At 43.0% G+C, this 71,552-nt stretch overlaps 1 protein-coding gene and 1 pseudogene across 1 annotated transcript; one reads left to right on the top strand and one right to left on the bottom strand.

Annotated features, from left to right (window-relative positions):
- Positions 1 to 11,753: 11,753 nt before the first annotated feature.
- Positions 11,754 to 64,096, top strand: LOC125283291 (uncharacterized). The gene is made up of 9 exons (XM_048223780.2): positions 11,754 to 11,887; positions 32,758 to 32,824; positions 50,532 to 50,612; positions 53,282 to 53,364; positions 53,515 to 53,641; positions 57,101 to 57,300; positions 59,908 to 60,183; positions 61,282 to 61,476; positions 63,906 to 64,096. Exons 2-9 carry the CDS (start codon positions 32,766 to 32,768, stop codon positions 64,055 to 64,057), a joined length of 1,173 nt encoding a protein of 390 aa, XP_048079737.2. The 5' UTR covers positions 11,754 to 11,887; positions 32,758 to 32,765; the 3' UTR covers positions 64,058 to 64,096.
- LOC113252558 (small nucleolar RNA U3) lies at positions 39,722 to 39,911 on the bottom strand (annotated as a pseudogene).
- Positions 64,097 to 71,552: the final 7,456 nt, after the last annotated feature.

Raw genomic sequence — 71,552 nt, 5'->3', positions numbered from 1 at the left:
TCCTACCTCCAAAACACCTTTCAAATCTGTCTTCTCTGTGCATTGCCACACCGCCATCATTCCTCAGAGAGACAATCGCAGTGGCTCGGATCTGCTTCCTACCCTCCCCCTTTCCCCGTGGAACTCCCCTACCTCTGGCCATTCTCCTTAGTGATGTAGTAGGAAAGATGTGAGGATTCGAAGCCGATGGCCAAGAGAGAATTCTTGAGACATCTTTGGTGCAAAAAGGTGGTTTTATTAAAGTACGGGGACAGGACCCGAGGGCAAAAAGAGCTGCACTGGGGTCTTTGTGGAGTGGCCCATTATATACTTTCAAGTCGGGAGGGGGTTAGGGATAGCCTAAGTCTCTAAGGAACTTTGGAAGCAAGGTTTGCAGGACCTTGAGGGGGCTAGCTATTGTTAGGAAAAGATCATTTTTTACCGTCTAATAAAACCTGAGTCACGAGACCCTTCAGCTGTATATTGGTGGGTCCTATGCTTGGGTGATGATTGTGAACATATATCTTGGGGGGAGTAGAGATAAAGGAAGTTTCCAAAGGAATTTTTAGATGTTAAAGTAGACTTACAGGGTCTTGGGGGTAGGGCTAAGATTTCCTTTGCCCTTAGCAGACTATCGATATTGAGGCAGTTGAGTCTAGAGGAATATCACTCTGCCCATTTCAAGGACTTGTCAATGGGCTGTGAGCAGTAAGGAAATTTAATAATTTTTCATCTGGCTTTGTTTCCCACATGACTTAGTGCAATGCAAGAGACCACTTTCCTCTTTTCAAATGACGTAATGTTTGATATGTACAAAAACATAGAAGGACTGCATGTGGAGGTTAAAAAGCATGACCACGGAACAATCTCTGTGAGCCCGCCTCACTACCTAGGAAATGGAACAGTAGTAAATCCTTTGATGTCCTGAGTGTCCTCAACACTATTGGGAACTTGGTCTTTTTTTAAAAAAATTGTTCTTTTAAAACTATTCCTTTGCTTTATTTTATCTATCTATCTATCTATCTATCCATCTATCCATCTATCTATCTATCTAATCTCTACACCCAACGTTGGGCTTGAACTCACAATTCTGAGATCAAGAGTTGCATGGTCTTCTGACTGACCCAGCCAGGCACTCCACCCATGCTTCCTTTTATAGTTTTGCAGTATATATGTTTATTACTAAGCAATTTATTGTTTGTTTTTGTTTGTAAATTTTACAAAAATAGTGTCATGTTGTGAATACTCCTCTGAGCATTGGTTGGCTTATTTACCAGTACTAATTCTAAGATCCATTTGTGTTGATGAATGTAGCTACTGGACAGTCATTTCTGTTGCTGCTTAGTAATCCAATGTAGGATCCATTATTTATTTATTCCTATTACTACCGATAGACACTTTGGTTGCTACTCTGTCCTTTCTCTCTTATTCCTGTTATGAACAATGGTTGTACATGTCTCCTGATGCATTCCTATAGGGGTTTCTTCTGAGTAGTGACCATCGTTTCCCCCCTTCTATTCTTCTCCATGTTTGTCGTGACCCAGTACACATAGACACATATATTTCTCCTGCTTTTGGTGATGCATCTTGGCATTTTCTATACTATCCTATTTCATTTTTTTTTTTTAAGATTTTATTTATTTATTCGACAGAGATAGAGACAGCCAGTGAGAGAGGGAACACAAGGGGGAGTGGGAGAGGAAGAAGCAGGCTCATAGCAGAGGAGCCTGATGTGGGGCTTGATCCCAGAACGCCGGGATCACGCCCTGAGCCGAAGGCAGACGCTTAACCGCTGTGCCACCCAGGCGCCCCCTATTTCATTTTTTTAAAGATTTTATTTATTTATTTGAGAGAGAGAGAGAACAAGCAGGGGGAACGGCATATGGAGAGGGAGAAGCAGACTCCCCACTGAGCAGGGAGCCCAATGCTGGGCTCTATCCCAGGACCCTGGGATCATGACTTGTGCCTAAGGCAGATGCTTAACCCACTGAGCCACCCAGGCGGCCCAGAACCTGTGACTCTTGATCTCCAGGTTGTGAGTTGGATCATGAATTTGAGCCCCATGTTGGGCATAGAGCTTACTTTAAATCAATCAGTCAGTCAATCAAGCAAGCAAGCTAGCAAACAAGCCAGCAAGCAGGCAGATGAAGAGCATTTCCTTCTGAATGCTTAAGATTTAAAAAAAAAAAATTTAAAAAGCTGTTGATCCACAAAATGATTTACTGACCAACCAATCCAAAGTGTGGCAAATCTAGTCTAGGAGACTCTGGCTGGCTCAGCCAGGAGAGCATACAACCCTTGATCTCAGAGTTTCGAGTTCAAGTACCACGTCCGGAGTACCGCTCACTTTAAAAAAAAAAAAAAAAAGAAAAAAACCTATAGTCTATTTTGGATATGTAACTAGGAGAGAGATTGCTGGGTTATGGGGTGTGAGCATAGTCAACTTTATCAGATAGAACAAATTGCTCTCCAAAGTAGTTATAGTAATTGACCCCTCCCCAGCCCCATATTAGAATTGGTGTGTGTTCCACATCTTTACTTTGTATGTAAGACTTCCTAATTATGGCCAATCCAGTGGGTGTAAAATGATACCTTATTATAATTCATCTTTAGTGATATGCCTGTCCATATGTTTTGCCCTTTTACTTTTGGATTTTTTTGTCTTTTTCTTAGTGACTTCTTAGAGTTGTTTATATGTTATTGATACTAATAGTGTGTTAGTAATATTTATTGTAAGTATCATCTCTCAGTTTATATCTTTTTTTAAAAGAGATTTTTAAAAAATTTGTTAGCACGTGCGCTCAAGTGGGGGGAGGGGCAGAGGGAGATGGAGAGAGAGAATCTTTTTTTTTAATAAAGATTTTATTTATTTATTTGACAGAGATAGAGACAGCCAGTGAGAGAGGGAACACAAGCAGGGGGAGTGGGAGAGGAAGAAGCAGGCTCATAGCGGAGGAGCCTGATGTGGGTCTTGATCCCTTACTGCCGGGATCACGTCCTGAGCCGAAGGCAGACGCTTAATGACTGCTCCACCCAGGCGCCCCAGAGAGAGAAAATCTTAAGCAGGCTCCATGCTCAGTGCAAAGCCCGCTGTAGGGCTGGATCTCACGACCCTGAGATCAAGACCGGAGCCTAAATCAAAAGTCAGAGGCTTAACCAGCTGAGTCACCCAGGCTCCCTGAATTAGTGTTTTTGTATTCTTTGGGTAAATACCCAGTAGAGTGATTGCTGGATTGTAGGTAGTTCTATATTTACCTTTTTTTTTTTTTTTTTTTTTTGAGGAACCTCCATATGTTTTCCACAGTGGCCGCACCAAGGAATTACTAATTTTTAAAAAAAATTCTTCTCTTTTCTGAGCTCATAAAGATAGTCTCCAAAATTTTCTGCTAACCAAAATTTTGAAAATTTTAATCTTTAGCCTCCAGGAACTTATGAAATTTTTCTTTATTTCTGTACGGACTACCAGTTGTCCCAGCACCTTGTGGTAAATAACCTGTCCTTTCCCCGTTGATCTGCTCAGGTAAGGCTGTCATTTATCAGCCTCTAAATGTGTGGGTCCATTTCTGTGCTCTCCTCACTTCCCTTCATCAGGGGAAGACTGTTCCTGTCCAATACCTATTATACTATTGTAATTATGGAGTGTTTTGAGTAGTATTTCTTTTTTAAAGATTTCACTCATTTGAGAGAGAGAGAGCGAATGCGCCAGGGGAGGGGCAGAGGAAGAGGGAGAAGCCGATTTCCCACTGAGAGTAGAGCCCAACGCAGGGCTCAGTCCTAGGACCCTGAGATCATGACCAGAGCCAAAGTCAGGTGCTTAAGCGACTGAGTCACCCAGATGCCCTTGCTTTGAGTCTTCTTCATCCTTTGATCTTCCGTATCCACGTTAGACTCAGTTGGACAGGTTTTATGACACACTCTGTTGAGACTTTGGAATTGCACTGACTCTAGAAATCTTTTTTTTTTTAAGATTTTATTTATTCATTTGACAGAGAGAGAGAGCACAGCAGGGGGAGCAGCAGGCAGAGGGAGAGGGAGAAGCAGTCTTACGCTTAGCAGGGAGCCCAATTCAGGGCTTGATCCCAGGACCCTGAGACCATGACCCGAGCTAGGGCAGATGCTCAATGACTGAGCTACCCAGGCGCCCCCAGAAATCGTTCTGAAGACAGTTGCTACCGTAATGAGATTGACTATCCCATCAGTAGCACCATCTACCTCTCCAGTTTTTGATTGAAATATAATTGACATAGGGGCACCTGGGTGGCTCAGTCGGTTAAGCGTCTGCCTTCAGCTCAGGTCATGATCCCAGCATCCGGGGATCAAGCCCCGCATCGGGCTCCTTGCTCAGCAGGGACCCTGCTTCTCCCTCTCCCTCAGCCTGCTGCTCCCCCTGCTTGTGCTCTCTCCCTCCCTCTCTTGCTATTTCTGTCAAATAAATAAATAAAATCTTTAAAAAAAAAAGAAATATAATTGACATATAACACTATTAATTTTAGGAGTACAGCATCATGAATTTGATACATGTACATACTGTGAATGATTGCTACAATAACTTCAGTTAACATCTATTACCACGTAGAGTTAACAAGTTCCGTTTTTCTTGTGATAAGAATTTTAAGGTTCATTCTCTCAGCAACTTTCAAATACACAAAACAGTATTATTAACTATAGTCACTATGCCATACATTCCATCCCCCGACTTATTTATCTTACAAGTACAAAAGCTTGTACTTTTTTGCTCTTCCTCTACTCCCTGTCTCTGGCAACCACCAAATCTGTTCTTTGGATGAATTTATCACCAGGGGCAGAATTTCCTTCTTTTTTTGTGGCTGGATAATATTCCATTGTGTGTGTGTGTACAGTTGACCCTTTGAACAACATAGGTTTGAACTGCGTGCGTCTACTTACATGCAGATTTTTTTCAGTAAATATATTGGAAATTTTTTTGTAGATTTGTGACAGTTTGAAAAAACTCACAGACAAATCTCATAATCAAGAAATACCAAAAAAATTAAGAAAAAGTTAGGTATTATTGTAAGAATACAGACTGTTGTATACATGACACACGATATGTGTTAATTGACTGTTTATGTTATCGGTATAGTTTCTGGTCAACAGTAGGCTACCAGTAGTTAAGTTTTTGGGGTGTCAAAAGTTATACATGGATTTTGTTTAAGTTTATTTATTTAAGTAATCTCTACACCAACATGGGGCTCAAACTTTTTTAAGCTTATTTATTTATTTATTTACGGAAGTAATCTACACACAATCTATATAAAAGGCTTGAACTCATGACCCTGAGATCAAGATTCATATGCTCCTGGGATTGAGCCAGCCAGGCATTCCTGTATGTGAATGTTGGACTGTGTGGGGGATCAGTGTTCCTAACTCCCATGTTGTTCAGAAGTCAACTGCATACATTTTCTTTATCCGATCATCCATCAGTGGACACTTACATTGTTGTCTGACTATTGTAAATGTTTTGCCTAGCGTAAATAATGCTGCAAGGAGCATGAGGTGCCGATATCTTCAAGACAGTGATTTCATTTCCTTCGGATAAATACCCAGAAGTGGAACTGCCAGATCACATGGTCATTCTATTTATTTTTTAAAGATTTTAAAATTTATTTGAGTGAGGGAGAATGAAGGGGGATGGGGCACAGGGAGAGAGATAATCCCAAGCAGATTCCCTGCTGAGCACAGAGCCCCGTGTGGGGCTTGGTCCCATGACCCCAAGGTCATGAATAGAGCTGAAATCAAGAGTTGGATGCTCAACAGACTGAGCCACTAGGTGCCCCTGCTAGTTCTATTTCCAGTGTTTTTTTTAATTTTTAAAGTAAGCTCTACACACTATGTAAGGCATGAACTCATGATCCCAAGAGTTGCATGGTCTACCAACTGAGCCAGCCAGGTCCCCCCACCCCCTTTTCTTAAGATTTTATTTATTTGAGAGAGAGACAGACATAGATAGAGCACGAGCAAGGAGGAGAGGGAGAAGCAGGCTCGGTGCCGAGCTGTGAGCCTGATGTAGGGCTTGATCCCAGGACCCCAGGATAGTGACCGGAACCAAAAGCAAATGCTTAACCAACTGAGCCACCCAGGTGCCCCTAGGTCCCCTATTTTTAATTTAAAAAATGTGTATATATTTTATTTATTTATTTTAGAGAGAAAGAATAGGAGTGGGGAGAAGGTAAGTGGCAGAGAGGGAGCGAGAGGGAAAGGGACAGAATCCCAAGCAGACTCCCTGCAAAGCTCAGAGTCCAACTTTCTCTCAGGGCTTGATCCCAATACCCTGAGATCATGACCTGAGTGGAAGCCCATAGTTGGAAGCCCGACTGAGACATCCAGATACCCCTCTGGGTTTTTTATTTTTATTTTTAATTTTTTAAAAAATTTATTCATTTGAGAGAGGGAGAGAGAGAGAGAAGGAGAGAGACAGAGCACCAGCAGGGGGAAGAGGCAGAAGGAGAGGGAGAAGCAGACTCCCCACTGAGCTGGGAGCCTGACACTGGGCTCGATTCCAGGACCTGGAGACCATGTCCCAAGCTGAAGGCAGACACTTAACCATCTGAGCCACCCAGGTGCCCCTTATTTTTAATATTTGAGGAACCTCCATGTCATCTTCCATAGGGGCTTCACCAATTTACATTCCCACCAGTAGTGCATATAGTTCCATTTTCCCCACATCTTTACTTGCTGTTTCCTGCCTTTTGATACTAGCCATTCTCACAGATGTGAGATGATATTTCATTGTGGTTTTGATTTGTATTACCCGGATGAGTGATGTGAAGCATCTTCTCATATACCTGTTGGCCATCTGTATGTCTCTTTGGAAAAATGTGTATTCAGATCCTCTATTTTTATTCTTATTTTCAATTTTTTAAAAGATTTTATTCATTTCTTTGAGAGAGAGAACACAAGCTGGGAGGAGAGGCAGAGGGAGAGAGAGAAGCAGACACTCCCCCCACCCCCATTGAGCAGGGAGCCTGATGACTTGGGGGCTGATTACAGGACCCTGGGATCACGACCTGAGCTGAAGGCAGATGCCCAACCAACTGAGCCACCCAGGCACCCCCCTTTACCTATTTTAAAAAAAATATTTATTTAAGCAATTTTTACACCCAGCATGGGGCCCTAACTCATGATCCTGAGATCGAGTTGCAGTCACATGCCCTGCATGCTCTTCCGACTGAGCCGGCCAGGTGCCCTGCTCTGCTTGCTTTTTTTTTTTTTTTTTTTAATGAAGTTGTTTCCATGCCCATCATGGAGCCCAACGTGGGGTTTGAACTCACGACCCTGAAATCATGACCTGAGCTGAGATCAAGAGTTGGATGTTTAACTGACTGAGCCACCCAGGCACCCCTCTATCTACTTTTTAACCAGTTTTTTTTCCCATTGAGTATTGTGAGTTCTTTATATATTTTGAATATTAACTCCTTATCAGATATATGATTTGCAAATATTTTCTCCCACTCCATAGGTTGCCTTTCCATTTTGTTGATGTTTTTCTTTGCCATACAGAAGCTTTTTAGTTTGATGTAGCCCCACTTGTTTCTTTTGGCTTTTGTTGCCTTTGCTTTTGGGACCAACTCCCAAAAAATCATTGCCAAGACTGAGGTCAAGGACCGTACTCCTTATGTTTTCTTCTAGGAGTTTTATGGTTTCAATCTTAACATTCAAACCTTTAATCCATTTTGAGTTGATTTTTGCATGGTGTAAAATAGTGGTCTAGTTTCATTCTTTCGCGTGTGGCTGTCCAGTTTCCCCAACACCATTTCACGAAGAGGCTCTTCTTTCCCCATTGTACATTCTTGGTTCCTTTGTCATAAATTAATTGACCATATATGCATGGGTTTATTTCTGGGCTCTATTCTGCTAGCTCTTCATTTATTTAGATCTTCCTTAGAAGATCCTTCAATAATGATTTGTCTTTTCTCTGTAAGGTAGATTTAAGAGAGGGTTTTAAAAAATGTAAATTAGATCTTCTGCCTTCCCTGGTTGTAACTTGATTATGGCTTTCTGTTGCCCTTGAAATAAAGCCCAAGTTTTTTACCTAAATACATACAACCTGGCCCCGTCTCTTTCTTCAGTTTTATCTTATAAAACTGGCACCCTCACCCAGAACTGGCCAGTGTCACGGGCTTCTGTTCTGTTCCTCTTGCTTACCTCAAGGAAGTTGCAGTAGTCAATGTTTCCCCTCTGCTTGGAAGGCTGCTCATTGCCCCTACTCTCCACCTGCTGCCTGGCTAGGATCCAGCTCTAATCTCTACTTCATACAGACCTTTTTTGAACATTGTACTCAAAATCATTCAGTTATACCCTTTCATGGCCAGAGAGCGTGCCCTGTTGTTTTTCTTTCCAACTCTCGTCTTTAGCAGTTGCTTGGTTCATTTGTCTGTCTGTCTGTCTGATGTCTGGTTTCTTGAGCAGCCTGCAAGCTCCCTGAGAGGCCTGGGCTCCTCGGCTCACCGCGGCACCTGGTACACTGTTTACGACATAATACACACTCAGTAAATGTTTGTCAAAGGACCAAAGGACAGAAGAAAGGAAAGGAGAGAGGGTCTTCTATCCTCTAGCTTGGAAAGCCGAAACAAGGCCAAATAAGGGGCGCCGGGGGTAAAAGTGGGCTGGGTTTCAAGAAGGTGGTAGAGAGGGTGCCTGACCCGCTCAGGGCGTGGCACATGTGACTCTCGATTGTGGGGTCCTGAGTTCGAGCCCCACGTTGGGTGTAGAGTTTACTTAAAAAAAAAGGTAGTGGAGTATAGGCCTTGATGGTTATAGGTTTTATTTATTTATTCATTTTTAAAGATTTTATTTATTCATTTGAGAGAGAGACAGAGAGAGCACACAAGCAGGGGGAGAGGCAGAGGGAGAGGGGGAAGCAGGCTCCCTGCTGAGCCAGCCAGGAGCCTGATATGGGGCTCGATCCCAGGACCTGGAGATCATGACCCGAGCTGAAGGCGGATGCACACCATGTGAGCCACCCAGGTGCCCCTGGTTATAGGTTTTATTTTTTTTTATTATTTTTTTTTTTAAAGAAAAGGCTTTTTCTTCTTCTTCTTCTTCTTTTTTTTTTTAAGATTTTATTCATTTATTCGACAGAGATAGAGACAGCCAGCGAGAGAGGGAACACAAGCAGGGGGAGTGGGAGAGGAAGAAGCAGGCTCATAGAGGAAGAGCCTGATGTGGGGCTCGATCCCATAACGCCGGGATCACGCCCTGAGCCGAAGGCAGACGCTTAACCGCTGTGCCACCCAGGCGCCCCTATAGGTTTTATTTTTTATTTAAAGATTTTATTTATTTATTTGACAGAGAGAGAGCGCGCACAAGTAGGGGGAGCAGCAGGCAGAGGGAGAGGGAGAAGCAGGCTCCCTGCTGAGCAAGGAGCCCAATGTGGGGCTCGATCCCAGGACCCTGAGATCATGACCTGAGCTGAAGGCAGAGCTTAACCGACTGAGCGACCCAGGCGCCCCTTGGTATAGGTTTTAAAAATCACGTCATTTATGCAATACAGAATACATTATAGTTGTTAAAGCTTCAAATGATACAGAAATATAAGGAATATACATTTAAGTTTCTTTTCACCACCCCCTCTTCAAACCCACGCCCCATCTCCAGGGTAACCACTGTTTATTGCTAGTTTGGTAAATATCTTTATAGATCTTTTCTATCTACTTGTACATTTTTGCATATATACCAAATACATTTATACACATACAGATTTATTTTTCTTTTTTACAATCAGGGATAGAATCATCCTTCACTAGTTGTTGGGTGAAATGCTTTCTTCATTTAAAAATATGATATGGAAATCTTTCCATTTCAGTTCAGATAGATGTTTAACCAGCTCCCAATTGGTGGACATTTCGTCTGTTGAAATAGCTCGCTATTATAAACAGGGCTCAAGTGAATGTGCATTGTATTAGTCAGGGTTCCCTAGTCAGGGTTCCCCAGAGAAACAGAACCAATGAAATATGCATACAGACAGAGATTTCTTTTAGGGAATTGGCTCACGTGATTGTGGAGGCTGGCAAGTCCAAATTCTGCAGGGCAGGCGGTCAGGCAGGAGATCCAGGGAAGATGTGGCAGTAAGTCTGAAGGCCACCTGCTAGCGTTACTCCCTCCTGCTCAGGGAAAGCCAGGCTTTTTGTTTTATTCTGACCTTCCGCTGTAGGTATGGTGGAGGCCCCTCACATTGTGGAGGGCGTTTTGCTTTACTCAAAGCCCGCCAATTTTATTTATTTATTTTTAAAAGATTTTATTTATTTCAGACAGAGAGAGAGCATGAGCGGGTGGGCAGGGAGGGGCAGAGGGAGAGGGAGAAGCAGACTCCCCACTGAGCAGGGAGCCTGACATGGGGCCCGATCCCAGGACCCTGGGATCACCACCCGAGCCGTAGGCAGATGCTTAACCGACTGAGCCACCCAGGTGCCCCAAAAAGCCCACCAATTTTTTTTTTTTTAAAGATTTTATTTATTTATTTGACACAGAGCAGGAGTAGGGGGAGCAGCAAGCAGAGGGAGAGGGAGAGGGAGAAGCAGGCTCCTTGCTGAACGGGGAGCCCATCGTGGGGCTCGATCCCAGGACTCTGGGATCATGACCTGAGCCAAAGGCAGACACTTAACTGACTGAGCCACCCAGGTGCCCCAAAAGCTCACCAATTTAAATGTTAATCTCATGTTTGATCAAGTATTTGGGTACCTTGGTCCAGTCAAGTTGACACGGAATATTAACTGTCACATTCATGAACATATATCATATATGTGTGTATATTTATACATATAAATATACATATATATCTTTATATATATCTCATAAATTTTTAAGAGGGGGGAGGGGCAGAGGGAGAGGGAAAGAGACAACCTTAAGCGGCCTCCATGCCCAGCGCATGAGCCCCGCGTGGGGCTCAGTTTCATGACCCCGAGATCATGACCTGAGCTGAAATCAAGAGTTGGGTGCATAACCAACTAAGCCACCCAGGCGCCCTGCCCCTTTTTCTTTTTTTTTTCTTTTAAAGATTTTATTTATTTACTTGAGAGAAAGAGAGAGACGGCCAGCGAGAGAGGGAACACAAGCAGGGGGAGTGGGAGAGGAAGAAGCAGGCTGCCAGCGGAGGAGCCTGATGTGAGGCTCGATCCCAGGACTCCAGGATCACGCCCTGAGCCGAAGGCAGACGCCCAATGACTGAGCCACCCAGGTGCCCCCCTTTTTCTTTTTTGTCAAAGATTTTAAGTAATCCTGACACCCCACGTGGGGCTGGAACTCAGAACCCCCAGATCAAGAGTCACACGTTCTAGAGCCTGAGCCAGCCAGGTGCCCTCATACAAACTTCTACATGAATTAGATTCCTAGCAACGTAATTGCTGTTTCAAGGAATACGAACCAATCTAATGCTGATAGGTAGGTACTTCCTGCCACGTTAAGCTCCTAAGAAGTTACGGACTAAGCGATTGAAAGGAATCCCTTCGAAGTGCCCCCCATTCCCCCCTGCCCCTCCATACTCACAGGCAAAACTCCCAGGTGTCTGCACTGGGCCCTAACTCTTTGTTTTTCTAGGTGGCGGTGCCCTACATTCTCGGGGAAGTAGGCCCCAACTACAAAACATATTCTCTAGCCTGACCGCAACCCACATCCTGGACAGAGCCCCTTGAAAACCTGCCACCTCCCGGTCTCCCCTGCCAGGAATTGAGCTCCCTCCCCACACCCCCCACTGAGGGTGCAGCTGCAACCCTCTCACACCTTAAAAACCCAGCCTGACGGGAATTGGGGCTGACATTTCTCTCCACATCTGGCCGTCTCCTCCCTTGGAGAGTGAATAAACTGTCCTGCTTGTCGCTCTCTCTGCAGTTCTTTGCCACCCGCGTCACCAGCCAACCTAACAGATGCAGGCCCTCTCCAGTAGTATTGGAGGGTGAGTTCGGGCATGTGTGAGTCTGGTCCAGGGAAAATCACCTGGAGTATGTGTTCCTCCAAATCTCTGCCTTTTCTGCTTTGTCTGCTCTTCAGCTGAGCCAGCCAGGTGCCCTGATTACTATCTCTTATCACTTTTTACTGTGAGAGTCTAAAAAAGAAAGTTCGTAGTAAAGAGGATGGACATGGGTCTGATTAGTCTGCTCTTATTATGCTCCAGACAATTTTATTCCTGGTGAGAACTCTCTTCCTGGCTTGCAGACAGTTGCTTTATCTCTATGTCCTCACATGGCCTTTCTCTGGTGTGTGTGTGTGTGTGTGTGTGTGTGTGTGCGTGTGTGTGTGCACGCGTGCACGTGTGCAGCACTAAGCAGAAGATGGGTGGGTGGGGGCTAGGAGAGAGAGGGCGAGCTCTCTGATATCTCTTCTTATAAGAACACTAATCCTATAGGATCAGGGCCTCACCCTATGACCTCATTTAACGTAGTTACCTTCTTTCATGCCCCATCTCCAAATACAGCTACAATGGGGATTAGGCTTCATATATGAATTGGCCAGGACAAAGGGAGCACATTCAGCCCCCAGCACACATTGGAATATCATTCAGCCTTAAAATCGAAGAAAATTCTGACACAAGCTACAATATGGATGAGTCTTAAAGATATTATTCTAAGTGAAATCAGCCAGTGATGAAAAGATAAATACTGTATGATTGCACTTAAATGAAATGCTTGGAGTATCAAATCCATACAGACAGAAAGTGGAATGGTGGTTGTCAGATGCTGCAGGGACAGGGGGAAATGGGGTCTTAGTGTTTAATGGGTACAGAGTTTCAGCTTTAGGAGAAGAAAAGTGTTCCGGGTGGTGGTGATGGTTGCACAACGGTGTGAATGGGCTTCACGGGCCAGAACTGTATACTTAAAATCTGTCGTACATTTTACATTATGTGTACTTTACTGTAATTAAAAATAATAATTAAAAAACCCATACTAAAAGCGTATAGATTCCCTTGTATTCAAAGTGCTGGAGGAATAGAAGGTTAAACTTATAAAAAGAAAAAAAAAAAAAGCCTTTCAGATGAATTTGAAATAGTTCTACGAACATTTAGTTCAAGACTTTGAGATGTGTATCAATTTTTTTTAAAAGATTTTCTATTTTATTTATTATTATTTTTTAGAGATTTATTTATTTATTTTAGGGGGTGGTAGAAGGAGAGTCCTAAGCAGACTCTGCGCTGAGCACGGAGCCCAACGCGGGGCTCAATCTTAGGACCCCGAGATCACTACCAGAGCCAAAACCAAGAGTTGGACTCCTGTGCCACTCAGGTGCCCCTTTCAGATTTTATTTTATTTTTTAAAAGATTTTATTTATTTATTTGACAGAGAGAGAGCACAAGCAGGGGGAGCAGCAGGCAGAGGGAGAGGGAGAAGTAGACTCCCCATAGGAAGCCCGATGCGGGGCTCGATCCCAGGACCCCAGGATCATGATCTGAGCTGAAGGCAGATACTTAACCCACTGAGCCACCCAGGCATCCCAAGATTTTATTTTTAAATGATCTCTGTATCCAATGTGGGACTCGAACTTGAAACCCAGAGATCAAGAGTCACAAGCTCAAACTGACTGAGCCAGCCAGGCACCCCTAGATCTGTATCATTTGGTTCATATGTTGGTTAGGTGCTTGGCTGCAAATATTGGATGGAAAAGTTACAGTAAAAAAGCCCTGTTGTCTTAAAAAATGAAATGGTCAGTGATTTTAGTAGCCAGAATGGGTTTATTTGGGGAATAAGTAAGGGAACTGTGATTCAGGACAAACAAAGCAAAAACCATAAGCTAGCCCAATAAATAAAGGAGAGAGATGTTATTTTATGGAGAAGAAGGGGGAAGTTGGGAAGAGTATTTTGAGTGAAATTCATTGGAGAAACCCAAAAGTTCAGGGGAATGACGGTTCCTCATTGGTTGAATTGCTGGGGGAGTCCATTTCCTGTGGGAGAGGCAGTGCACATCTTTTTCCTTTGGTGGTTGATGATTCTTTCCTATAATTGACACTGAGTGTATGACTCCGCCTTCTGACCTCCTGAATTTATTTTGGGGGAGGGGGGGTCCCTTTTTTTTTTTTTAAGATTTTTTATTTATTTATTTGATGGAGAGAGAGACAGCCAGTGAGAGAGGCAACACAAGCAGGGGGAGTGGGAGAGGAAGAAGCAGGCTCCCAGCGGAGGAGCCTGACGTGGGGCCTGATTCCAGCACGCCGGGACCACGCCCTGAGCTGAAGGTAGACGCCTAATGACTGCGCCATCTAGGCGCCCCGGGAGGGGAGTCCCTTTATTAATTTTCACATTTCCTCCTTTTGATCCAGATCTTTCTCTGAAAGCATCACCGATCAAGAGTCATGTGTTCTTAATTCACTGGCCTTTTGTCTTTGGTGCCAGGAAGGGCCTTTTTGGGTGTTATGTCCCATGCTGGAGGGCAGTCGTGCAGGTTAGAAACTTACTGTCACCCAGGACGCCTGTGTGGCTCGGTTGGTTGAGCGGCTGCCTTGGGCTCAGGGTATGATCCCAGCGTCCTGGGATCAAGACCCGCTTTGGGCTCCTTGCTCAGTGGGGAGCCTGTTGCTCCCCCTGCTTGTGTGCTCACTCGCTCGCTCTCTTTCAAATAAATAAATAAAATCCTTAAAAAAAAAAAAAAAGAAACCTGTTACCTTTGTGCAACAAGGAGAGATAGGAGGGAGAAGTCAGGCACTTACCATGTATTGTCCGTATTTATCAAGACCGTAAGCATTGGAGATAATCTTCTCGGGCACATCATTTTTACAAAAGTTTGACAGACAATAAGCACAGAATTAAACGTAACATGACAATTCCAAATCCTGTGATGGTTCTAAGCCAGGACCCAGTGGCTGAAGGTAACCAACTGAAAATCTTTCAGACACTTTCCCTGACTTAGAGGAGAAAAGTTCTCCCTCTGAGTCTGGGCAAACCCTAAGTCGTCTGTGCCTCCTGGAAGTCCCTGTTGAAAGCAGCCACGGAGGCGGAACAGTGGGCACTGTAGGAGCACATCAAGAGGAGAGCGTGTAGCAAGCTACAGTGCAGGCATAAACAAGCAAGAGCTGACGAACTTTTTGCAAAACATCAGCGCTTCAAAGACATTTTAACAGTATTGTTAGCTCAAAACAACTGGAATCAAAGGTCTTATCAATAATCCAGCCAGGAAAGTTGTAAATTTAGAAATCGTGAATTTGGATAAGAACCTGGAATCAGGAAGCGCCTGGGTTGTTCAGGCAGTTAAGCGTCTTGCCTTTGGCTCAGGTCATGATCTCGAGGTCCTGGAATCAAGCCCTGTGTCTGGCTCCATGCTTAGTGGGGAGTCTGCTTCTCTCCTTCTCCCTCTGCCCCTCACCCTCCCCTCCTGCTCTCTCTGTTTCCATCAAATGAATAAATAAAATCTTAAAAAAAAAAAAAAAAGAACCCAGAATCAGCTGATAGTCCAGTTGAAAAAGCAGACTTTTTTGAATCCTGAACCTCGTAACCAGCCTGGTCTGGACGTTTTGGGAAAACTTACTGTCAGATGTCATCTCACCAGATGTCTTTTTTTTTGGGGGGGGCGAGATTTTATTTTTTTCAAGTAATCTCTACACTCCACATGGGGCTCAAACCCAAAAACCGGAGATTAAGAGTTGCACAGTCCACTGACTGAGCCAGCTGGGGCCCATCATCAGATGTCTTTAATTCTGGGAAATCTTGACTTTTAGGTCACCAGATGGTGTGCAGGTCCAGTCAGGATCTGGTGCTTGCTTTAAATGTGTCATGCAAATCCCAGAGTCTAGTTCCTGGAATTTGGTGACATAGGATTGGTTAGCAGTACCTGATGGGGCCTTTCCAGTGAGGTTGAAGAGAGTCTTTTGGAGATGTCTTTTTAATAGATAAAAATCTTCAGGTTGCAAGGTCTGATGCTTTAAGATCTCCATCTTCTGAGCACGCACTGTAAAAAGATTGCTCTACCAAAGCTTTTTTTTTTAAAGTGGGCTCCATGACCCTGAGATCAAAAGTTGCATGCTCTAGGGGTGCCTGGGTGGCTCAGTTGGTTAAGCATCCGACTCTTGATCTCTGCTCCGGTCTTGATCTCAGGGGCATGAGTTCAAGCCCTGCATTGGGCTCCATGCCAGGCGTGAAGCCTACTAAAAAAAAAAAAAAGTTTCATGCTCTACCAACTGAGCCAGCCAGGCACCCCAGCATGGTTATTTTTAATAGAAGCAATTAGGCCTTCACGCTATTGAAGTCTATTATATCAGCTGTGGCTCAAAGGAGGCAGGGACCAAATGCTTTGGGTGTCCTATGACTATCTCAAAGGATGAGACTCAGTGAGTTCCAAAAAAGGTGGATTTGAGATTTAGAAGGACCAACAGCAGTGCTTTTGGCCAAAGGTTTTTTTTTTTTTTTTTTTTTTTTTTTTTAAGATTTTGTGTATTTATTTGAGAGAGAGAGCACGCATGAGTTAGGGGAGGGGCAGAGGGAGAAGCAGACTCCCACTGAGCGGGGAGCTGAAGATGGGACTTGCTTGATCCTGGGACTCCGGGACCATGACCAGAGCCAAAGGCTGATGCTTAACCAACTGAGCCACGCAGGTGCCCCAAAAAGTATTTGGAGGATTTCTACAAATTTTGCCAATTGAATCTTAGTGGTGCCATTAGTGCATTCAAGTGGACTGGAGGATTAAGGGTGGCATGCACAATGAAAGAGTTGTAAAACTGGCCGAATAGCCCAGATTTATTGGAGCACCTGATGGATAAAATGGGTTTGCTGATAACGATGAAGTGCAAGAAGGGTTCCCCAGGTAAGGATAATCTTCTTTAACAGGATTTTAGCCACAGAAGAAGCAGTTGCCCATTTACAGGTGAAAGCTTTAGACCAGTGAGAAAACATACAAACCATGACTGAAACATACTTATATCCATGAGATGGGAGGAGCTGTATGAAATTGATTCGCCAGACCTCGAATGGGCCATTGGCAGTTCAAAGTGTCTGGGTGCAACTGAGCAGGTTTCCTTGGATTGGACTTCGGACAGGTGGGATAAGAGAGGGAGGCACTTTTTGCAGCCTCATTAATATTTCTCCACCATTATGGGTTCAGGAATGCTATCATATTTTCAGTAGACCAGTGGTTTAATGAGCATACAGCAGTAAGTAGTGGGAATTTTAGAAACTCTGAAAGGGCTAGAACAGTATTTGGTCCAAAACCAGAGTCCTCTCTTTTTATTGAACCAATATTTATTAGATTTCCAATATTGTTTTTCCTTTTCTGGGGCCAATTGTTGAGTGTCTTTTGTCAATTTTTTCAAATTGTCATTTGAGAGACCATCCCTCTGGACCATGACGGAGGTTTGACTATTGGTTTCCTTGAGAGCAGAATTTTGGCTGGAAATAATCAGTGAGGTGGTTTCCTCTGGCCTCCAGGGAGTTGAGTCTGGAACACCATGGACAGTTAATAGCCGGGGCAGCTGTCGAAATTATGGCATCTAATAAATTTTGGATCTAGGAACCATTTTTTTTTTTAAGATTTTATTTCTTTATTTGACAGAGAGAGACAGCCAGGGAGAGAGGGAACACAAGCAGGGGGAGTGGGAGAGGAAGCAGCAGGCTCCCAGCGGAGGAGCCCCATGTGGGGCTCGATCCCAGGACCCTGGGATCACACCCTGAGCTGAAGGCAGACGCTTAACGACTGAGCCTCTCAGGCACCCCTAGGAACCATTTTAAATTTCATTCCCATTAGAGGTAAGGAAACCTCACTGTTTCCATGCCATTCCCAGGTCATGAGCTACCCCAAAGGGATATCAACTATCGGTATAAATGTCTGCGGTTTTACTTTTGTCTGAGGTACAAGCCTGAGTAAAGGCGTATCGCAGTCCATTGGGTGAAGTAGCCAAAGGCAAATGTATTGCCTCAGTGACATCAGACAGAGTTGCAATGGTATGCCCAGCACAAGAGTTAGCATTTTCATCCTTTAAGTAAGACCCATCAGGGGGCACCTGGCTGGCTCAGTCAGTGAAGCATGCAACTCTTGATCCCAGGGTTGTGAGTTCGAGCCCCATGTTGGGTGTAGGGATTAATTAAAAAAAAAAAATCTTAAACAAAAAAGACCCATCAGTAACCCATGGAAAATCTGCAGTGACTAGAGGAGTTTTCTATAAATTGTCATGGGGAGGCAAAAGGTGATCAGTCAGTGTTAAGCAGTCATGAGGGGTCTCATCTGTGAGGGCCGGGAGTAGAATAGAATAGCAGGGTGAAGGGTATTGCTGCAAGAAGAGTTATAGGAGGAGGAGTTAGTGAGAAGATGTCATGGGAGGTGAGGTGATTGGCTGCAAAGTGTTGAGTGACAAGAATTCAAGAGGGCTGGGGGCGCCTGGGTTGCACAGAGGTTAAGCGTCTGCCTTCGGCTCAGGGCGTGATCCCGGCGTTATGGGATCGAGCCCCACATCAGGCTCCTCCGCTATGAGCCTGCTTCTTCCTCTCCCACTCCCCCTGCTTGTGTTCCCCCTCTCGCTGGCTGTCTCTATCTCTGTCAGATAAATAAATAAAATCTTAAAAAAAAAAAAAAGAATTCAAGAGGGCTTCTGCTGCAGGAGGCACAAGGATGGTTAAGAAGGTCCTGTGGCAATTTCTTCAGTCACCTTAACTAATAGGGCAGTGGCAGGAATGGTTCTAAGGCAAGGGAGATGTTCCTAAGCCCCAGGGTCCAGTTGTTTGGCCATAATGCCTTATGGATTGATGATGGTCTCCGCGTTTTGGGGTGAGCACTCCAAGGGCATGACCTTCCCTCTCACATATAAAAAGAAAATAGGAGCTAATAGGATGGCCAAGGGCAGGGGGCTTTATTTAGGCTTTTCTTTAAAGTCCCAAAAGCTATGTCATCCCGATCTTTCTAAATAATAGGGTCAGGTTTATTGTTTCTTAGTAAAGCACATAGAAGTTGAACCATAAGAAAAGTTTGGAATCCAGTTTTGACAGTAGCCAGCTGGTCCAAGAGAACCTAATTAGCCCTCAGTTTTAGGTTTGAGGAAGTTCGGGATGCCGTGAAATCTACCTGGTTCCAAATGTAACCCTTTGTCTGAGATCAGGTGCCCTAAGTATCAAACCTGAGTTTGAGCAAACTGCAATTTTTCTTTGGAGTCTTGATGTACTTTTAAGGCCATTTTTTTTTAATATATTATTTTTTAAAGATTTGTTTATTTATTTATTTATTTTTTAAAAGATTTTATTTATTTATTTGACAGAGATAGAGACAGCCAGCGAGAGAGGGAACACAAGCAAGGGGAGTGGGAGAGGAAGAAGCAGGCTCATAGCGGAGGAGCCTGATGGGGGGCTCGATCCCACAACGCCGGGATCACGCCCTGAGCCGAAGGCAGACGCCTAACCACTGTGCCACCCAGGCGCCCCTAAAGATTTGTTTATTTTAGAGAGAGAGAGTGAGAACATGAGCAGGGGGAGGAGCAGAGGGAGAGGGAGAGAAGCAGACTCCCCACTGAGCGTGGAGCCCTTTGCAGGGCTCGATCCCAGCACCCTGAGATCATGACCTGAGCTGAAATCAAGAGTCGGATGCTTAACCAACTGAGCCTCCCGGGCACCCTAAAGCCAAAAGTTTTAACAGGTGGACTGTCCTCCTGTGAAGAGGTTTGAAAAGTGGAGCAGAGAAGCAGTCTATGCATTGTACAAAGTAGAGGCTGCAGAAAACTTTATATCATGCAAATTAGCTTGAAAGGTTTGTGAAAAGGAAGGGCTCTGAAACCTTGAGCCATCACTGTGCAGATGTATTGCTGTTCTTCCCAGCTGAAAACAAAAAGAGATCGACTATACTTATCAACTGGAATACTAAAAAAATGCCCCGTGTCATGTGATCAACGACAGCAGAAATTTTGCTTTTGTGGCAATGGATATCAGTAGCAGATGGGAGGTGCCAAGGGATAACAATGTTATTTATTATTCGGAAGTCTTGGACAAAACATCATTCTCATTATTGGGTTTTCTCACGGGTAAAACGGGTGTTACAAGGGATGGTCGCGGGGAATAATGAGGCCCTGAATCTTGTAATCCTCTATTATGGGAATGATACCTTGAAGAACTTCTTTATTTATAGAGTATTGACTAGTTCTGGGGAGAGGTTTTGAGTGATCTATGGGAGATGCGCTGGGGATTCTGCCAATATCCATTGAAGATGTTGCCCGTCGAGAGGATGGTAGCTTATCCAGTTAAGGGCACAGGATCAGTGTCCCCCACTCAAGTATAGTGCTGTCAGAGATAGAGCAAATAAAAGATGTCGAAGCGTCCTTTAATTCATCTAGTTGGCTATTTTGATCACCACTGTCAATTTCTAGAATTATTTCCCCCTTTCGGGAGAAATTCCAGCATGATATTTTTCTAAGAAATCTCTGTCCAATAAAAATAGGGGGAGAGGGACTTAAGGAGAAAAGGGTGGGTATCTTAAGGGGCCTAAACAAAAGGGAATAAGTTCAGAAACAGGAACCTGTTGCGGATTATTAGAGACCCCCACTATTTGAGCCATTTTAGTACTCAGAGGCAGGGCCTGCTTTATAGCAGTGGGGTTGAGCACTGCCTGTGTAGCTCTGGTGTCAGTAAGGACAGAGAGAGATTCATTCCCAATCTGGAGAGTGTTTCCTTCAAGCTGAGTAGAAGGGAGGATTGGGAAGATCCTCGATAGTTCCTCGGAACCCCATCATCGGGAATTAGGAGGCCATTGGAAAGGCTGGCTGGAGGGCTGAAGGTGCCCTAAGTTGGTAACAATCTTTTTTCCAATGTTCTGGCTCCTTGCAGTAACAGCAGAGACCATGAGGTTTTGGGTTTTGTTTAGGGGCCTTCACTTGTCGGTGTTCAAAATTTAAGAATTTTAGTGGTCTTTCTTTTTGGTGACTCACCTAGCATGCAGGTGAGCTGGTTTGCCAAATTAATTCAATCTGGAGCAGACGCAGTTTCCCATTCAATCTTGTCCTTTCTTATTATTTTTTAAAGGTTTGATTTATTTATTTGAGACAGAGAGAAAGCACAAGCAAGAGGAGGAAGAGGGAGAAGCAGATTTCCCGCTGAGCAGGGAGCCTGATGTGGGGCTCATCCCCAGGACTCTGGGATCATGACCCAGGGTCATAAACCGGTTCCTCAGATTTTTGTGTGCAAGCCTGAATTTTGTTCTAGTCAACAGGCTTAGAGAAAGCTGCTGCAATTGCTCGGGGGAGGATTTCAGCATGTGTTTTTAGTATTTTGCCAAAAGTTAGGGGTTTGTTTTTCTAAATCCTGTTCGGCATGCTGCCATGGGCAACTTTCATTCAGTGTTTGGCTTGCTGTCACCAGCAAGCATGTGGGCTAAGTGATAGAAATCTGAGAAACCAGGTTGGTAAGTTTGAATAACTATGTTAAATTCTTCAGCAAACCTATGGGGGTCCTCAGTCACTTTAGGAAACTCTTTCTATGGCTCACAATCCGGCTTTAGTCCAGGGAACATAAGAAATTCGGGATTTATTTGGTCCCCCGGAAACCTTTTTGTCTTTTTCTAATTGTTTGTTTGCCTCACTTCGTCTAGAAATTGTATTCTGCAGAGAGGCGATTTTAGCTTCCTGATAACGTTTGGAAGCTTCAAAATACCAATCGAAATAGGCATCCCATTCAGCTTTGACAACTGTAAAGCCATGCCTGTCCAATTAGGTTTTGAGAAAAGTAAGTCCGGGGAGATTGAAAGTTTCCTATAATGGGCATTGGTGTTTGAAATTATTTTTGGTTAAGTCGGTCCATTTAGTTAGAAAATAGTTTCTATTTATTTATTTTTTAAAAGATTTTATTTATTTGAGAGAGAGAGAGAGAGAGAGAGCAAGCAGTGGGGAGGGGCAGAGAGAGAGGGAAGCAGACTCCCTGCTGAGCATGGAGCGGGATGCGGGGCTCGGTCCCAGGACCCTGGGATCATGACCTGAGCTGAAGGTAGATGCTTAACTGACTGAGCCACCCAGGCGCCCCAAAGATTTTATTTCTTAACTTGAGAGAGAGAGAGAGCACGAGCGCAGGGTGGGAGGAGCTAGAAGGACAAGCAGACTCCCTGCTGAGCAGAGTCTTGATCGGGGACCCTGGGATCATGACCCGAGGCAAAGGCAGACACCCAACTGACCTAGCCCCCCAGGCATCCCTTGTTTTAACTATTTTTAAGTGTACAATTCTGATGAATTAAGTACATTCACATAGTTGTGTAACCATGACCACCACCATCTCCAAAATACTTTCATCTTGCGAAACTAAAACTGTACCCATTCAACACTAACTTCCCCTCCCTCCAGTTCCTGGTGACCACCATTCTACTTTCTGTCTCCATGATTTTGACTTTTAAGTACCTCATGTCAGTGGCATCAAATGGTATTTTGCCCTTCTGTGAATACCTGATTTCACTTAACATTTGGTTCTCAGGGCTCATCCAGGTTGTCATGGGTGTGTCAGAATGTGTCAGCATTTCCTTCCCTTTGAAGGCTGAAAAATATTCCATGGTATGTATCTATCACATTTTGTTACCCATTCATTACCTTTTGACAATTGGACTGCCATCTGAAGATTCTTAGCTTCCTCTAGAAGCAAACAGCATGAGAAGAAAAACAGCTACTCCAAGGACATCAGACCGAGCAGATGAAATGAAGAGCACTTTCCAAATTCTGAATCAAACTCTCACCATATCTTTCTGGTTTTGCTCTTTAGATCTTCTTAGGCTTATTCTGGTCATGCTGCTCTTCACTCTCTGCCCATTTACCTTTACGTGAAGATGGAAAGAATTGCTTTCACATTAACCTTTTTTTTAGGTTTATCATTTTTTTTCTGGGTATATTATAGCTGGTTACAAATGGCTCATTCAATATCCAGTCCTTAGAGAAAACTGATCACTATGCATATTTCCATTTTGCTTTGTATGCTGGTCACTTTCCAATATTCCCCATTTCCTAGCCAAAACAGGTAAAACACCTTTTTGGAGACAAAAACAGGGGGGAATATAACTTTTTTGAAAGTCGATACAGTCATAGACCTAAAGAACACCAGCCTAATTCATTTTATGATGTGGTTTGTTGAAAAGGAAAATGTATTTGGGAAGACGGGACCCAACCTTGAGACCCAAGGTTGGCACTAGAGAGTGCAAGAGAAGTTATATTTAGGTTTCCCTGACAGGAAGAAAGTTCATTTATTTCATTTTTTAATTTTTAAAAAAGATTTTGCTTATTTATTTGAGAGAGGACACAAGCAAGGGGAGGGGGAGAAGGAGAGGGAGAAGCAGACTCCTTGCTGAACAGGTAGACAGCCCAACATGAAGCTCGATTCCATGACCCTTGCATGACCTGAGCCGAAGGCAGATGCTTAACTGACTGAGCCACACAGGTGCCCCCAGAAGGAAAGTTTAATTGGCAATGATCAGCCAATCCATGTGCCCTGCCTGTCCTATATCCCTGTTCTCTCTTTAGCTAAGAAGAAGGAACTCCTTATTTTCTAAATAATCCAAATGTGGAGGAATTTTTTTTTTTAAGATTTTATTTTTTCAGTAATCTCTTCATCTAGCATGGGGCTTGAACTCACAACCCCAAGATCAAGCGTCACATATTCTACCCACTGAGCCAGGCAGGCGCCCTCAAATGTGGAGGATTTAAGTTGGTCACATTCTTTGATATTCCTTACATCAAGAGATGGGGTCTGTTCCCCTTTCCTTGATTCTGGGTGCTCTTTGCTATTGCTTTGACCTGTAGAGTACAGCAGAAATGATTAAGATAAAGCTATAAACCAATAAATAATTGTTTGGCTTAGGAATTTGTTCAAACCTATTTTTCTGGACAGTTTGCAGAATGGGCTCTCACACTGGGAATCCCATTGGGATTGCTCATCCGGGATAACAAGTTGCCTGTCAAATAGCAGTTTACTTACTGAGACTTGCTTTAAGATCCTTGCCTTGCTGTGTTCACTAATCCTAAAATTTATGTCAAGACATTTGCCCAATCTCAAACAATCCCTGTTTTTAAGAATAATTCAAAATTTATAATTTATTTAGTACATAAATATCAAGGAAATTACATTTAACATTTCTTTAAAACTAGGAGAATGGGGGGCGCCTGGGTGGCGCTGTCGTTAAGCGTCTGCCTTCGGCTCACGGTGTGATCCCAGCGTTCTGGGATCGAGCCCCACATCAGGCTCCTCTGCTGTGAGCCTGCTTCTTCCTCTCCCACTCCCCCTGCTGTGTTCCCTCTCTCGCTGGCTGTCTCTCTGTCAAATAAATAAATAAAATCTTAAAAAAAAAAAAAAAAAAAACCTAGGAGAATGGGGTGCCTGGGTGCCTGGGTGGCTCAGTCAGTTATGCGTCTGCCTTCGGCTCAGGTCCTGATCCCCGGGTCTTGGGGATCAAGTCGCACGTCTGGCTCCCTGCTCGGCGGAGAGTCTGCTTCTCCCTCTCCCTCTGCCCCTCCTCCCTGCTCATGTTCTCTCTCTCTCTCAAATAAATAAATAAAAATTAAAAAAATTAAATTAGGAGGTTGATTTTCATTAAAGCTGTATTATTATGGGGCGCCTGCATGGCCCGTTGGTTGGGCGACCAACTCTTGGTCTCTGCTCAGGTCTTGATCTCAGAGTTGTGAGTTTGAGTCCCACATTGGGCTCTGTGCTGGGTGTGGAACCTACTTTAAAAAAAAAGGCGGTGCGTCTGAGTGGCTCAGTTGGTTAAGCACCTGACTGCAGCTCAGGTCATGATCCCAGGGTCCTGGCATCCAGCCCCATATTGGGCTCCTTGCTCAGTGGGGAGCATGCTTCTCCCTCTCCCTCTGCCTGCAGCTCCCCCCGCTTGTGCTCTTTCTCTCTCTCTCTCTGAAATAAATAAATACAATCTTTTTTTTTAAAAAAAAAGCCTATCTGACTAAAGAGGAAGTTCTATAGCCTTTTAAACTCAATCATTGCTAGCCAATAAACTAAAGGAAATAAAAATGTCCTTCTAAAATTCAGTCTTTCCACCTACTTTGTAACATCTTTCTTGCTTGTTAGGTCTTAGGGACTCCCAGGCACTTCTTGTCTTGAAAGACCTGCTTGAGCTACCCGAGCCCAGACCCCAACCCTACACATTTCCTTTCCTTGTCCCCCTATTCTGAGATACTACTGAGATTGTCAAGGTAGCATTCTTCATTACTGCAGGAAGTCTAACAAAGTTAGTTGTGCTTGGTCACAAGTTTTCCGGTTGTCATTTGAGGAGCTGCCAAACTACAAGGTAAGTGTTGCTTTGTGAAACTAGAGTTTTAGTTTAATGGGTGTGTGTATGTGCGTGGGTGTACTAGAAAGGGATTTAAATGTGTTGCATCTGTGGGTGGGGGTAACAGAGTTGGAAAGCCACTCATTTGTTGTCCTCTTCTAGAACGTAAGCTGATGGGCACAGGAATTTTGTCTTCGCTGCTTTATTCCCAGTGAGCCGTTTCTGGCACACATTTAAGTGTTTTGCTTGCTTTTTGTTTTTGTTTTTTTTGTTAAAAGATTTTATTTATTTATGTGACAGAGAGACAGCCAGCGAGAGAGGGAACACAGCAGGGGAGTGGGAGAGGAAGAAGCAGGCTCCTAGCCGAGGAGCCTGATGTGGGACTCGATTCTGGGATGCCGGGATCACGTCCTGAGCCGAAGGCAGACGCTTAACAACTGAGCCACCCAGGCGCCCCTGCTTTTTGTGTTTTTGCACACATACTGGTTAAATGTAAGAATGAGTTAAAGAACGACAGTGTGATTGAAAACATGAAAGGCAAAGGAAAGGCGAGGGAGGGAAGGGCAAGGAGTGACGCGCAAGGAAGGGGAAGAGGAAAAGGAACGAAAAAGAAAGCAACAGTCGGTTAAGAAGACAGGGTGTGCGCCTGCGCCTCCCAGCCGGCAGGGGCGCTGTGGGCGGCCCGCGGGTGTGGTGGGCGGGGCCTGCTGGGGGCGGGGGTGCAGGCGCGCGGGGCTTCGTGGGAGTGGAGAGGCTTGAGGAGAGGCCCGGGACGCTGCCTGAGAGAACCCTGGAAGAACGCCTTGGTCAGGCCAGGTAAGTGTCCTGGCCTCGCCTCCCTGCAGCCCCTGCACCCCTCACCACCTCACGGCTGGAGAGCTTGGGGAGGCTGAGGCTGGCCGGCGCCTGAGAACCTGCGTTCTGGCTCCTTGGGGGCCTCAGTTTCCCAATTTGAGAAGTGGGCAGGTGGGCCGGACGTGCTACCTTGGGATGAACCGGGAAGCCCCAGCAGCCTCTCCTGCCTCCTTTACAGCCTTCCTGGCCATCCTCTTGCCTTCCCGCCATGGCGTGTCTTCGTCACCTGCAGGTCGGTGCTCTGTGGCTCAGCTCTGCCCCGGCCTCCCTTTACCTCCTCGGGAGAGTCTTGCTAATGTGCCTTGGCCGTCTCCAGTTCCTTCTTTCCTCCAGTATTTACCGAGGCAGCGGATTTGGTGATGACACCAGGCTTCTGGAGTCAGACCCGTGTGTGAATGTGGGTGGACTGCTGACGAGCTGTGTGTCCCTGGGCAAGGTACCTTACCTCTCTATGCCCACTTTTCTCATCCCCCCCAATGGGGTAATAATAGAACTTACCTTACAGAATCTTTTGATGGCTAAATGAGTTAATATGGATAAAGGTTTAGAACAGATATATTCTCCTGTTGGACCATTGCCAAAGTGCCTCCGCTTCCCTGCCTGTTAACCACACGGTTGTAATTTTGCTTCAGTGATTATTTAATAACTGTTTTGACTGTTTAATGTTTGATTAATTATCCCCAGGAGGGCAAGACCGTGCTCTTATCTGCTCACCCTGTATCCCGTGCGCCAAGCTCCATGCCTGAGTCGGGGAGTCTGAGGCCAGGGTTGGCTAGGCTTGGGAGTATAGGGGTGATCAAGAGGGTTGTGCCCTGTGATTGAAAGAGGCTTTTGAGCGAGTATGGCATGGTTGGGCCTTCTCTGGGGAGTTCAGTGACTGGGAAAAAATCAGTTAACGTCAGTATTACTCTTGAAAGAAGGGTGCCTGGCTGGCTCAGTGGGAGAAGTATGAGACTCTTGACCTTGGGGGTCTTGAGTTGGAGCTCCTCTTTGGGTGTAGAGATTAGTTAAATAAATAAACTAAAAAAAATATATACAGCTCTTGAAGGAATTGAATCTTGAAAGTTCCAAACTGAGATTTATGGTTTTGTTTTGCTTTTGGTCATCTTTGTATTTCAGCTTTGCCCCAGTCCCAGGGGCAGTGCGGGCCAAGAGGCTCTCTGTTTTGCCATGGCTCTGCCATGATGGAGAAATGAGAGCAGACAAGAGGCTGATTGCAATTCAGTGTTGGCTTTCTAATTCTGCCCTTAGTTAAGTGTTGAGAATGCTTTTGCATTTGGGTGGGTAACCACTAGTTTCTAGGGTGAGGTTTTATTTTGCTAGTTTCCATGACAGGCTGACCTGTGGGGTGACCCTGTTCTCAAGCTCGTGGTGGAAAAATTTATTTTCTCCTTACACATTTGTAAATTGACAACTAAAATATATATTTTTAAAATTATACTTCTAAGGAGTTGCAAAGGATATCATGACCATCCTATCCTGTGGTTTTCTTTTCTTTTTTTTTTTTTTTTTAAAGATTTTATTTATTTATTCGACAGAGATAGAGACAGCCAGCGAGAGAGGGAACACAAGCAGGGGGAATGGGAGAGGAAGAAGCAGGCTCATAGCAGAAGAGCCTGATGTGGGGCTCGATCCCATAACGCAGGGATCACGCCCTGAGCCGAAGGCAGACGCTCAACCGCTATGCCACCCAGGCGCCACTATCCTGTGGTTTTCATATGCATATTTTAATCCTATTTTGAGTAAAATCCAGGAATTGTAGATTTCACTGATTTAGTTTATGGAAGTTGTGTGGCAAAGCACCTATCTGGCCAAATTGACCCTCACTGTCCAACCCAGAAGTCTGAGTTCACTTTTTAAAAACAGCTTATTGAGTTATATAATTTATATACCACATAATTCACTTGTTTTAAATTTAATGATTTTTAGTAAATTTACATAATACCATTACCACAGTCAATTTTAGAGCATTTTTGTGACACCAGAAAGATGCCCCACACACCTTTTTAGTCACTTCACATTCCGCCCTGGGCAACCGGTGATCTTTCTGTTTCTATGAATTCACATTTTCTGGATATTTCATATAAATGGAATCATAATTATATTTGTTGGTTTGTAAGCTCCTTCGGAGCTTCTGGGTGTAATCTGAAACTGGTGGAGGGCAGAGAGAGACCAAAGAAAGAAGCAAGCCACTCCAGATTGGTAGGTGTCAGGTATAAGTAAAGGAACTTAAATAGAAGATGTGTCTTGGGTGGCTGCAAGATAAGTAGACTCTGCACCCTCCTGCCCAATCTGAACAGTTTCTATAGAGATCTTACTTAACCTGCGTTCAGTCATGTGTACTGTCCAGATGGTCTCAACGCCACATCACTATCTCAAAGCTTTGTCCTTAGGTCAGCCTCTGGGAGTGGGAATGGCAAGCTGGATGCACAGTCCAAGGACAGGGAATGGGGAGGTAAGGAGCCTCCAATTTCTGGGAGCCTGCTCATAGGTCAGGTGGTGGTCATGTCCTCTCAGTGACCTCCTCCACCCATAATATGTAGCCTTTGTGTGACCGGCTTTCACTTTAGCGTACTGGTTTTGAGATTCATCCATGTTCTAGCATATCTGAGTACTTAATTCTTTTTTATTGCTGAATAGTATTTCATGGTATGGATATCCCACATTTTTTTTCTTTTTACCTGTTCACCAGTTGATGGACTTTTGAATTGTTTTCATCTTTTGGTTATTGTGAATAATGCTTCTATGAACATTCACACACAAGTCTGTGTGTGGACATGTGTTTCATTTTTCTTGGGTAGGTGGGTTGAATTGCTGTTTATGTTTAACTTTTTAAGAACCTGCTAAACTACTTTCCAAAGTGGCTGTGCCATTTTACATTCCCACCAGCAATGTATGAGGGTTCCAGTTTCTTCACATCTCACCAACACTTGTCCTTTTGATTATACCCATCCCAGTAAGTATGAAGTGCTATCTCATTGTGGTTTAAAAAACAAAACAAAACAAAACCAAGAATATAGTCAGTGGTGTTGCAATACGGCTGTATGGTGACAGACGGTAGCTACACTTGTGCTGAGCCCAGCAGAATGTATAGACCTGTGAGTCACTAGTCACTGTGTGGCTTACCTGAAACTAATGTAGTGTGTCATCTATACGTCAATTAAAAAAACTGTGGTAAAACACACATGACAAAATTGCTATCTTAACCATTTTTTAAAAAAGACATTCGTTTATTTTTAGAGAGAGAGAGAAAGAGTGCATGCATGGGGGGAGGGAGAGAGAATCTCAAACAGACTCCCTGCCGAGCATGGAGCCCCACACGGCGCTCTGAACCAAAATCAAGAGGCAGACACTCAACTGACTGAGCCACCCAGGTGCTTCCATCTTAACTGCTTTTGTGTATCCAGTTAAGTGGTGTTAAGTATATTCACCTTATTATGCAACCAATCTCCAGGACTTTTTGCAAAACTGAAACTCCTTGTACATTGAACAACTTCCTATTCTCCCTCCTCCTAACCTCAGGCAACCACCATTCTGCTTTCTGTTTCTATGTATTTGACTACTCTAGATACCTCATGTAAGTGGATTCATACAGTATTTGCCCTTTTGTAACTGGGTTTTTCCATCTAGTATAATGTCCTCAAGATTCATACGTGGTGTAGCATGTGTCAGAATTTCCTTCCTTTTTAAGACTGAATAATATTCCACTGTGTGTATATACCACATTTTGTTTATTCACTCTTCCACTGATGGACGCTTGGATTGCTTGCACCTTTTGACTATTGTGTGTGAATATGGGTGTACAAACATCTCTGGAGACCTTGCTTTCAGTTCTTTTGGGTATATACCCAGAAGTGGAATTACTGAATGATATGGTAATTCTGTTTTTAATTGTTTGAGGAAGTGCCATTCTGTTTTCTATAGTGGCTGCACCATTTTACATGCCTACCAGTGTGCAATTCCTCCACACCTTTACCAGCATTTCTTATTTTCTGTTTTTTGATGGTGGTCATCCTTATGGATGTGATATCATTGTAGTTTTGATTTGCACTTTCCTGATGACTGATGTTGAGCACCTTTTCATGTATTTTGTGCCATGTGTACATCTTCTTTGAAGAAATGTCTACTCAAATCCTTTGCCCATTTTAGGGGCACCTGGGTAGTTCAGTTGGTTGAGTGTCCAACTCTTGGTTTTGGCTCAGGTCATGATCTCAGGATCTTGGGATTGACCCCCTAGTCGGGCTCCATGCTCAGGGTGGAGTCTGCTTGTCTCTTTCCCTCTGCTCCTCCCCCTTCTTGTTCTCTCTCTCTCTCTCTCAAACAAATAAATAAATAAAATAAAATAAAATTAAAAAAAAAAACAACAAGAACAAATCATTTGCCCATTTTAAAATTGGGTTATTTTTCTTTTTATGATTGAATTGTAAGAGTGCAAGTACAAGTTCTTTATCAGCTATAAGATTTACAAGTATTTTTTTAATGGTGTCTTTTCAAGTACAAAATTTTAAAGTTTTGATAAAATTAGCTTGTCAATGTTTTTAAGCTTTTTTTTTTTTTTTTTTTAAGACAGCAAAAGTCGGAGGGCAGAGGCAGAGGTCAAGGGAGAGAGAGAATCAAGCAGGCTCCACGCTGAGCACAGAGCCTGACATGGGACTTGATCTCACAACCCTGAAATCATGACCTGAGCTGAAATCTAAAGTCGGACGCTTAACCAACTAAGCCACCCAGGCCCACCTCCCCCCAACTTGTCAATTTTTTAATGCTTGTGCTTTTGGTGCAATATCCCAAGAAATCTTTCTCTAACCCAAGTAAGAGTTTAATACTTTTGACTCTTTCATTTAGGTCAGCAATCCATTTTTAGTTGATTATTGGTTATGGTGTAATCAAACATGATTAAAAAAATCAACCATCTCTAGGTTGAACATTCCACTCTTCCAGGATGGGCAGTGCTTAGAGCCATGCTGGGAATTGGATGAAATAAGTCTCTTTTCCCTTCAGTATCTCTTATTGAAATTGTTTGCATTCTTCTGCCTTCTACACTTAATCTCATTCTGAAGTTTTTACACTGGGGTAATACACTGGATCAAGTGAGATTCTGGGTGTTGGGCAGTTGGTCTTTCTTTTGTGCAGTGGGATATGGTGATTGAGTGAGAAGAGAAGTACGTTACAGGCCTTTCCTCAGCCTGTTAGATCAAGTCCATGTGGGAAGGAGCACTTATGGAATCAGGGGGCCTGAAATTATGTTCGGAGTATCCATCATGCTCATGCTCACGGTCCCCACAGAATGTCTTCCTATCCCCAGGTCCATGTACCCAATTTGAAGACTGCTGTTTAAAATTCATGTCAAGTGTTGGCACGGTTGGGGAGAAATTGAAACCCTCATGTATTGCTGGTGAAAATGTAAAATAATATAGCATATGTGGCAAATAGTCTGGCAGTTCCTCAAAAAGTTAAACATAATTACTGTTATCACCTAGCAATTCCACTCCTAAGTGTGTACCCAAGAGAACTGAATATGTGTTCACACAAAAATCTGTTACACAAATGTTCATAGCAGCATTGTTCATAATAGCCAACAAGTGGAAATAACCTGAATGACCATCGACTGGTTAATGGATGAACATGTGGTCTATCCATACAGTGGAATAGTATTTAGCCATAAAGAGGAACAAATACTGATGCATCCCACAACATCCCAAAGCATGCTAAATGAAAGAAGCCATAGACATAAAAGAGGACATTCCATTTATATAATCAGATGTCTGAAATACGTAATTCCAAAGAGACTGGAAGTACATGATTGGTTGCCAGAGGCTGGGAGGAGGAGAGCATAGAGAGTGACTGCTGCTGGAATTCTTTTTGGTGGAGGGGCAGTGATGAGGATGTTCTGGAATTACGCAAGTGGCGATGGTTGTACAACTTTGTGAATGTACTAAAAAACACCATAAAATTTAACTTTAAAAGGGTGAATTTTATGGTGTGTGAATTATGTCATTTAAAATAATGGAGGGGTGTCTGGGTGGCATAGTCATTTGAGCAGCTGATTCTTAATCTCAGCATTGTGGGGTCAAGCCCCATGTCAGGCTCCATGCTCCACGTGGAGTCTGCTTGAAATTCTCTCGCTGCCCCTCCCCCCCCACCTCTCAAATAAATAAATCTTTAAAAAAAATAATGGAAAAGTTCCTTATTTTGGTGCTTCTTTTTCCTCCTTATTTTAATGCTTTGTTCTCCCTTTTAGTCATAGACATCTCAGCATCTTTTCAGAGGTAGGCAATGCACAAATCAATTCGTTAAGGAAAAGAAAACTATCCTTGCTGGTCCCAAATCCGGCCTTGGACAGTGTGTTTTGTGGTGGTTTGCCTTTGCCATGTCTCCTTATCAAGCATCACATGATTATAAGGGAAGACAGGACACCAAAGTGGAACTGAAATCAGTGAAATAAAGTTTGTTTCATTACAGCTTGCCACTGTACATTTTAGTTCATATTTACCTCTTTTCCTTTTCTCTAATCCGTGAGCCTTTTTGCCAGTGCTCCCTGCATCTTCCCTAGATGTTGTGTTGACTTAGACTTTTTCTTTAGCAGAGAAATAGAGTTGGGAGGGTATCTCAGGGTTGTGATTAGCTGGTCTTCATCGTTGTGTTTGATTGAAAAATTGATATGACTGGAGGTTGGAAGCAAGCATTGCTGCTCGTAAATGTTTCACAGTGCTATTGATATTGTAAAATGGTTTTCTTGTTTAATCGTAACAAAAACACAATTTACTTTCCTAGGACTTAAGATGTCTTCAACGGCTAGGCTTCGCAAAAGACAATATGGAAGATCTTCAGTAGCTAAAAGGTAAAGTGAAATATTCTTTAAATATGTGTATTGGTTTTTAGATGTTCCCAGGTTAAAATAGCAAAATTAGATGAAGACATAAATGCAGATATCAGGATTTAATTTTAGCAGTTTTGCTGATCTTACTTTAATTTTAGTTTACATAATTTACAAAATGACATTTTTTCAGTCTTCTAAGAGCTAAAGAAATGCTTTCTTTAAACTTTTTATTTTGGAATATAGACGTATAGGAAGTACAGTAAATACTTGTTTTTAAATATTCACACAACACTGAAATGCATAACACAAAAAAGTGCAAATCTTCTATAAGCCCACTCCTGAGCATTTGCCACTGTTAAGAGCTTAGTATGTACTCTTCATGCTTTTTGTTATATTGCTAGAGAAACTTGTGAACAAACTAACTTCTTAATTTTTACATGTTTGTGGGTAGTCTGCAAACTTAATGGTATACTCAGCATTTTACCTCTGCAATCATCAAAACAGTTACCATCAGATGTTTGTACTTTTTTTCCCCCTGCACTGTTGTTTTTAGACATTACTTATAGACTTTGTGGCCTTTGCTCAGAGCCTTGTTACTCCCAGAGAGCTGGGGTTGGGCCCCTGGGACCCCACTGTGGCTTGCTTCTCAAACTTAGGGATGCCTAAGAATCAACTGAAGAGCCTGTTAAAATGCAGATTCCCATGCCCCAAACCTGCTGGATTTTGAAGTCTTGGGCCCAGGGGGATGCACACTTAACTACGCAGCTCAGATGACTCCTGCTCTCGGTGTTGGAACCACTTTAAGAATCTTGCATCTGCAAATTGTTGGTCCCAGTTATCTGAGAAACTTTGCAACCTGCTAAGCCTAGCTACACCTGGCACCCATAGCTGGTTGTGTTTGGTTGGAGTCAGGGTGCCTGTAGGTAAAGCCAGTGTGCGTACTACTGTAGGTCTGTGTACACACACCAGTCTCTTAGTATGGTCCCCATTATAGCCCTAGTGGCCAGCTTAACTGCCTGCCTGATAGAGAGCAGGCACTCCTCGCATAGCTGCTAGTTGGTGTTGAGTGATTGAATGAACGTGTATTTGCTCTCCACTCCCATAGCACATTTGAAGTGGTGAATAAGCAGCAGTCATAGACTATAGCCTTATACCAAAGGAAGGTAGGGGGAAAATGTAAAAGGCAGACAGAAACATTAAAAGTCATAGATGTTTTGGACCATGTATTAGTTTTCCACTTCTGCCATGTCAGATTATGATACATTTAGCAGTTTAAAAGATTACATTTGTTACCTTACAGTTCTGTAGGTCAGAATTGCCACCTGAGTCTCACCAGCCTAAAATCAGGGTGTCAGCAGGCTGTGTTCCTTTCTGGAGAGGTTATAAGAGAGCACACATGACCTTGCTTGCTCAGAATGTTGGTAGAATTCAGTTCCTTGCAGTTGTAGGACTGAGGTCTCCATCTCCTTGCTGGCTGTCAGCTGAGGGCCATTTGCAGCTTCCAGAGGCCACTGGCATTCCTGGCTTGAGACCCCTTCCTCTGTCTTCAGAGCCAGTCCCTGTGAAACTTCAGATCTCTCCTCCAACTCATCTCTAACTGCAGCCCAGAAAGGTTCTCTGCTTTTGAGGACTCTTGTGATTACATTGGACCCATCCAGATATTTAATGTGGTACCCCCATCTCAAAGTCTATGTCCTTAATCACGTCTCTAAAGCCTGTTTGGCACATAAGCTAACCTGTTCACAAGCTCTAGCAGTTTTGATGTGGATGTGTCTGTAGGCCATTCTGCCTGCCATAGACCATTAGGACCAGTGGTCTCAGCAGTACCTGAGAGCATTGCTCCGTGATAGGATAGCATCATTTCTCTATTTCTTTAATTCTAAGATGTCATTCATTAAAAACAACCAAAAAAACCCTTTTTTTCAAACATAAGCAGAAGTAGAGAAACAGTGTAATATAATTATCTGTCCCCATTGCTTTATTCCAGTATTACCGACTCCTGGCTAGTCTTGGGTCTCGTCTTGCTCCTCACCCTGGCTTGAAATTATTTTGAAGCAAATCTCAGAGAAAATATTTATATATTTATATTTCAGTATGTAATTCTAGGAGCCAAGAACTCTGTTTTTATTACATAGTCAATGTTTACTAATATAACTCCCCCAAATCAATAATTTAGTATCATTAGATATCTAGGCACTATTTATATTTTCTTGATTATCTTATTTAATTTGAATTGAGATCTAAATAAAGCCTGCATTACATTTAGTTGACATCTTTCTTATTGGATTAAATATATATAACATAAAAATTACTGTTTTAATCTTTTTTTTTTTGAAGATTTTATTTATTTATTTGAAAGAGAGCTGTAGAGTACGAACGGGGAGGGGCAGGGGGACAGGGAGAGGGAGAAGCAGGCTTCCCACTGAGCAGGGAGGCTGACATGGGACTTGATCCCAGGAACCTGGGATCATGACCTGAGCCAAAGGCAGATGCTTAACCGACTGAGCCACCCAAGTGCCCTGGAACTCTGTACCTATTAAACAACAAGTCCCCTTGCCCCCTTCCCAGCTTCTAATAACCATCAGTCTACTTCCTATTTCTCTAAATCTGACTACTTTAGTGTTGTGTTCCACCCCACCTATTGATGGTGATGCTCTCAGCTAGGAATGCCTGAGGCACTCGCCTGGCCTCTCGTAACAGCAAGCTCCACTGATATTTCCCCCACGGTGGCCCGAGCTGTGATTGGACTGACCCTTTTGGTTCTTAATGTTCGCAGGATGCACCTCAGCAAAAACAATCAGAATTTTGAGGAACAGGATTTATTACTTGCAGGTCCTGGAGGGTATATGGTACAAGTAAGGTCCCAGGTAGAGAGACAGGGATAGAGGGAGGAGCTGGGGCTCTGACTTTATCAGGGTTTGCAGGTGGAATGTCTGGAGTTTTGAGGGGTCACTCATTATTGGCTAATTTGAAGCATTAGAGCAGAAATGAGGGCATGGGAGAGTGGAAGCAGGGTCACTCAAGTTATCTAAGTCACTCAGCATTTTTCTGTAAGGGGAAATTCATAGGTGATATAGGTCCTAATCTGGTTGTTTTACCTAGTGGCTGTCATATACCTGGCAATATGTTTATTCAGGATGATATCTTTGAAATGGATGTCTTGGCAATCAGAAGCTTAATGTCAGGCACTTACCCTACATTTAGTTACGTGAAATCATATAATTGTAATTATATGTGAAATCATATAATTGTACTTTTGTGACTGACTCATTTCACTTAGCATAATGTCCTTAAGGTTCATACATGGTGTAGCATGTGACAGGATTTCCTTCCTTTTAAGACAGCATAATATTTCATTGTATGTATGATGGTTAATTTTATGTATTAACTTGGCTGGATCATGCGGTGCCCAGGTATTTGGTCAAACATTGTTCTGGGTATTTCTGTGAGGATATTTTTGGAGGAGAGTAATATTTAAATTGGTGGGCTTTGAATAAAAGAGATTGCCTTCCAAAATATGAATGGGCCTCATCCAATCAGTTAAAGGCCTGAAGAGAACAAAAAACTTCCACCTCCTTCAGCAATTGAGAATTCTCCAGTAGACTGCCTTTGGACTTCATCTGCCGCCTCAGCTCTTGATAGTTCTTCAGCAGACTACCTTCAGACTCATAGCGGAACATTGGCTCTCTTGGGTCTCCAGCCTGCCACTTTACCCTGCAGATTTTACACGTGCCAGCCTCTGTAGTCAAATGAACCAATTACTTATGATAAATCTCTGTGCATACATCCTATTGGTTGTGTTTCTCTGGAGAACTAACAGATACAGTATGTATAAACCACATTTTGTTTCTCCATTCTTCCATCGACGGACGTTTGGATTGCTTCCACTTCTTGGCAGTTATGAATAATGCTCCTATGCACATGGGTGTGCAAATATCTCATAGATATTGCAGTTCGTTTGGATATATACCCAGAAGTGGGATTGCTGGATCATATGGAAGTTCTAATTTTCAATTTTTGAGGAGCTGCCAGACTATTTTCCGTAGCCGTTGCTCCATTTTATAATCCTGCCAACAGTGCACCAAGGTTCCAACTGCTCTACAACCCCATCAATGCTTGTTTCTGTTTTTTTGATAGTAGCCATCCTAATGGGTGTGAAGTGATATTTTATTGTGTTTTTTTTTTTGTTTTCTGTTTTTTTTTTTTTTTTAAAGTGATCTCTACGCCCAGTGTGGGACTTACAATGTAGGATTTACAATCCCAAGATCAAGGGTTGCATGCTCTACTGACTGAGCTCGCCTGGTGTGCCTTATTGTGGCTTTGATTTGCATTTCTTTGATGATTAGTGAAATTGAGTATCTTTTTAGGTGCTGATTGTCTGTCTGTATATCTTGTTGGAGAAATGTCTATTCAAGTCCTTTGCCCATTTTTGGATTGGGTTGTTTGCTTTTTTGTTGTTGTTGTAGGAATTCTTTGTATAATTTTGGCATATAAGACTGTTATCAGATATATGATTTGTAGATATTTTCTCCCATTTTATGAGCTGCCTTTTCACCCTGTAATAGTGACTTTTATTTGCAGAAGTTTTTAATTTTGGGGGCGCCTGGGTAGCGCAGTCATTAAAGCGTCTGCCTTCGGCTCAGGGCGTGATCCCGGCGTTCCGGGATCGAGTCCCACATCGGGCTCCTCCGCTGGGAGCCTGCTTCTTCCTCTCTCACTCGCCTGCTGTGTTCCCTCTCTCGCTGGCTGTCTCTCTGTCACATAAATAAATAAAATCTTTAAAAAAAAATAAAAAAAAAAAAAGAAGTTTTTAATTTTGATATAGTCCAATTTGTCTGTTTTTTTCCTTTTGTTGTCTTTGCTTTTAGTGTCACGTCCAAGAAATCATTGCCAAATCCAGTGTCATAAAGCTTTCCCCCATCTTTTCTTCTAAGACCTTAATAGCTTCAGGTCTTACATTTATATCTTTGATACACTTTGAGTTAATTTTAGTATATGGTGTAGGATAAAAGGGTCCAACTTCATTCATTTGCATGTGGATGCTAGTTTTCCCAGCACAGTTTGTTGAAAAGACTGTCCTTTTCCCATTGAATTGTCTGGGCACTTTCTAAAAAATTATTTAACCCTTATACGTGAAGGTATATTTCTGGGCTTTCTGTTCTGTTCTTTCCGTCTGTGTATCTGTTTTAATGACAGTACCACACTGTTTTCATTACTGTGCTTTGTAATAAGTTTTGAAATGAGGAAGTGTGAAACTTCCAACTTCATTCTTTTTTTTCAAGATTATTTTGGTTATTTTGGGTCCCTTGAAATTCCATATGAATTTTAGGATGGAGTTTTCAACTTCTGCAAAAAAGTCATTGGGATTTTGATAGGAATTGCATTGACTCTGTAGATTGTTTCAGGTAGTATTGACATCTTAATAATACTAAATAATCCAAATCATGAAGATGGGATATCTTTCCACTCATTGGTGTCTTCTTTAACTTCTTTCAGCAACACTTCATAGTTCAGTGTACATAGTCTTTGATTCCTTATTTTAAGTTTTTTTTTTTTTTAAAGATTTTCTTTATTTATTTGACAGAGACAGCCAGCCAGAGAGGGAACACAAGCAGGGGGGAGTGGGAGAGGAAGAAGCAGGCTCATAGCGGAGGAGCCTGATGTGGGGCTCGATCCCATAACGCCGGGATCACGCCCTGAGCTGAAGGCAGGCGCTTAACCGCTGTGCCACCCAGGTGCCCCTCCTTATTTTAAGTTTATTCCTAAGTATTTTATTGCTTTTGGTGCTATAGTAAATGGAATTGTTTTCTTAATTTCCTTTCATATTGTTCATTGGTAGTGTATAGAATTGGAACTAGTTTTTGCAAGTTGATTTTGTGTCCTATAATTTAGCTTAATTTGTTTATTGTTCTAATAGGTTTTTTTAAGTTGTTTTTGGTGCAGTGCTTTATAGGGTTTTCCCTACGTATATAACATCATGCCATCAACAGAGCTAATTTTACTTCTTTTCCAATTTGGATGCCTTTTCTTTCTTTCTCTTGCTTAATTGCTGTGACTAGGACTTCCAGTCTTATGTTGGAAAGAAGTAGTGAAAGTGGGCCTCTTTGTCTTGTTCCAGATCTTGGAGTTTTGAAAAGCATTCTCATCATTGAGCATGATGTTAGCTTTGGACTTTTCATATATAGCTTTTATTATGTTGAGGTAGTTTACTTGTATTTTTAGTTTGTAGAGTGGTTGTAGAGTACTTTTTTTTTTTTAAATCATGAAAGGACATTGAATTTTGTCAGATGCTTCCTGTATCAACTGAGATCATGTAAATTTTTCCTTCATCCTGTTAGTGCGTAGTATCACATTGATTGATTTTCATGTGTTGAATCATCCTTGCATTAAAGGAATAAATTGTGCTTAGTTATGGTGTATAATCATTTAAATGTACTGTTAATCCTGTTTGTTAGTATTTTTTGGAAGATTTTTGCAGCAGTGTTTATAAAGGACATTGATTTATAGTTTTCTTGCAGTATCTTTGGCTTTGGTATCAGGGTAATGCTGGCTTCATAGAATGAGTGGGAAAGTGTTCCCTTCTCTTCAAATTTTTGGAAGTTTGAGAAAGATCTGTGTTAACTTCCTTATTTTTTTTTTTATTTTTTTAGATTTTATTTGTTTATTTGACAGAGAGAGAGAGGGAACACAAGCAGGGGGGGTGGGAGAGGGAGAAGCAGGCTTCCCACTGAGCAGGGAGCCCGACGTGGAGCTGGATCCCAGGATCCCGGGATTGTGACCTGAGCTGAAGGCAGATGCCCAATGACTGAGCCACCCAGGTGCACCTGTGTTACTTCTTTAAATGTTTGGTGGAGTTTACCAGTAAAGCCATCTGGTTTTGACTGTTCTTTATGGAGATTGTTTGCTTTTGTTTGTTTTTCCTCTTGCTCTCCCAAAGGAAGAGAACAGTCAACAATGGCAAAAGGGAGCTGCAGAAGCAACAGTCAGAGCTGGCTTCATGCTCAGGAGAGAATGCAACGCCCCCTCCTCGTGGTTTTGGGTATTCTACACATTCAGAGAAACTTCTCTAGTAACAAACTATAGAAATGGTCCCTGAAAGTATAGTCTTTCATGGAGTTTTTAAATTAATGACTCAGTCTTCTTATTAGTTACAGATCTAGTCAGATTTTTTATTTGTTCATGATTCAGTCTTGGTAGGTGGTGTATTTCCAGGAATTTGTGCATTTCTTCTAGGTTATCCAGTTTGTCATGTACAATTGCACATAGTACTCTCTTTTCTTTAAAATTTATTTTTGAGAGGGAGAGAGCACCTATGAATTGGAGGTGCAGAGGGAGAATCCCAAGCAGACTCCGTGCTGACCCCTCGTGGGGCTCGATCCCACAGCTCTGAGGTCATGTCTCTGAGATCACAACCTGAGCTGAAACCAAGAGTCGGACGCTCAACCAGCTGTGCCACCCAGGCTCCCGCATAGTACTCTCTTATAATCCTTTTTATTTATGTAAAACTGGTAGTAATGCCCTCTCTTTTATATCTGATTTTAGTTACTTGTGTGTTCTTTCTTTTTTCTTTTTTAATCCAGCAAAAGGTTTATTGATTTTGTTGATCTTTTCAAAGAACCAACTCTTCATTTCATTGATTTTTTTTCTCTATTGTTTTTCTAGTCTTTATTTTATTTATCTCTTGTCTAATCTTCATTATTTCCTTCCTGCTAGCTTTGGGTTATTTGTTCTTTTTCTAGTTCCTTAAGTGGTAAAGTTGGGTTGTTGATTTGAGATCTTTTTTAATGTGAATGTTTACAGCTATTCATTTTTCTCTTAGCATTACTTTCACTGCATCTCAGAAGTTTTGCTATGTTGTATTTTCATTTTCATTGTCTCAAGTATTTTGATTTTCAGTTTTTCTTCAGGTGTTGATGTCTAATTTCATTCTACTGTGTTCAGAAAAAGATGCTTTTTATGATCTCAATGTTTTTTAATTTTTTTTTTAAATTAAGCAGGCTCCGCGCTGAGCTGGGAGCCCAACACGGGGCTCGATCCTGAGCCGAAGGCAGATGCTTAACGACTGAGCCACCCACGCGCCCCAGTGTTTTTAAATTTATTAAGACTTGTTTTGTGACCTAACATGGTCTGTCCTTGGGAATGTTCAATGTGCACTTGAAAAATGTGTATTCTGCTATTGTTGGGTGGAATGTTCTGTAATGGTTGATATCTCTTACGTCTTCTTAAATCTATGGTTCCCTCATTTTTTTTTTTTAATATTTTGTTATTGTTGAAGAAGCAGGTCCTTTGTCTTCTAGAGTTTCCCACATTCTATGCCAATTGCATCTTGTGGTGTCAGTTATTTTTTTAATTTATTTTTAAAGATTTTATTTATTTGAGAGAGAGAGAGAGCAAGCGAGAGAAAACACCACCGGGGGAGGGGCAGAGGAAGAGGGGGAAGCAGACTCCCCACTGAGTAGGGAGCCTGATGTGGGACTCGGTCCAAGGACCCTGGGATCATGACCTGAAGCTGAAGGCAGATGCTTCACCGACTGAGCCACCCAGGTATGCCTTGTGGTGTCATTTAACTTGTCTTTCTGCCTCTTGTATTTCCTGTAAATTAGAGGCAGATCTAGAGCTGTGACAGTATTCAGGTTCTTTGTTTTTGGCAACATAATTCATTCCATAGGTGATGTACACTTCTGGTGAAAAGAACCTGATGCCTAGGGGCGCCTGGGTGGCACAGCGGTTAAGCATCTGCCTTCGGCTCAGGGCGTGATCCCGGCGTTCTGGGATCGAGCCCCACATCAGGCTCCTCCGCTATGAGCCTGCTTCTTCCTCTCCCACTCCCCCTGCTTGTGTTCCCTCTCTCGCTGGCTGTCTCTGTCTCTGTCGAATAAATAAATAAAATCTTAAAAAAAAAAAAAAAAAAGAACCTGATGCCTAGTTGTCTTTCTGTATTTGTCGTTAGCAGCCATTGATTTTTGTCTAGGTCCTTTCATTTACTGGTTGTTGCAGGATGTTTGATAATTTTTTATTCCATTATTCTCTCATTATTTATTAGTTGGACTACTTCTATAATATCTCCTTGTAAACGGTTTGGTTATTCTGAGATATAGTTCCAATTGGAAAGAAAAATCATTCATCTTAAAAGTAGCTTTTTTTTTTTTAAGATTTTTTATTTATTCATTTGAGAGAGAGAGATCAAGTGAGAGCACGAGTGGGAGGTGGCGGTCAGAGGGAGAGGGACGAGCAGACTCCTCGCTGAGCAGGAAAGCCTAATGTGGGGCTTGATCCCAGGACCCCAGGATCATGACCTGAACTGAAAGCAGCCACTTAACCAACTGAGCCACCCAGGCGCCCCTTAATAGTAGCTTTAAAAGGAAAATACACAACATCAATTGTATATATTATTGTAAGAAGGATCCCTAATTTCATATGTGAAAAAGAAAAAGTGCAGGTTGTATATTTGAGAAAATACGGTAGTGATGGTCATAACTGACCTGGAGTAACCAACAGACAGACAAACGATGAAAGACTATTTCAGTTGTTAAAGAAGGACAAGATGGGTTTAGTACATTTTAGAAAGGCCCATTAAAAAAAGCTTAAAGACAGGGCACCTGGGTGGCTCTGTAGGTTGGGGGTCTGCCTTCAGCTCAGATCATGATCCCAGAGTCCTAGAATCAAGTCCCAAGTGGGGCTCCCTGCTCAGTGGGGAGTCTGCTTCTCCCTCTGCCCCTCCCCCCTGCTCATGCTCTCGTGCACTTGTGCTCGCTTGCTCTCTCATAAATAAATAAAATCTGAAGAAAGATTAAAAAGAAGAAAAAGCTTCAAGTGAAAAGCTTTGACACAACATTTGTGTGTATGAGCTATCTTATATCCCAGTCATGCTGCTTAATGAGATGTTAACGTGTATGAATCAACTTTCTTAGGTAGCACCGCTAAGGTTTTTGGAAGAAGATAGAGTAAAAAACACATAAGTAAAATTTTCCTAAGTCTATCTGTTTGATATGCTTGAAGTTTATAAATTTTCCCAGATTACAGGTTTGGCAAAGAACACTGTGTATCTAAAGAGTATTTGCTTTAATATCTGGTTATTTGCATGGAATATATAGAAGAGTAGAAGCACTAGCAATAATTTTTCCATGTTTATTCAGCCTGTCTCTTTCTTTCTTTCTTTCTTTCTTTCTTTCTTTCAGAGAGTGGGGGCAAAGGGCAGGGGCAGAGGGAGAGGGAGAGAGAGAATCTTAAGCGGATTCCATGCCCAATACGGAGCCCGACACCGGGCATGATCTCATGTTGCTGAGATCATGACCTGAGCCGAAATCAGCAGTTGGATGCTTAACTGACTGAGCCATCCAGGCGCCCCCCATATTGCTCATTTCTAATAAAGTTTTGAATCACTTCATCTTCATGTGTTCTGTAAGTATTTATTTAGAGCATGCTATGTATTGGGCTCTGGGTGAGTTGAGAAAGTATTATACATTTGAAGTTCATGCTTAGTGGATTTTGTCCAACAATTATTGGATCCCCATTTGGTTTTCACTAAAGCGCATGTTGAAAGGTTGCCAAACAGGTGTAATGAGTGGGGGGAATCCCTGATATCTTTTCCTGAAAAGATACTAAAGAGGAAGAAATGAGTAAAAAATAGAACTATCTATCGTGGCAGGGTATTCATGTCTCTCCACTTAGACACTGTCATTCATAGCGTTTTCTAGCACTTGGTGCTGGTTTCAGGTGAACAGCCAAGGCCTACGAAGAACCTGATTTGACCTAAAAGATCTCACTCCTGTTTGTCACCTGCTAGATGACTTCTAATTACTGGTGTCGGCATTTTTTTCCCTTTTATTTTTTCACTTATGTTTATAAAATAATAAGGGCAGAAATGGAATAAAATATTCAAGTCATTGAGCCAAATAAACATCGTTATGCAGAAAAAGCTGTTGAGGTTGCTGAGAATGAGTATCAGCTCCCAAGTTCCCTGTGGGCAATTTGAAGTGTTGGACCGACTGTGTTTGAGGGGTTCTTGTGTACAGTGAAATATGGGTTCTGTGGGTGTGGCAGTCACAGAAGGTTGAGGAGGTTCTAGTTCTGGTTCATGTAACTAGAAAGTTACCTGACCTGGGGTGCCTAGATGGTTCAGTCCATTGAGCGTCCACCTTTTGATTTCGGCTCAGGTCACGATCCTCAGGGTGGTGGGATTGAGCCTGTGTCAGGCTCGCACTTGGTAAGGAGTAGGCTTGAGGATTCTCTCCCTCTTCCTCTACCCCTCCCTGCTCGCATGCTCACTCGCTCACTCTCTCAAATAAATAAATCTTAAAAACCAAAAGAAAGTTACCTAACTCCTCAAGACCTAATTGTCTTCATGTGCGAAATGAGAAGGGCTGGGCTCTATGAAACCTGAAGTAGGTCTAGGGAGTTTTAGAGTTAAAAAAAAATCATTCATTTTAGCAAATTCATTCATTCTGCAGTTATTCATTGAACACTTAACGTTTTGGCAAGCCCTGTTGCAGTTGCTGGGGAAACTAAACAGACAGACAAAAATCCCTGTTTTCTAGAAGCTTACCTCCCTGCTTGGAATGAGATAATACACAAATAAGTAAAAATATGTAGTATGTGACCAGTGCTCCTCCACACTGTTTGAGGTCATGAAAAACAAGGAAAGTTTGAGAAACTGCTTCAGCCAGCAGGAGCCTAGGGAGACATGACCAAAAAATGAAATGTGGTATCCTGGACCAGAAAGAAAGACAGTAGGTAGAAACTGAGGAAATCAGGATAAAGTATGGACTTCTTTAATAATAGTGTATCGGTATTGGTTCACTAGTTGTAACAAATGTAGTCCAAAATATAAGATGTTAATAATAGGGGAAACTAAGTGTGGGTTATATGGGAACGTTCTTATATAGTACCGTCTTTACAATTTTTCTGAAAATCAGAACTGTTAAAAAAGTAGTTTATTTTTTAAAACGTGTGTGTGCGTGTGTGTGTGTGATGAGTGACATGGAGAAAAGTAAAGCAGGGTCAGAGGGCAGGGAGCACAGGTGGTGGAGAAGGTGAGTGAGGGCCCGACAGAGAAGGTGACATTTGGGCAGAGCCCTGGATGGAAGCAGGGGAGCTGGCCATGTGGGTATTTGTGTGTGTGTGTGTGTGTGTGTGTGTGTGTGTGTGGCCGGGGGGGGTATTTAAGACAGAGGGACCCCGCGAGGGGCAAGGCCCTCCTGGAGGGAGCAACTAGAAGGCATGCCAGTTGCCATGGGGGGAGCCCCCCAGGAGTGCAGGTGGAAGTAGAGAATTAGGTCAGACCGGTGGGGGGGCTATAGAAGGGTGGGGGCTGGGCAATAGGTATCTTTTAAGTCCGGATCAGGACTTTGGCATCGACTCTGGACCAGATGCGGGCAAAGCCGTGGGTCTGGCCTTCTTCCCTGTGGCACGGATCCCACATCACATGGCCCTCCTTTCACAGGCTTATGAAAGTTACCACTTGAGGGCCTCGTTAGGCTTTAGAGCAAGGGTTGAAAAACTACAGCCGTGGGCCAAATCCTATCCCACCGGGTTCTCTGCAAAGCTGTACAAAGGTGAGCTCCTACCTTTTTCCCTCCCTCCCTTCTGTGAGGTTGTTTCATACATTCATAGATAATTTGTAATTGTTTTGTCACATTCTGTATTCCATCCTGGGATTCTCTCGACTTCCTAAATGATTTGTTAAAATCTGCATACATTAAGGTTCACTCTTTATGCTGTGAAGTTCAGTGGGTTTTGACAAATGCATAGTGTCATGTATCCACCATCACTGCTTCATGCAGAATAATTTCACTGCCTGGAAAAAAACCCCTGTGCTTCACCTATTCAATTCCATCGTGTAAAACCTCTGGCAACCACTGATCTTTTCACCCATCTCTATAGTTTTGCCTTTTCCAGAATGTCATCTAATTGGAACCAGATAGTATGTAGGCTGTTTAGACTGGCTTCTTTCACTTAGCAATATGCATTTAAGATTTAGCCAAGCCTTTTATTGGCTTTGATAGCTCTTTTCTTTTGATCACTTAATGATATTCATTGTCCGGATGTGCCAGCTTCTTTATCTGTGTCACCTATTGAAGGGCATCTTGTCACCTATTGAAGGGCATCTTGGTTGCTTCCAGTTTTGGGCCATTATGAATAAAGCTGCCATAAACATTCATGTGGAGGTTTTTGTGTGGACATACGTTTTCAAGTCAGTTGGGTGTGATTGCTGAATCACATGGTGACACTGTTTAGCTGTGTATTCACCCTGTTGTTTTTTTTTTTTTAGAATATCATAGAGGAAACCTATGAATGTTTTTGGTTTGTGTCCTTTGACAGTGCCATGGTACTACTCTTTTCCTATTTCTGGAGGCTTGATTGAAATTTCTCCAGAGGAGTGTTAAAATTCAAATTGTTTTCAGTGAAATTTGAAATTATGATGGAACTTCTAAGAGTAGATTCTTAAAAGTCTTTTTAATTTTAAAATTTATCCCCAGTGGGTCCTACCCTGAGAACTTAATAGATCAGCTGTCTAATAAGTTGAAGTAATTGAGATACAATAGTAACAAGTTAAAAATAATCATATTAGCATTCCTGGAGGCTTTGGGAGTGACATGTACATTTAATTTGAAATAGTGAGGAAGTGTTTCAACAGACTGTCTTTCCATAGATGTGTAAGGTTCTCTCCACGTAAAGACACCAGAATCTGCATGATTTCTGACCAGTGCTAAAACTTAAAACACATTGAAAACACATTAATGTTGGGGCACGTGGCTGGTTCAGTTGGAAGACCGTGTGACTCTTGATCTTGGGGTTGTGTGTTTGAGCCCCACATTGGGTATAGAGATTACTTAAAAATAAACAAGGAAGGGGGCGCCTGGGTGGCACAGCCGTTAAGCGTCTGCCTTCGGCTCAGGGCGTGATCCCGGCGTTGTGGGATCGAGCCCTACATCAGGCTCCTCCGCTATGAGCCTGCTTCTTTCTCTCCCACTCCCCCTGCTTGTGTTCCCTCTCTCGCTGGCTGTCTCTATCTCTGTCGAATAAATAAATAAAATCTTTAAAAAAAAAAAAAAAAACAAGGAAGGAAATTTTTTTAAAAAGAGGAAAAGAAAGAAAACACACTGATGTTACAGAGGGAAAAAATGGGAAAAAGGCTTGGATTTTTTCAGCTTTATCGATGTATGATTATTGATGTGTACTATTGATATATAATAAATACAGTGCACATATTTAAAGTGTACAACCTCAGTTTTGACATGTGGATGACCGGCACTACCATCAAGGTAATCAACACAGCTGTCATCCCCCAGAGTTTCCTTATTCGTCATCATTCCCCCTTCTTTCGGCAACAACTGGTCTATCACTTTTATCACAGTGGATTAGATTGCATTTTCTTTTTTTCTTTTTTTTTTTCTTTCTTAAAAGATTTTACTTATTTGACAGAGAGAGTGAGAAAGCACAAGCAGAGGGAGAGGGAGAAGCAGGCTCCCCACTGAGCAGGGAGCCTGATGCGGGGCTCAATCCCAGGAACCTGAACTGAAGGCGGACACTTAACCGACTGAGCCACCCAGGCTCGCCTGGCTTGCGTTTTCTATAAGTTTCTGTATATTGTATATATAATTTATGTGAATTAGTTAAATGGAATCATCCAGTTATATTTTTATGGAGAAGTTTCTGGTTTCCTTCAGAATAATTATTTTGAGATTCATCCATATTGTTGGGTGGATCAGTACTTCCATTTCTTTGTTGCTGAGTAGTATTCCATTTTCTGGTGCCATGGACTGACTTGTGTTCCCTATAAACATATGTTGGAGCCCTAACCCCAACAGGACTGTATTTGCAACAAGGCTTTTAGGAGCTGAATAAGGTTAAATGAGGTCAAAATGGTGAGGTCCTAATCCTGTAGGATTAGTGGCCTTATAAAAAGAGGAAAAGTCCTTTCTCTCTCCTTGTGCATGTGGTGTCGAAGGGCTGTGTGAGGGCACAGCAAGGAGGTGGCCTTTGCAAGCCAGGAAGAGAGCTCTCACTAGGACTGGACTGTGCTGACATCCTGATCCTGGACATCCTGCCTCCAGGACTCTGATACAGTACATTTCTGTTGTTTTAGCCATCCAGCCTATGATGTTTTGTTATGGTGGTCTGGGCAGCCTAAGACCTATGGATACACCATAGTTTGTTTTCCCATCTTTCTGTGGCTAGACATTTCTAGTTTTTGGCTATTGCGAATAAAGCTGCTGTGAACGTTCATGCACAAGTTTTTGAGTAGACCTGTGCTTTCATTTTTATCGGGTAAATATCTAGGAGTGGACTGGCTGGATTCTGTGTCTCACTTTTTAAGAATTGCCAGAGGATTTTCCGAAGTGATTGTACCATTTTACTTGTGTACGAGTGGCACATGAGAATTCTGGTTCCTCCACATCAGGCTGGAGGCTTGAATTTTGAATTGCTCTTCCTTAGGTGGTCCACTCAGATGTGCAGAGGAGGCTCTTCGCCTGCTGGAGCGTGGCCGGGAGAGGCTGGGCAGGCAGACGTTTCACTGTGGAGCCCTCTGCCATGCTTACTCTGTGTTCTCAAATGAGAATTTTTTTATGCCCACATGAATTTACCTTCCATAAAAATACAGAATGACTTAATGTCTTTATTCCTTATATTTGTCCTTCTTTCATTGCTTTTCCTATTTTTCTTTTACTTGCAGACCTCCGGGGTTAAGACCAGAGTTTCTGGGCTATGAGGTATGGGGGGAGTCTGGGTTTGAGAGTCAGACACACCTGGATTTGAATTTGGGCTTTATAGCTTAACTGTGTAGCAGCTGACTGCTGCTGTGTGTGACCTGACTCTCCGTTTCCTCATCTGTTTCTAAAAAATGTGGGGAGGTTGGTAACACCCAGCTTGATTGGTTGTTATAAGGCTTAAGGATAATGCATTGAAAACATTTTCATTGAACATTTTGGAAACTGTATTCATTTCCCAAGATATATTGTAATTATAAGTCCCATTTTCTATTTGACAGTGGCTAACCTGATACCCACGGAGTAGGAGAGGAACTGAAGTTTTAATGGGTGCCACCACTTAGAGAGGGAGACCCAGAATATATGACAAAGTATTGCCAGGGCTTAGGGTAACCTTGCAACGTTTAATAACATCAGGCCTTCCTTTGGCCATTTGCGGATGTATTTCATGTGCCTATTTATGTACTTATACAAAGACAATTCCTGCCTGAGTGTGACTCCTTTAAGCAGCCCATTTGGGAACCCCCTGCCTCCATGGTACTTAGGGAATGTTTTTAAGGAGGAGAAAAGGGGTCTGGGAGGGATGTTTCTCAGGCCTCTGGGATCCCAGCCAGTGTACACGTCTGTCTGCCTTTCTCAGAGCTCGGGCTACAGTGGTTGAGCGCGGGCCTTTTGGCCTGCGGAATCCTTTGTCCAGCTGGCTGAGGTGCGTTGAGTGCTTTGGGCCTTCCCTCCCGTGGAGAAGTGGGAAGTTATTCTTTGATGGCTGGGCCAGACTGCTCATCTGATGTTGCTAGAATCTGAAAGGTTGTCCTGGTAGTCAAGCGGTTGGCATTCATGTGGCCTGGGTCGGCTGGAGTGGGACCTGCAAGGGAAAGGGAAGGTCCCAGTGAGGTGGGAAGTGTGGGTGTCAGGCGGCACTGGACTTGTTTTGCCAGGTGAGGGTGTCTGGGGGCCTCTTCTCCCCTGCCCGACTGCTGGGTTCCAAGTGTCCTGCAGCGTTTCTCCTTAGAGCCGGCTGGCTTTCTTGGCATCATTCAGTCTAGTTGCTAGGAAGCCGAATAAGGCAAATGCAACTTCCTTTTGACTTACTCACATTGAACCATCTGCTTCTTCCTTCTCATGGCCTTCAAACTTGGCTAGGATCATTGAGAAGAGGGTCGAGTGGAGCAGCTGTGCTCCTGATCCTTTTTGGAAAAGGAAAGCTTTCTAATAACTCTTTAACCCTCTCAGTCCAAATTCATAATAGTTAATCTTGTTTAGCCCCTTGTTTCTTTCAGCTAACAATTTGGAGCAGGCATTTTCTTCCTAGGTTTTGCCCCTTATTTTTGTCTTAATTTAGATCTCTGTTATTCATTAACCACACAACTTTTAAATGAGGAAGACGGTGTCGACGTGTATCAAATGCATTTGGCATGTAAACATAACAGTGGTCTTAATCGAAGACCTTGAGTGCTTAGAATTGATGCGCACAAATGATTCAGGAACATTCTTTCGTAAGTGCCATTGTGGAGTTAGTGTCAGATACATTAAAGGTGGCAGATCATTCATTAAAATTTCTGGTGATGTTGGTGGGGCATCTACCAAAGAGAAGCTTTTTTTTTTTTTTTTAAAGGATTTTTTAAAATTACCAAACACTACCAGCATTACATTCTTACTTTTTTGGGGGCAGGTTAATTCAGTTCATTTGGGTAAATCTGATTCATTATGTTGAAGCCCCTTTCTGTTGGTGAATTTCTAATGGTCTTTTCTTGTGACAGAGCTGTGCCTTCAGTTGTCAGCTCTGGAAAAGCAGTTGAGCAAACAAACTAGACAAAAATAGAAATAGGCATTACAAAATAGAATAGAGATTCTGGGGAAAAAAAGAAGTCTTGAGAAAAGCATTGTTCGAGTTTTAAAAATCCAGTTTAACTGAAGATTTAATCACCTTTGAGTGTACCAGAACTGTGGAAACAAACGTGTGGGCTATGGGAAATAATTTCTTCTTAAGTGTAATTTTGTCTTTGTTGGTTTTTTAGCAGCAAGCCATATAAACCTTTTCTGCCGACTTCTTATTCTCCCCAAGAGGGCTACTTAAAGGAGGGTGAAGACATGCTAAGGTAAAGTTTTATTGTTGTGGCTCAATTTGCTAAAAGCTTTAGTAGTAATTTAGATGTGTTCTTACTGTGCAGACTTATGTGTTTGTTAAAATTGATGCTATTAATATTTGCTTTTTGGGAAGTCCCTCTGGTCAGCTTGATCATATTAAGCCATTCTGCTTTAACTTCTCCGTTTCCATAGTCATTTGGACTCTAGTAACTAAAAGAGACCTACAGACTGAAGGGACTCGACCACCTGAGCCCCTCTGTGGGCTCTGCCTGGGTGAGCCGCTACAGCAGGCCCTCGACTCCCTTCTTCCACACCTCCCCACCTTTTTTGTGCTACCATTTGACCATGGGTATATGCTCTGAAAATCCAAAGTTATTTTAGTTATGAGGTGAATCAGTATTAGAGTATAAATAAAGTCACTTTAAAATGGTTTGGGGCACCTGGGTGGCTGTCAGTTAAGTGTCTGTTGATTTCGGCTCAGGTCATGATATCAGGGCCGTGAGATTATGTCCGGCTTGTGCTTAGTGTGGAGTCTGTTTGAGATTCTCTCTCTGCCCCCAAATTCTCTCTCTCTCTGCCCCTTCCCCTGCCCGTTCTCTCTCTCTCTCAGGAATGGATAAACAGATATAAAAGTGTTTGACATTAAAAAGTAAAAATCCCTTTCAGAGTCCTCCCCAGTTTCCCTCCTTATTTTTAGCTGAAATGGCTCACATTGGTTTATTGTTCTGGAACTTGCTACTTTTCATGTAACAGTATGTCATGGAGGATTATTGATCCTCATTGGTTTTGACCATCGTGTAGGATTCCAAAGTCTGTAAACCAGTTTCGAAGGTGGTCTTACTTAGTTTGGTCTGTCTCTCACATTCTGCAGCGGAATTCTTCTGAGTAACTAAGTAGGTAAATCACCATGGCACTTCAGGGTTCTTGTTTGGATCTACCTCTGTAGTTTTGGTAAAAGCAGTTTTCCTTGAACTGTATCCGAATTGATTTTTATGTGTATGAACCTTGACAGGACCTCTCTCTTGCCTGCATTAAAGATGAGATTTGTGTCAGATTAGATTAATAATTCAAAATTGAAAAATGCCTTCCTCGACTGCGGAAGCACTTGGAAGTATAGAATTCAGGAGTGACTGTTAGTGGGGGTTAGTCTCTCTCAGGTAACATTTCCTGACAGTGAGACTCAGAATACTTGCACCGGTAGGCGATCTTCTGAAGGAGGGATTTTCTTAGCTCTGGTGTGAAGGCAGCCTGAAGGCAGAGATGGATGGTAATGGCTTACATCTGTTGAAGGCCTGTCCTGCATCAGACACTGTTCTAAGGGCTTTCCCTGCATTAACTCATTTAATCCTCATAGCAGCACTTCCACGTAGGTTTCCATAGCCCCATTTCACAGGTGGGGAAACTGAGGCATAGCAGTGTTAAGTAGCTCATTCAGGCTTACCCAGTTAGTAAGTGACGGCTCTGAGATTCATACCCAGGTAGTTGCAGTTTCAGCATCACGCTGTCTTTCCTGGATGACCATGTACCAGCTTCTGGGGTGCCCCCCCAGACCCTGTCTAATTACTTAAGAGTGGTGGTGGGCAGTTTACAGACCACTTTGTTAAAAGACTGTGCATAAAGCATGAGGGGAAGCCAGCAAGAACACAGTCTAGCAAGGGCTAGAGAAAGCAGGCAGCTTGAGGAATGGCCTCTGGAGTCAGTGGCTAGTGTTTGTCAGAGCCACAAGACAAAGGTAGAGTCTGCCTGGGGTAAGGAAACATTCTCGTGTAGCTCAGGATTCTCAGGCAGTAGGGGAGGCGTGGATTCAGGCAAAAGCTTTGCCTCTCAAAGTCTGGAGCTTCGTCTTTGCTGTGTCAGGGAATTGGCTGTGGACAAGAACCCAAATGAAAATCATACGGGGGAAGAGCAAAGGGATCGACATTGGCTGGCAGCTTGCTGAATAGTCATGGTTTGAGCGTGTTCCGCGGCTGCCTTGCCATGCAGCGTGATGCCTCTGGTGGGAAAGGAACTAATTGCTGCCCGCCGAGGTGGTTCTCTCCCTGGCAGGACACTCCTTGTGGACACACACATTGGTGTCTGGATGCTGGAGAGCCGCAGTAAAAATGCCTGATTTAGGGTACAGAGTGCATCGAATTCCCCCTTTCTCTGTTAAATCACAGCAAAGGGGACTACTTTAGATGGCTAATAGATTACCCAGCATCTGTGCACTATTTTGCATGCCTTTAGCAAGGGAAAATAGCCGGCTCACAGGAGCCGTAGAGTGTTTAGGAGTAAAGTGAGCAGACCTCATTGACTCATTTTTTACCCGTATCCAATGGGAATCTTCAAAAGATATACACGTCTGATAAAATTATCTTCTCTTCTTTAAAATAAACACCTTCAAGTATGAGTTTCTGTCTGTATCAGTCTGACTTGACAAAGATCAGTGGCTCCCTGTGGTGCTTTTCATCATAACAGGCAAGAGAAAATGAATGGCAGAGGACAGAAAACTCCCAGAAACTCAGAATATTCTAAAACGAGAACAGATTATTGAACTTCTATCTGTGTGTAGACATGGCCTTTCTTTTGGTGCATATATGTATTGCGCCAGGTGACCTGGTATTTATTTCTTGGCTTTTGGGGACACATTTAGAGGGAAACTGCGTTTGCACAAACTGTTATATTTTCATGCATCCAATAGCATTAAAGAATTACGGCGGAATGTGGCTGATTATTCAAAAAGGCACGAAGAGAACCACGAGCGACACCAGTCCACTCAGTTAGGTAAGAGTCTTGCTGAGATTCTCCTTCTGTTTTCCTCATCTATTCTTTATAGAGGTGTTGCCATTCATTTACACTTTTGTAAAAAACCCTGAAAACCTTCAGTGATTGCTTTTGCCCTTGCAAGAGCATGAACATGTCAATATTTTTCAGGTGATGCCAGTGGCAGGGACAGTCGGAAAGAAGGGCTTTTCCAGCACTTTTATCAAGTGGTTCAGAAAGAACGTGATCGAGAGAGGCCTTCAGATTGCGTTATTGTTTGTATCAACAACGAACAGAGGTATATTTATTTCTTTTTAGCCTGTCAAACGAGAAAGTGTACAAATGGAATAATTAAGTATTCAGCCTTACATACATTAGTCAATGAGAGTGGAAAGATCTGGAAATGCTGTTAGAACACTGCTCTAGGAATTACAAGAATGGGCTTTTGGGTTTACCATCCTGGGGCTGGGGAGGTTTCTGATGATTACTCTCTTATTCAGTTTTCTGTATTGCTCGAGTTTTCTACAGTGAGTATCCATCGATTTCATAATTAGGGGGAAAAACCAAGGCTATTTTCAGGCTGGATTCCGTGTTCTAGGCTCTGGGCATACTTGAGTGAACGTAACAGACGAACCTTTGCCTTGGGGCACTGACAGTCTAGTGTAGGATGCCACAAGTTGGCCTCACTGATAATTTCAGAGACGGGTTCCTCTCATTTCTTAACTGCTTGTTGAATTCCTTTCAGCCTTTATCCTGCTATTTTTCCTTCAGTGTAGGATGCCCGTTCCCTCTTCTCCATCTGTAACTTGTGCAGGCCAACTAACACTTGTAACTTGTATAGGCCACTTAACATCTGTAACTCATGCAGGCCTCTTAAGCGCAGTTGTGGCCTGGTCTCCTACCCTGTTGGCTGTCTCCGGCTCATCCTTTGGGTCCGCATGGTGCCTTGATCTTGCGCACCATTGGCTGGCACTTGAAGGCAGACAGGGGACTTAATGTGTGATGATAATTGTGTCTCTGGATTATGTCGGGTTTCGTAGTGCTTGGCAAAGAGCATGTAGACAAATGGTTGGTTGGAGGCAGGCACACTTACTCCAGGCTAGGTGCTGAGTGAGTGATACTGCAGACTCACACATGAGAACTAATCATTCCTGAGCAGGAGACCAGGCATGCACAAAGCATAACTCAGCATGAAGGCAGCATTGGTGTTCCCACTCTGTGCAAATAGGCAACCTTCAAATGACTCTGAATTCTCATTCTGTGATATCTGCTTTACAGAAATCTAACGTATTTGTAGATAGCATCTTTACTGTAAGAGTTTGTGAAATCAAAATTATAGCTTCATCTCATTTGGAGGGTATTTGGGTTGGATCTTGGGAGACAGCGTACTGGAAGAAATGAGGTCAGTCACAGCATGGGGAGGGTGGGAGAGGCCAATTCCTTTTACATTAGAAAATTATGGGATTTCCCTTTAATAATTGAAAGACAAGCAGACATGCCCTGGATTAATTTGATCATGTGGTAATTTAAACCAATTTTGAACCAGAGGCAGTAAAGACTCAGCATGCATAGTGGCTTGGTTTTCCCTCAACATTTAGCAACTTTGCTACAATCGTTTGCATCAACCAGGGAAACTACATTAATCTTTGACTAAACCGCTTTCTTGGAACTTGTAGCAAGCGTCACAGCAGACCTGTAGCACCTTGTAGCTCTTTTTTTTTTTTTTTTTAAGATTTTATTTATTTGACAGAGAGACAGCCAGCGAGAGAGGGAACACAAGCAGGGGGAGTGGGAGAGGAAGAAGCAGGCTCATAGCGGAAGAGCCCGATGTGGGGCTCGATCCCATAACGCCAGGATCACGCCCTGAGCCGAAGGCAGACGCTTAACCGCCGTGCCACCCAGGCGCCCCCTTGTAGCTCTTTTAGAATTGTGATGAGCTCCAGTGGTCGTTTGACTCCTGCACCCTTGTGCCCTTGCCAGTCTCCCAACTCCAGAGTCAGACTGGCTGGTGTTGACTGGAGTGCAGTGCTGTGTGGTGGAGAGGAGTCCTCGAGATTGCTTTTCTGCTCCCCCTCCTTCTAGGGTGGTATTCAGAAACTGCTGCTCTGCCTGGTGTTCTGCAGTTCTGGTACTTAGCCATGGATTAGGGACTCCTCAGCTGAGCGCAGGCTGCGTCTGCCAGAGTCCAAGGAACTAGGTCTTGCTGCCTGCTCTGTTGCCACTTTGATGTTGGAAAGATTTGTAGTGATATATTAGTTGGCTAATTCATTCCTTTATGCCCCAAAACAGTAATTAATTTTCAAATCATGTCCTCCAACATGAATGATTATTGTGATAACTTTGACTCACGGGCTGTCATTCTGTAAATATGAACCATATCTTGTTTTTCTTGTTTTCCTCTTGAATTTGTTTTCTGAAGTCATCATTTACTCTCCCAAATTGCCTGGAAAGCATTTTTCCAGCCATCATTTTAATTTTTAATTCACAGAACATGCGTTTAGTGTGTGCCTGTTAGGTGTGCTGAGCACAGTGAGCAACGTACCGATAATTACATGACAGTTCCTCTTTTGTACCACATGCAGCCTGGTAAGATAAAACAGGTGCGTAAATAACAAGTGGAAGATGAGATATGCTAAGAGTTGTTTCTGCTCTAAGCAGAGGAAACGTAAGAGGAAGAGCAGACTACCGTTGGAGGGTCCAAGGAGGTAAATCAAGGAGGTTTCAGGGAATCATATCATTTCAGGTTTCTAAGTTCCTGTGCAGGTTTCTGAGCAAGTATTGGGGAGGAAGGGAAGCATAAACCCAAAGGAGAGGTCTGAGATAGATTCTCAAGGACTCGAAGACTCAGTCTGAGAAAATGGGAGAGGAGAGGACTCTGGGGTTTGATCCAAGGTTGGTCATGGGATGGTTGATACTGATTGAGATGGCTAACTCCAGTATCCATTTACTCTTTTTTGTTTATTTGTTTGGCTATACAATTATTTATTTGTTTGTTTATTTAAGTAAACTCTACCCCCAACGTGGGGCTTGAACTCACAACCCCGTGATCAAGAGTCTCACACTCCACTGTCTGAGCCAGCCAATCCCCCTCATCCATTTACTTGTCAGCAAGGAGTTGTTGCAGTGGTAGTGACCTCAACAAATATTGGTCTGTCCCAGGAACTAATTGTAGATGAGCATTCTCTTATTTTTCTGAAGAGAATAGTCTTATCTGTTCTTTCAAACAATCTTACATTTTCTTTCATGGTCTTTAAATTGAAATGATTTCATCAAATAACATCTGAATGATTCCATCTTGAAAAACGCTGGCCACGTTTATGGTACTTATCTAGTGTATCATGCCGCATGAAAACACGGCTTTGGCATATTCTGCTTTCTTTACAAAATTCTGTTCATGGTCGACCGTATGAGGACACCGTATTTTCAAAAAAGTAAGTTTCCTTTGGTTAGAGTTGCCTCCGGTTCTCTTAACTGATTCCGGCAAATGGATAATGTACTGTTGAATCTTTTCAGTGTGTCTAAGAATGAAAACAAGTTGCAGGGCATGATGATTTTTGAAAAAATACAGCATCTTCCACTTCGCTTACCCAAGTACAGTAAAAATATAGTATCTTACACCTCACTTACTTAAATTTGTCATCAGAATATGTATGAAACAACTGCTTGGTGATGTAGGGGTTTTTTTTTGTTTGTTTGATTGAAAATAACCTACCTTTTTCTTGTGTGTGTGTGTGGTATGTGTTTTTTCTCTTTTAAGGGACTATGCAACAGGCATAGGTCACCGGTTGCAGGATCATGGCCTTGTGGTAGAAATGATTCACCTCTCCTCCGCGTCGAGTCTTACGCGAGCGCTCCAGGAAGTAAAGGACGATGGGTCCCCATTTTGCATTCTTGTTGAACAGTCTAATGTAAAACTTTCCTCTTGCACCGTAATTATGCTTCATGAGTCTATCAAAAGTAAGTTGAGCTCAATCTAGAACTATCACTTAAAATGGATCCTGCTTTAAAAATATAATGATAGTTTTTCTTTGTACGCCAGTGTACTTTGAAGGTTCCTGTTTGTCAGTAACCAAACTGGATCTAGTTGAGGAAAAAGTGACTTGAATAGTACTTGAAAGTACTCTCCTGTGCATTAGGGTAATTGAAACTTAAATCATCTTTATTGCTTTTTACTTAAGAATCCAGAATATTTTGTCCAAAATATTATGTAACAAGTTAGTTCTCTTATGTAGAAGAACTTTTGGCCAAATCTCACTGCCATCTTTTCTGCCCTCAGTGGTAAGTCTAGAGGATGTTATGTTCATGCATTCTCTTAGACTACCCTTCCTGCTAACTTTGCCTTTCCTGTGATATCGCAAACATTTCATTATTTTTAGGTTTATGACAGTGCACAAAAATGAACCTTTTTCTTCCCTAAAACACACAGACTTGGGCAGATGCACACATCCTAGACCACCCTCATATTTCCCTCCTGGTCAGAGCTGCTGCTTCCAGAGAGGAGGGTCTGCCTTGTGGATGGCCCCCCAGCAGCTCCCCTAGAGTCATACCCAGACACGAGCCTGAGTTCTGTAGTCCTTTTGTCTTTGTGGAAGCTCTTGGTGCTGTTCTGTGTAGTCCACACTTCCTGAGTTCCTCATGTGCACCAGGCACTGTACAAGATGCAGGCCAGCATGGCTTCCTTCTTCTGCCCAGGTAGGCAGCAGCCAGGCAGGCTTCTCCAACAGGCACATTTCAGCCAAGTCTCCATAGCAATGTAGCATTTTCACTGTGAAGTCAGGAGACCTTTCCCCTGGGCAGATACCTAGTGGAGCATTAGTAGCTGAATTTATGTCCTGCCTGTGGCTTCTGGGGCCTTCAGAGAAGTCGGTGTCAGACTGATGTCCTATAATCCAGCTATAATGTTGGGTCTGAAAAGACAATACTGAGGAACACTGGGCTTCCGATAATTTGGGGGATGCCAGGACACCTTTTCTTCTGACCATTCCATTTGTTTTGCCTCTGTGTAGCCACCTATACCCACCTAGGCAGCTCTTGTTCAGTACTGTTCCCGAGAGTTGTGAAACCATGGTTTTTCTAAACATAGAAAATGTCTGATTTATTTTAAACAAATAATAAGACTAAACCACATTTATGTGACATGTAAGTTCTGAAAATGTAAAAGAAAAGGCATACTTTCAAAAATTATAAATCCCAACTTCCTGGGGATGGGGATGGGGAACAGATTAATTTAACAGGTTGTACAGAGGACTAATCGCATCTGTTTACATTCATGTGAGATCATTTAGGAAATTACCACTAAAGTAAGTAGGTCTCTCTTTCACATTGCTTTATTGCTGACAGTTTGTTTTGTATCTTGCATGCAGCCATTAATCAGAAGCCCATGGAGCTGCTTCTGTGCCAAGACAAACATTTAAGACAAACAATGAAACTTTAGCACCTATAGGCAAATATGCATTCATATTTCTTCCTAGATGTAACCTTAACAAACAGTTTAAGATTTAACCAAATACCATCATCTCCACTGTAGCTCCGTAGTACCCCTTGGATCAGAAATTTGTTCAGAAGTCGGTGATAGGTGGCAAGACAGGCTAGGGGCCTCTCGTCTAAAACTAAACTTTTATGAAGTCTTATTCTCAGTAGGTAAAGCTAGGAGAGATTAGAAGACACCCATGCATTGACTACAGCCATTAAGTTACATAAAAACCATTCCTAGTGTCTAGAATTTATTTTATATGTAGTATTGAGGGCCTGGAATACTCCTGACCTGACCTGGAAAGCTTTTTAACACGATTTAAGATCCATAGGCCTGAGCTAAAGACTGCAGAGCTACGTAGAGGATTGGGGGTTACTCCTTGGCCTAAGCGACGGAACCTAGAAGCCCTGCACCACATGTCTGTCTGTCTGCCTTTTATCTAAGTATTACATATACAGAGTGAGGAGATGAGCACTAAAAGGTGTGTAATGAAAACCAGCAGCCCCATGTTCCACCTGCTCACCTCTCTGAAGGCTCTGTTCTCTGCTTCCACTTGTTTCCTCTGTGAATCACGCTCGTCTCAAGTGGTTCACCTGAATTGCTGGAACCAAATTAAACACATTCCCTTTAAGGGTTTTTTTCCCCCCTTAAACATTTTTAGTTAGTAGCCAGCGATGGTTGAAGTTGCATCCTGTCTTTTTTAGGCTAGATTTGTTTAGCATTAAAAATTCCCATTGATATACATGGCACCTGTTTCCTCTCCCTCTCCTCCCCCCCCATTTTATCAGTGTAGCGTGAAGCTGTCCATTTATGAAAAGCAAAGCTGTCCAATTGTGAAAAGTGGGTCTGTATGGAAAAGGTAAACAAGCTGCACATATTATAATTTTGAAACAATGTAATGTGTGATTTTGAAGTCGACAGGGCACCTGCTTTGGAGGGTCCCAGTCCCCTTGGAGCAGTAGACAATCACATCTGTACTGAAAGCTGACACAGCCTAAACAACATGTAGTTGGATTAACTACATTATTTTCTGATATTAAAAGGAATCAGGGCCCCCATTTGATATAAAGCAGGCTCTTTCTTGTCCCTAGTACATCGGCATATGCCCCTGGAAGACGCCCTGGAGCTGGTGGCTAAAGAATACAGGAGATTTTTCTCGAAACGGGAGCAGCAGGAATGTGCTGGAATTGCTCTGCAGGCTGGAGATCTGGTGGATGACTTCTTGGCTCGGGAGCGCCTGACCAGCTACTCTGTCCCTTCGGGCATTCAGCACCTTCTCTTTCTGTTGAGTGAGGGAATGTATTTGTATGGGAATGAGTTGAATCTGCTCATTGACTACCTGAAGACCAGGAAAGGGCAACTGGAAGGTATTTGGTACTGTCCATTTTCCCTCCGCATTTTAAACCCCAGGAAATCTTATTCTGCAAATCCATATGTGAAAGAAAACTAAGAATTTTTTATTTAATTGAGAGACTATACTTCTGTAATATAAAGGTGTCTGATAGGAGCATGTTCGACATATGAATTACACTATTGTGTAATCTTTATAGACTCAAATGCTTCTTTTGAAGCTAAAGTTCCTTTTGAATCAGATATTTTAATGTATAGCTGGATGACTTCTCTACATAGATGGACACGTGGGAAACAGTTTCTGTTCCCTATCAGTTTACTTTTGTGATTCAGAGTTTCAGCTTGTTAATTGATATATTTGTAGGTTATTTTAAGGTGTATGGTAAACATAAAGAAGTAGCCCCTTATCTTAAAGATTGTAAAGAGCATTCCAGTTTTGAGCTAAACTCGTTAAAACGGTGACTTTTCAGTTTACTTATTTTGAGTTGAGTAGGTGACAAGAAAATAATAATCACTTGTCCCTGTGGGGAAACATAGCTGAAGTTACTAGGGCCATATTAAAGCTTTAAAGAAATCGTTCATCTTATAAAATGTAGAATGTATTTTATTTTATTTAAGATTTTTATTTATTTATTTGAGAGAGAGAGAGCAGGGAGAGGGAGAAGCAGACTCCCCGATGAGCAGAGCTCGATCCCAGGACCCTGAGATCATGTCCTGAACCAAAGACAGACACTTAACGGACTAAGCCACCCAGGGCGCCCCGAATGTATTTTATTTTTGTACTTACTTTCTCAGGGTTGGGGGGGGCTCATAAACTTTAAATGCAATAGGTTTTTTTTTTTTCCTGAGTGCTTATGTAATTTATTAACTGATTAATTGAAGTATAATTGACATTTTCTATTACTTTCATCAATACAGCATAATGATCTAATATTTGTATGTATCATGTAATGATGACCGCAACAAGTCTAATTAACATCCCGTTACTCTTTGATCATAGAAACCTCTAAGTCAGAAAAATAATGGTCTTCCTTGAATTCTGAGTTGTTCCTTGCGCAGCTCGCTGGCCTCTGCAGCAGACTTCTGGTGAACATTCATTTTCTTCATTTTTCCAGGCTTTGAGGCACTCGAGTCTTTGGTTAGCAGTGATCATCCCTCATTTCAAGGCAGGAATACCCCTGTTGTGGGCAAGCCGCCTCCACTTCTTCCAACCCCTGGAAAGCCGTCCTTCTCTGGCCCGCATCCCCCACTTCCTGCCAAGTCCCCATTGTTAGGGGACAGACCAGGAGGGGCTCTCCTTCCACCACCAGGTCAGTGCTTCCCTCCAGGAATAAGAGCTCGCTGTGCCTCTGTTGTCTCTATGAGCATTGCTCTGAGAGAACAGGACAGTTTAGAGCAATTGCAGTGTTCGTTGGCATATTCTCAGTGAATGCTAAGGTTTCAGAAGACCAGGAGAGACGCCTGGAGTTTCAGTGGGTGCCGTTTATCTTGAATGAGTTGTCTAAGTTTTAACACGGGGAAGTGTAGAGGAGCTCTCGTATCAAGGTTGTTGGCCACATTTAGGATGGCTTACACAGAGTTCCCTTAATATGCACTCTGAATTCTGTAGTGTTTTCCAGGCTTTTCTGAGTAGTTGGTGTAAATAGTATCTGACATCTGCCTAAAATGAGGTTGTACTACTGTGAACTCCTTCCATTATAAGTGACAGGGACCTAACTCAGCTTAAAACAAGGAGACCTAACTGGCTTACATAACTGAAAATCCCCAGAGTTGACTCACTTCCAGCCGAACTGGATCCTGCTGCTCGAGTGTGTTCATCAGACATCCATCTCTTCCCTCTGGGAGGAGACCTGGGTATTGGGCTGACCACTTGAGGTTCAGAGTTCCAGTCAAGCCCCGTGTCCATTATGCCTCTGGTTCCTGGGGTGTCTGGTGTCTGAGCCTTTCTTGCCTCTTGAGGATAAAGAGGATTTTTGTTTGTTTTGTTTTAAGACTTATTTATTTGAGAGAGGGAAGCGTGCATGCATGAGCTGGGCAAAGAGTAGAGGGAGAGGGAGAGAAGCAGACTCCCTGCTGAGTGCAGACAGGGCTCCACCCCACGACTCTGAGATCATGACCTAAGCTGAAATCAAGAGTCGGCCACTTAACCGACGGAGCCACCCAAGTGCCCCAAGGGTGAAGAGTTTTAGCTCCTCTGTAGGCACCTGGAATGCAGCTTCCTCTGCATAGTCCCTACTCCCTCTGTTCCTCATCTTCCAAATACTTGTTCATACACTCTTGTCTCCTCTCCTGTTCTCCTTGTGTAATAACAATGGGAGCAGAGAAGAAACTGGATGAAAGCATGTTTTCCATCTGCCATGTTAAAGACAGAGTTGGCAGTGAGGTCTTTGTGGAAAGGTGGCTTTTCTCCTGGGCCTTAAATAAAATTTGGACCTCGGATGTATTTGTGCCTAAGAGTCAAATGTTGCTTCGGTCTTTTATATGAGCAGAGATCATTTTAGCCAAAAATCTTTCTTACAACACAATATTTCCACCTTGACTATTATTGTGGATCAAAATAGAGGGAGTGTGTCCTCCTGCTTTGGTAGCCGTGCATGTGTATGTCTTTTATTGGGAACTTCAGTCTGTGTTGAAGATCCACAGCCCTAGGGGTGAACATTTCTGTGCCCCCTCCCTTTCTGACCTGGTGACCTTCGGGATGATTGAGAATATAGCTTTATGTCTTCTCTGTTCCCATCATAGCCTGGGCTTTCTTGCTATCCTTCCTTTCCTTCCGCTGCACTCACCACGCTCCGCTATGCCTCAGCCCAGCCCCTTGGTCCACCCCTGGGCATTCTTACCATCTTGTTCCTGTGAGAAGCGAGTGAATTAAGAAGAGAAGAACTCAGGAGGAGATCTTTTTGCTCTGAATTGCTTCTCATTCTTACTGAAAGTTAAAAACAAAATTCTTTCAGACCCTCAGAAAGGGCTAGGTGCTTGCTTCAGGGCCTTGGCATGAATGGTGATAAAAAAATGCCCTGTTCAACAGGGTGAGGATAGCAGGGCAGACTGACTGCCCAGGGGAGAGTGACAAGGCACTAGACCATGTGTCAGACCCCCATCACTGTGTCCAGGCCAGTGTTCTAGGTGGACGGGTGTTAGATTCTCAGGAATAGAGTGCTTCAGGTATGTCATGGACCTGCCTTTATGACCTGTCTGGGAACCTCGCGGCTTGTGGATATTCGAGAAAACAGATTCCAAGTGTCAAATAGAACATTTGGAACAGAACCCACTTGTGAAAAGGTGAGCAGGGAGAACCAGGATGTCAAGACATGCACGCATGCATGGACTAGACAAAGGGTTTGCAAACTTCTTAAAGGGCTGGATAGTAAATATGTCATTTTTAGTGTTTACAAGCCAAAAAGCAAAGTTAAGGATATTATGTACATACTTACGTAACCATTTAAAACATAACCACTTAAAAATGAGAAAACCTTCTCAGCTCACAGGTCGTACCAAAACAGACAGCAGGCTGGATTTGGCCCCCAGACTCGTTTGCTGCCCCCTGGAGAAGCACGGAGGCCCAGTCTGGGCCCAGGGAGGACTTGGTAGAGCTCGGAGGAGCTGAGATGTGTGTGTGGCAGGTGCTCCCCGCTCAGCCCCTTTCTAAAGATTAAGGAAAAGTCTCTTTGGGTAGAGCAGCTGGAACCAGGTTCATCACTTATCTTCCTGTTTGTGTTTTGGTTTTTGTTCTCTGCAGGATCGGGCAACCCCAAAGGTCTGTTTGCCCCTCCCCTGCTTCCAGCAGCCCCCTCCAAGAGACCTCCTTTGGGATGCCCCCAGCCCAGGCGTGCCAAGCGTCCACTGCTTGGGGAGAAACCAGGCCTTCTAGCACCACTTCCAGGTGAGTAGCCAGGCGAGCTGGGAGTGGCATTCTAGACTCGTGCTATCCAGTGCAACTTTCTGCAACAGAGGAAGGGTTCTGCAGCTGTGTGGTTTAATACGATAGCTGTGGGCCACATGTGGCTATTGAAACGTGGCTGGTAAGACTGAGGAACTGAATTTTTAATTGTGTTTGATTGTAATTGATTCAAATGAGTATCCTCACGTAGTAATTACATAGTAGTCACGTGGCTAGTGGCTGCCTAAATGTTTGGCGTAGTTCTAGGCTACTGGACGTGACAAGAGGCTATAGCAGTAGATAAGAAAGTGTGCTGTGTTTTTACCATGTAGAAATCTATTGTTTCCTAGTCTTTTTCTCCGCCCGCCCTTTTTAAAGCTGCAAATGTACTTAAAAAGGGAAATACATCTCTAGCATAAATGGACGTTATTGTCAGTCGCTGTAAAATAGAAGGTAACCCTGGTGAAGAGAACACAAACGAGTATTCCTGTTAGAAACTATCACCTGTCTTCAGTCTCTAAGCTTAAGGCTTGCTCTCCCTCTGGTTAAGAAAGATTACTAAGGGTCAGGGAGGTGTTAATGGGACACCGGCCCTACTAGAAACTCTCTCCTTGACTGTGACTCTTCTTAAGGATTGCAAGAAGTTGGCAAAGGGAGTGTCTTCTCACGAGGTTGAATATCATGTAATTATGTGTTTGTGCATCGCTGACGTCATTCGGAGGTGTGCACTTTGTTTCTGCTTGGCTCAGGAGAATGCACGGCTTTCCCGCTGCCTGGCAGGATGGAACCTGACCTGTCATACTTAAGGTACTGACTGATTGATACGCAGCCCTAGCTCCAAGGCTGCACAGGAAGAGAGGCTTTTCCTCTCCCTTCCTTCCCAGTGCAGGCCTGGCCAGCTCTTCTCTGATGCTGCCTTTCCTCCCGTATGGCTGGGAGAGATGAGGCCAGAGGCCCCAAGCTGCCCCCAACCCCACCAAGGCATAAAGGTGGTGGTGAGAGCTGAGATGCACTCTGGCTTAGGTGGAAGGCCACCAAGCAGGCATTTTGCTGACTTCATTTCTCGTCATTCAGGCTTACCGAGCCTAAGTAAAGGTGCTGCCCAGAGTTCCTCTTAGTTCACCGTTAGTTGGAGTTCTCTCCTGAGATTTGGTACCAAAGCCCCAGCTCCTGGGAAGGTGAGCCTTTGTCCCTCTCTGCTCTTCATGCAAGACCTGTTTTTCATGATACTTACTGCTATTTTAAAGTTTTGATCCTCAGAGCACCTGGCTGGTTCTGTTGGTTGATCTCGGGGTCATGGATTCAAGCCCCATGTTAGAGGTAGTGTTTACTTTAAAAAGATAAGTGAAGTTTCATCTTCTGTGTTTTAGTCAAACATACTTCTGCAAGATATACATGCTGTGGTTGTGGTATAAAGCATGTGTGTTTATAAAATGGTGCCAAGACGTGGAACAGACATAGATTAATGATTCCTACCCTCCTGGGAACCTAAACAGCCTGTCTCATTCTGAAGATCCTCATCTGACAGACCTCGTTTTGGGGAAATTTCGAGAATTTTCCTTACCCCTAAGGTGGTTCTCTGTGGCTTCTGAGGGCCCTCTCAGCTCCAAATTCCAGCAGTAATAATCGGAGAAAGCATTGAGTGAAAACGTGAAGCATGCCTATACAAGGTATAACAGTAGTAGTTACCGTGCACTGAGTTCTCGTCATGTGGCAGGCATTGAGGTAATTTCATTCAGTCTTCAGAAAACCCTGTGAGCTACGTAGTTAGATCATCTCCCTTTTCCACAGGAGTCACCTAAGGCTCAGAGGGTGAAGAGCCTGGCCAGGGTCACACAGTGGTACCTGATGGGGTGGAGATTGCACACCAGCCATGGGACTCCACGCTCTGTGCTCTTACCCACCACACGGTCCAAAATGTTGTCAAGTTTTGCTTGGAATTCAGCCCCATCCTTCCATTCACAGTGGAAGGACTGCAGACATTTTGAGGAAGGGAGTGGTTGTAGTTACTGCGGGGCTGCCATGAAGCTGAGAGCTGGCGTTGGAGGAAGTCAGGTGGGGGAGAGGCTCCAGGATCTCCTGTGAATAGAGAGGAGCCTTTGGGTGAAGTGTTTATAACTCAGCAAAGGTGGGGATGGGGGCAGGTGTCCCCTAGATGAGGCTTCGCGCCAGGCACCAGGATTAAGTGAGATCGTACGCATGGACAGCTTGTAGGACGGCTCAAGCATGGCACAGATGTCCGTCTGCCGAGGCTGGAGCTGGGTCAGCGTGCTTCTGCCTGCAGAGGTGGGTGCGGCTGCAGGCCTGTGGGCCAGCCGGGCCCTCTGCAGACCCTGCAGGGCGCGTACATTGATGCTGCTGCTTCCTCCTCTTTGCAGTTCTTCCATCAGTGCTGCCCAAGCAGACGGTGCAGCTCACATCTCTGCTGAAATAAGGAAAGCTCCCGGAGCCAGGAAAACAGAGTGGCTGCTGCCCACATGGCGGCTTCACCCTCCTTCAAGGACTGAGGCCCCTGTCTGACCCGCAGCACTGGTGTCCGGGCAGTGGGTACGAACGTACTTCCCTTCTCCCTGATACAGGGTCCCGTGGAGACATGTTTGCTGTTTGGAGTTTCTGTGCCAAACTAGAGATGTGTGGAAGGTCATTGTTGTAGAAATTGGATCTTGAAGTTGTTCAATTATATACATATTAAAATAAAATAAAACTTTTAGCTTTTACATACTGGTTGCAGCTTTCTAAGGACTTGTCATTTTGGAATGATTTTAGATTTATAGTAAATTCCCAGAGATAGTACAGGGAGTTCCCTTTATCCTGCTTCCTCTGAAGTTGACATCTTGTAAAACCATGGTACCTTTACTGGGAAATTCGCATTAGTACAGTAATATCCACTATATTATAGACTTGATTTTCTGCTAATGCTTACTTTTCTGTTGACCAGCTTTTCTGCTAATGTCATTTTTCTGTTTCAGGAAGGTACCACATTGCATTTAGACTCCTTTGACTTCATTATATTCCAGTTTTTTTATGATGAAACATTTTAAGTATACAGAAAATTTGAATGATGTGTACAGTGAACCCTCATATATTCTGTATCAACAATTGTTAACATTCTACCATTTCTTTAAAAAAAATTTTTTTGCATTTCTTTTTAATTTAAATTCAATTGATTAATATATAATGTATTATTATTTTCAGAGGTAGAGGTCAGTGATTCATCAGTCTTAAATAATACCCAGTGCTCATTCCATCACATGCCCTCCTTAATGTCCATCACCCAGTTACCCAATCTTTCCACCCACCTCCCCTCCAGCAACACTCTGTTTCCTATGATTAAGAGTCTCTTATGGTTTGTCTCTCTCTCTGATTTCGTCCTGTTTCATTTTTTTCCTCTCTTCCCCTATGCTCCTCTGTTTTGTTTCTTAAATTCAACATATGAGTGAGATCATATGATAATTGTCTTTCTGTGATTGACTTATTTCACTTAGCATAATACCCTCTAGTTCTACCCACATCGTTGCAAATGGCAAGATTTCATTTTTTATGGCTAAGTAATATTCCATTGTGTATATATATATATATATATATATATATATATATATATATATACACACACACATTACATCTACTTTATCGATTGATCTGTTGATGGACATCTGGGCTCTTCCCATAGTTTGGCTATTGTGGGCATTGCTGCTATAAACATTGGGGTGCAGGTGCCCCTTCTGATTACTACATTTGTTTCTTTAGGGTAAATCCCTAGTAGTGCAATTGCGAGGACATAGGGTAGCTTTATTTTCAACTTTTTGATGAACCTCCATATTGGTTTCCTAGAGTGGCTGCACCAGCCTGCATTCCCACCAACAGTGTAAGAGGGTTCCCCTTTCTCTAAATCCTCACCAACATCTGTCATTTCCTGACTTGTTAATTTTAGCCATTCTGACTGATGTGAGATGGTATCTCATTGTGTTTTTTTTTTTTTTTTAAGATTTTATTTATTTATTCGACAGAGATAGAGACAGCCAGCGAGAGAGGGAACACAAGCAGGGGGAGTGGGAGAGGAAGAAGCAGGCTCATAGTGGAAGAGCCTGATGTGGGGCTCGATCCCATAATGCCGGAATCACGCCCTGAGCTGAAGGCAGACGCTTAACCGCTGTGCCACCCAGGTGCCCCCTCATTGTGGTTTTGATTTTTAGATCCCTGATGCTGAGCACTCTGCCATTTCTTAAGGGGTACATATGTCTGTGTAAATAAAATTTTTTTCTATAACATGAAAGTAAGTTGCAGAGTTCATGACATCCCACCTTTAAATACTTAAGCCTGCACCATGCACCTCCTAGGAATGGGAACATTCTCCTATATAATTATGATATTGTTATCACACCTTAAAAATTAATAATAATTCTGTAGTATCTAATACCTGGTTCCTTGATTTGAATTTTCCCATTTGTCCCCAAAGAGCTTTTATGGCCTTTAAAAAAAAGGAAAGATTTTATTTTTAAGTAATCCCTACACCCAATGTGGGGCTCAGACCTCAAGATTAAGAGTCTCGAGCTCTACTGACTTAGCCAGCCGATGCCCCTTTTATGGCTTTTCTTTAAAAACCAGGATTTGATTAAAGTTTTTGCATTACATTTTTTTGGTTTTTTGTTTTTAAATAATATACCCCCATTTTTATTAATTAGGTAGGCTCAACACCCAACGTGAGGCTTGAACTCATGATCCTGAGATCAAGACCCTGCTCTGCTCACACGAGCCAGCCAGATGCCCACTTTTGGGGTTTTTTTGTGTTTCTTTTTCTTTTTTTAAAAGATTTTATTTATTTATTTGACAGAGAGAGTGAGCACAATCAGGGGGAGCTGCAGAGGGAGAGGGAGCAGCAGGCTCCCCACCAAACAGGGAGCTGGACATTAGGCCTGATCCCAGGACCCTGGGATCATGACCAGAGCCGAAGGCAGACGCTCAACCAACTGAGCCACCCAGACGCCCCCCCCCGCCACGTTTGGTTTTTATGTGTGTTTAGTTTCTTTTAATCTAGAGCAGTCTGTTCTTAGACCTCCCCCACCCCACCCCCCAGTAATACTGACTGTGAGTCCAAAACACTTGTCTTGTAGAATATCCTGCATTCTGGATTTGTCTGATTTTCTTCATGGTGTCACTTGACTGTTCTTCTGTTCCTTGTATTTTCTGTATCCTGGAAGTTTGGACTAGAGGCTTGACTAGATTTAAGTCCTACATTTTGGCAAGGATATTTCATAGGTGGTGCTAATTACTATTGCATTGTATAGAAAGACACAGAACAGTTGTCCTGCTGGTAGTGCTGCTGTGCCTGGTTCCTTGGGTGAGCTGGTAATTACCATGGAGCAGGTAGGTTTTTCCCTTGAAGCATGATGCTTTGGCATCAAGCAAATGTCCTGTTCCCCCAACAACTTTTACCTTATTGTGTTAGTGTCCATTGATGATTCTTGCCTGATTCAATTATTATAGTAGACCTTCCCTTTTAACTGAAGTACAACATCTTAAATATAAGTTTACTGAGTTTTAAAAATTGTACAGACCCAGGTAACCAGCACCCAAAACAAGGTATAAACATGCCCATCACTTTAGAACATTCCAGGCATTCCCTTGTCTTTCCCCAGCCCCTTCTGACTTCTGTCATCCCAGTTTTGTCTGTTCTTTTAGTTTATGTAAACGGAATCACGTAGACTTATCATTTCGCAATGATCAGTATACAAATACTGAATTGTGTTGTACACCTGAAACAAATATAATGTTGTATGTCAATTATACCTCAACAACAAAAAATAAACTAGAAATACTTTTTACAGATATTCAAGTAAACTATTTCCAGTGGAGGTTTTATCGACTTCCCTTCTCCAGTGTAGAAGGATCTAGTTTTGCTTTGATTTATACATTCATTTCAATACTTCTGATTTAAAAGCGTGACTGTAGAGGCAACTGGCTGGCTCAGTGAGTGGAGTTCCTGACTCTTGATCTCAGGGTTGTGAGTTTGAGCCCCATGTTGGGTGGAGAGATTACTTAAAAAATAAAATCTTAAGGGGCACCAGTTGGTTAAGCGTCCAACTCTTGATTTCGGCTCAGGTCTCGATCTCAGGGTCATGGGATCAAGCCACACATCAGGCTCTATGCTCAGCTCGGAGTCTGCTTGAGATGCTCTCTCTCTCCCTCTGTCCACTTCCTGCTCGCGTGCGTGCACACGTGCGTGCTCACGTGCGTGCTCTCTCTCTATAAAAATTAAAGAAATAAAAATGTGGCTTCGTTTGGATTGTTCTTTTAACTGGTTGCAACACCTTACTGGTTTCCTCTTTAATAGTGATTTAAATAAAATCTTTAACGTATGTTTATTTTAAAAAAGCAAAATCTGGCTGTCTTTATTTTATTGAAACTATCTTCTTTTGCTTAATAGAATGCTGTAGAAGTTCACCCTTACTGTTGCATGAGCCCATAAATTGTTCCCTTTTGTTGCTGAGCAGGAGGTCATTGTATGGATATGCCACAGACTGTCCATTCCCCTGATGATGACTTTTAGGTTGTTTCCAGTATTTGGCTATAAGATTGCTTGTAGAAGTCCTTTTGTAGACATAGATTTTCGTTTCTCTTGGGTAAGTACTTAGGAGTGGAATTGCCGGGCCATAGGGTAGATGTATATTTAGTTTAGTAAGAATTGTCGAAGGGGCGCTACGATTTTATGTGGCCACTGGTAGGGCCTGAGAACTCGTTGTTCCACACCTTCCCTCACTCTGAGTGTTGTGTCTTTCGGATGAGTATGAAATGTATGTCATTACTGTTTTAGTTTGCAGTTCTTTGATGACTAATGATATTGAGCACCTTTTTCTTTTTCAGTATTTATATTTAGGGAATGGGCTAGTGAAGACTCACAAAGGCTTCTGTGTCAGTGTATTTGTTTCGGAGGGCTGCTGTTTAGTAGTAACAAAGTGCCACACGCTGGGTGGCTTAAGATAACAGAAATTGTCCCACAGTTCTGGAGGCTAGAGGTCTATAATCAAGCTGAGCCATGCTTCCTTCTAAAACATAGGAGGGAGAATCCTTTCTTTTTTTTCTTTTTTCTTTTTCTTTTTTTAAATTTTCTTTTTGAGGGGAGAATCCTTTCTTGATTCTTCTACCTTCTGGCATGTGCCAGGAATCTTTGGTGTTTCCTGGTTTGTAGAAGTATTGCTCCCATATCTGCAGCTGTTGTTAATGTGGCCGTCATTCCTCGTGCCTCTCCAATGCTGTGTCCCCTGTGCATGGTTTTTCCTTCCACAGCTTTAAAAAGAAACTTTTTTTTCCTTCGTCTCAACATCTCCTTAGCATCTCCTTAGATGATATGAACTCGTAAGTCTTGTGCTACCTAGCGTGAAGGCTTACAGCTGGCTGGGAGTTTTGGCGTGCTTATTGACATTTAGTATCGTGCCCTACCAAGTGGGTGACACGGGGCAAGGGGAAGCCCTAGTCAGTGGCCACATACCACGTTGTAGGAGGTGGAGA

The sequence above is a fragment of the Ursus arctos genome, unplaced genomic scaffold (genome assembly GCF_023065955.2).
Source record: "Ursus arctos isolate Adak ecotype North America unplaced genomic scaffold, UrsArc2.0 scaffold_19, whole genome shotgun sequence".
Lineage (NCBI taxonomy): Eukaryota > Metazoa > Chordata > Mammalia > Carnivora > Ursidae > Ursus > Ursus arctos.
Note: the sequence above shows the minus strand (reverse complement) of the source record. Positions and strands in the feature narration are given on the sequence as shown.

Excerpts from the sequence above, each read along its gene's own strand:
- LOC125283291 (XM_048223780.2), top strand. The coding sequence starts at position 32,766 with ATGTCTTCAACGGCTAGGCTTCGCAAAAGACAATATGGAAGATCTTCA. Across the intron at positions 50,613-53,281 it reads GAGGGTGAAGACATGCTAAG|CATTAAAGAATTACGGCGGA; the intron begins GTAAAGTTTTAT and ends TGCATCCAATAG. Across the intron at positions 53,642-57,100 it reads TGTATCAACAACGAACAGAG|GGACTATGCAACAGGCATAG; the intron begins GTATATTTATTT and ends TTCTCTTTTAAG.